The 61,474-nt window shown below is 48.1% G+C and overlaps 1 protein-coding gene and 1 long non-coding RNA gene across 6 annotated transcripts; both read right to left on the bottom strand.

The window, feature by feature from the left end:
- Window positions 1-5,948: 5,948 nt before the first annotated feature.
- Window positions 5,949-28,402, bottom strand: CHFR (checkpoint with forkhead and ring finger domains). Of its 4 annotated transcripts, none has more exons than XM_033836649.2 (17): window positions 28,297-28,402; window positions 27,997-28,140; window positions 24,506-24,605; window positions 22,082-22,191; window positions 21,139-21,198; window positions 20,794-21,012; window positions 20,241-20,408; window positions 17,724-17,877; window positions 16,532-16,849; window positions 13,893-14,035; window positions 12,731-12,847; window positions 12,099-12,182; window positions 11,585-11,655; window positions 10,556-10,643; window positions 8,721-8,828; window positions 8,197-8,269; window positions 5,949-7,042 (listed from the first exon to the last, which is right to left on the bottom strand). In XM_033836649.2, exons 2-17 carry the CDS (start codon window positions 28,127-28,129, stop codon window positions 7,000-7,002), a joined length of 1,989 nt encoding a protein of 662 aa, XP_033692540.1. In that variant the 5' UTR covers window positions 28,130-28,140; window positions 28,297-28,402; the 3' UTR covers window positions 5,949-6,999. The 4 variants fall into 4 exon arrangements, with proteins under 4 accessions (XP_033692540.1, XP_033692541.1, XP_073646972.1 ...); XM_033836650.2 differs by having other exon boundaries at window positions 8,217-8,269; XM_073790871.1 differs by having other exon boundaries at window positions 28,316-28,333.
- Window positions 28,403-44,959: 16,557 nt separating this feature from the next.
- Window positions 44,960-55,255, bottom strand: LOC117307593 (uncharacterized). 2 transcript variants are annotated; one of them, XR_004521359.2, is made up of 3 exons: window positions 55,186-55,255; window positions 48,716-50,289; window positions 44,960-48,099 (listed from the first exon to the last, which is right to left on the bottom strand). It is a non-coding gene; the product is annotated as an uncharacterized lncRNA (long non-coding RNA). The 2 variants fall into 2 exon arrangements; XR_012325503.1 differs by lacking the exon at window positions 55,186-55,255 and adding an exon at window positions 51,552-54,357.
- Window positions 55,256-61,474: the final 6,219 nt, after the last annotated feature.

Raw genomic sequence — 61,474 nt, 5'->3', positions numbered from 1 at the left:
TGTTTTAAATTTTGGTTTCCACATGTTCACTGTCAGTATATGGAAATGTGATGGACTTCTGTGTGTTGATCTTGTATCCTGAGACCTTGCTGAACTCATTTATTAGTTCTAGGAGATTTTTGGTTGTAAATTCCTTGGAATTTTCTACATAGCTTATCATGTCATCTGCAAATGCAAATTTTAACTCAAAATGATCATGGACTTAAGTGTAAAAATGTGTGAAACTATAAAACTTTTACAGAAAAAAAATAGAAAATTTTCAGGACTGAGGGCTTGGTGAAGAGTTCTTACACATGACACCAAAAGCACAATCCACAAAAGAAAGAAATCAATAAATTGGCCTTAATCAAAGTTAAACATTTTCGTTTTGAGAAAGACTCTATTAAGAGGATGAAAAGACAAGCCACAGACTGCAAGAAGATATTTACAAACTACATGAAGGACTGGTACCTAAAATATTTTAAGAACTCTCAAAACATAAAATTAAAAAAAATGATTAGAATATAAGCAAATATATGAAGACATGTTTCACCAAAAAGGATATATGGATGGCAAATAAGCTTGCTTGTGAAAGATGTTCAACATCACTAGCCATTACAGAAATGCAAATTAAGATCACCTTGATATATTACTTCACACCTATCAGAGCAGCCAAAATAAAATAGCGGCAATACCAAATGCTGGCAATGATGTGGAGAAACTAGATCTCTTATCTATGTTGCTGATGGGAATGTACAGTGGTACAGCCACTCTGGAATAGAGCTTGGCAATTTCTCTAAAAATGAAACATATACTTAATTATATGACCCAGCAACTGCACTCTTGGGTATTTATCTCAGAGAAATGAAACTTATGTCCACACAAAAGCCTGTGTGGACATAAGTTTCCACTCATGAAGAAAGTAAGAAAAGGCGTCATGCAGGTAATTGTGGGACAGCAAGGAGAGCCACGGGTTTGGGTTTTTTTTTTTGTTTTTTTTTTTTTTTTTTGCGGTACGCGGGCCTCTCACTGTTGTGGCCTCTCCCCTTGCGGAGCACAGGCTCCGGACGCGCAGGCTCAGCCGCCATGGGTCACGGGCCCAGCCGCTCCGCGGCATGTGGGAAGAGCATGTGGGATCTTCCCAGACCGGGGCACGAACCCGTGTCCCCTGCATCGGCAGGCGGACTCTCAACTACTGTGCCACCAGGGAAGCCCTGTTTTTTAACTTTATTTTTTAAAAAAGTGAAGTGTAGTTAATTTGCGATGTTGTGTTAGTTTCTGGTGTACTGCAAAGTGATTCAGTTATATATATATATATATATATATATATATATACACTCTTTTTCAGATTCTTTTCCCTTATAGGTTATTACAAGATATTGAGTACAGTTCCCTGTGCTGTACAGTAGGTCCTTGTTGTTTACCTATTTTGTATATACTGGTGTGTATATGTTAATCCCAGACTTCAGTGTTTTCTTTGAGGAAGTCGTAGTTGAGCTGACTTTGCGTGACGAGGAGGCCGGCGCGTGCCGGAGCTTTACAAGGGAAGGAATCGCACGTCCAGAGCAGGAGGGGTCCGAGATGAGGCGGGGGGGCAGCAAGCCACACAGGGTCCATCAGAGTGGGGAAGCCACTGGCACCTTTCAAGCAGGGGTGACATCTGCCTGGTGTTTGAAGAGGTGGCTCAGGCAGTGTGGACGTGGGTTGCGGGCACCTTGAGACTGTGGCCCTGCTGGCCGGGGCAGAGGCTCAGCCCCGTCCTGCAACGGATCAACTAGCTGAGGTGTCGCTGGGGGCTCAGGTGAGAGAGAATTCTCCAGCCCCTCCTGCAAAGCCTCGGCAGACACTGGACCCTTCCTAAAGACTGAAAACCAAAGGAGAAGACGGTGAGGGTGTGTCTTAGCTTCCTGTGGCCACTATAACAAGCCACACCAAACAACACGGACTCACCCTCTCGCACTTCTGGAGGTCAGACGTCCAGAATCGTGGGGTTGCTCCTTCCCCACACTCTGGGAGGAGCTGTTTCCTTTGCCTCTTCCAGCTCCCACAGCCTATCTTGGCTTGCGGCTCTCCCTCTGCCTTCAAACGGTCACTCCAGCCTCTGGTTCTGTCACATCTCTTTTTGCCTGCCCTTCTTGCCTCCCTTGCAATTGCACTGAGGACCCACAGAACAATCCAGAGGTGTCTCACCTTAAGGTCCTTAATTTGCAAAGTCCCTTCTGCTAGATAAGGTAACACTCACAGGGGCCAGGGGTCAGGACACGGATGTCTTTGGAGACAGGGGCAGAGGGCATTATTCAGCCTGCCACGGGGTGTTAATAGTATATAGGGTGTGGGGTTTGCCTAAAGGAAACCCACCTGACTTTATAAAACCCTGTGGTGTTTGATGTTTGATGACAAAGTGTTATGGGCTGAACTGTGTCTGCCTCTGCCCCCCTAAATTCACATGTTGAAGCCCTAACCCTGAGGACCTCAGAATGTGACTGTGTGCGGAAATAGGGACTCTAAGTGGGTGACTGAGGTAAAATGAGGCCATATGCGTGGGCCCCAACCCAATGTGACTGGTGTCCTTATAAGAGGAGGAGATCAGGGCACACACACACAGGGACTACCACATGGGGACACGGGGAGAAGACAGCCGTCTGCACGCCCAGGAGAGAGGCCTCAGGGGGAACCAGCCCTGCAACACCTACCTCCAGAACTGCGAGACCAGAAGTGTCTTGTTTAGGCCTCCCCATCTGTGGTGCATGTTATGCAGGCCCCAGGGACCGGCACACAGAGCTGCTACTGAGAGCAGCGCCGCCCACAGCACCACGTACGGTTGGGTCAGCACTCAACATGGCTTCCCACACTCGTCCTGCCAGGCTGCTCCGTGTGGGTGGGGGAGAACCAGAGATGAGGATACAGGTCAGGATCACCATCTCCAGAAGGAAACACACAGAAAACAAAATGAGAGAACACACTAGGCTCAACAGAGAGGAGAAGAGCCTCAGGAGAGGGGTGCAAAGCAAGGTCTTTGTGAGCACCCGACTGCCAGCGGTCAGCAGACGCTTCAGCCAAGTTTACACCAGCGGAGCAGCCAGGAATTGTCCTGCTCTGAATTGTGAAGGGGAGATAAATAGTAAGGAAACGTTTCCTTTCCAATGGTCGGCACCAGGAAGAAAGCCAGACAGGCTGATGCTAGAATGGCTGGTTGGGAGGCCCCTCCAGGGAGCGGGTCTGGGCCAAGCCCTGAGTGGGGAGGAGACATCGCCAGGCAGCCCGGGCGAGGGCCCAGGTTTGGGTCTAGCTACGGAAGACCCTGGGGAGGTTTGCTGAGGGAGGGGAGGGGGCCACCCAGTGCTGGGCCTTTGTGGGCCGTGGTAGCACCATTCATTCCTATGTAACAAGCCAACCCAAACCGCAGTGGCTTCAAACAACTATTATTTCTCACGATTATACTGGTTGGGGGCAGTGGCATGCTGGTGTTTAACAACCTTCTCTCCAGAAAACAACAAAATGACCCTGATTTGCAGCAATTACCCATTTCCATGGTGTAAATACTCCTAGTGGGGCCAGTTTCAAGCTACCAACAGTGAGGTCCACAGACCGGATCAAAGGCAGCACCGCAGAGAACCTACAGGTACAGTCGTAGACGCCCTCGGGAGCAGAGGGAACAGCCAGATGCGCACGTTTATCAAGAAGGGCTGAGTCCTGAGTGCTTATTACCTTTGTTTAATCATAACTTGAGAATTCCAAGTTTATACAATTTTCTGAAGGGCTGTGTTTCAGTTACCAGTGGGAGTCATTCCTGAGATGGTGACAGTTGTCCCCTGGGAGCTGGCCACGAGGTCCTTCTGCAGGTCAGGACTTTCAGCTGGCAGATCCGCGGGGCTGGGCCTCCCTCCAGCTTCCCAGCTCCACTGGGACCCGGGGCAGAGGCTAAGAGTGGGAAGGAACGCGCACAGCTCATCTCTGCTGCATTTGCTTTGCCAGCATCCCGAGGAACAGGATGGAAAGGACATCCATTTGCAACAGAGAAATGAACCGGCACATGGCACGCCCAAGGGAGCGCTGGACGGCTCGACTGGGGGGTCCTCAACACCCCTCACGGTGTGTACTTCATGGCTTCCATCTCAGAGGGGCCGGGAAGGGGTGGGAATGAGGAGACAGAGCCACAGAGGCCGAATTGGGTGGCAGCCCTGTGTGCTGAGGGCCTCGGACTTGATTCTGCAGGGAGCTACGAATGCCACTGCAGGCCGGCACTTCCGGGGGAGTAACCGAGACCCAGCAGCACGGTTCCCGTCACCGTCAGGCCTGGGACGGGCTGAGCTCTAGCGGGCTGCCTGGCCCAGCAGTCAGTCTGCTTTTTCGCTGGTGACACTGGAGCCTGCCTTCCCCCAGCCCCACCTGCTTACGGGGTGCTGGCGGCTAGAAGGCGGTGAGAGGCTTGGGTCCCGCTGCTCATCAGCTTGGGGGTCAGGGACAGGCTTCTGTTCGAACTGGTGGGGAGGCCACCAGTTCACCTGTGTCAGCTTGGAGGAAGGCTGAGGTCTGGGAAGCGGCCACCACACACAGGAAGAGAAGGGTCTCGCATCCAGCCGCGCTGGAAGTCAGGCTCACTCTGGACTTTCAAACCCAATCCATCCCCCATTTTCTCTTCCTTCCTCCAGAGCACAGGTCAGCTGCTTGGTGCTGGGCTGCTGGTGCCCTCTGCAGCAGCAATCCTGATTCAGAACCTGAGCTTTCCTGGGCGTCTTCTCTGCTGGCTGCATGAAGACTGGTCTGGCTGCAGTGCCCCCACTGATAGAGGCCTGGCTCAGAATCCACTCTCTCTGTTTGGGCACTTCCCTGGGGCAAGATCCACCGATGTCATGCTGGGGCTCTCAGATCTGGGCCTGTGATTCCAATCCTGTTAGCTATGAGGTATTTAAGATGACCTGCTGGGTCCTTGGTCACACCAGGAGCGCTGACAGAGGCTGGCCCGAAGAGGACTCCAGGTGGTTGCCTGGGAGCTTGAACCCACAGGCCAGGAAGGGCAAGTGTGCAGCCCCTGGAGGATGCCCAGCAGATGGGAAGCGCAGGCAGGGCCAGCCCGTCTGACGGGGGCACCAGGAGCCCAAGAGGGACACGGGTCTGGGGATGGGCTGAGCAAGGCTGTACGAGGACGCGGGCTGGGCCCAAGGAGCCGGCCACAAGCACACGGGAGTCATCGGGCACGAGCTGAGCCACCAGGACACGAGCACACAGCAGGCTCCAACCCACTGTGGGCTGGATGCGGCAGGGGGCGGGGGTGTGTGTGTCACGGAACAGGAAGTAGAGAAAAGCCGCAGAAACACCGCACGGTGCGCCCTGTAAAACAGCTTGTCAGCAAGCCTGGAGAACCACCACCCCGGCCCGGGCTCCTGCCTCAGGTCAGAGCTGACAAGCTCCGTTCTGACCCCGGTGTGCTTGTCAGAAGTGGGGAATCCAAGTTCCACTGCAGTCGGGCCGGCACCGGGGACCAGCAGTCTGACGTGGTGCATGCCCTGCCCTTCGCTGACGGATCCAGCGTAGCCCACGGAAGGCTGCGTGTTTAAGCCTTGGCCAGGAGCGCTGCTACATCTGCTACGGGGCCTGCGTCTCTGTTCTTAGTCTGAGGGAGGGGTCAGGGTCAGAAGTGAAGGGGGTGATGAGTCAAGGTCCTAAGCGTGGAGGGCAGCTTCGTGCCCGCACGAGCCAGGCCGGGGCTTAGACACAAAGCCGTGCCTTCAACCTGGGACCAAGTCGGGGTTGGCGGATCCAAGGGAACCCGTGCCTTTTCCCAAATGCTCAGACCCGGGCCCTGACCCCAGGTCACACGCGCCCGCAGGGCCTGCGAGGCTAATCCAAGTAGAGCCCCCCGGGTGGGCTCTTTGTTAGTCAGCAGGTAACCAGTGACGCCTGCAGCCGGTCCCACCGTGACAGGAGGGAGCACATCACAACCAGCACACGAATGAACGTGCCGGGGAGAGAAACAGACACGGCTTGTTTATTAGAACGCAGGAAGGAGGCCTTCTTCCACGGAGCGCTGCTTCTCAGAGTCTGTATCAAGAGCAACACAAAGTTGAAAATCGTATTCCTGAGAAGAAGCAAAAAAGGTACAATTTTGCAAACAAACGTTAATGGGTGATTTCAACAACTGATAAAAAACTTTTTTTTTTTAAACAATAAAATTTCAAGTATTATTCCAGATGACACGGCAAACCCATAGCAGGCGGAAAGGGCAAGGACTTGTGGAAGCTCTCGGTGGGAAGAAGCTGCTACTGGCAGGCCGGGGCACCACCAGGGACGACCTGCACCCCAGGTCCCTGGGCCACCCCGGCCCCGGCCGCAGGGGAGGAGTGAAGAAGGCGGGACAGGTTGGCAGGGCTGCAGTTGTGTTGAGGAGCCCGGCGTGGCAGTGACCCAATCATGCCCTTGGAGCTGGGGTCCCTGGACGTCTGATGATTTTTCTTTTATAAACAGAAACATATGCTTATTCTTTCAAATATCATACTATCTCCCATTTTAGTCAACTTGTAAATTATAAGTTATATCATTTGTGCTACAGTTTGCGATATTTAAGTCTTATTAGGAGATGAGCACCAAACCTATGAAAGTGCACAGGTCAGCCGCTGTGTGCGCCCCAGCTGGAAACTCTGTTCCCTTCCCTCAAACAGCACAGCATTTCTGACAAATTCCCCTTCTTCTCCCAGGGCACTTTTCTTGAAGAGAGACGTCTGCTTTGACCGTGGCTGTGCGAAAGGTACAGAGAGCAAACCTTGTGGTCGTCTTCAACAGGAGGGGACGGCTGACAGCTCCTGCTCTGGCCCAGGGCTCTGGGCGCCACTGGTAGGGGTTCTCGCCGAGAGGGTCTCACTCCACAAGAGAAAGGTCGCACCAGAGTGCCCGAAGCAGAGACCCCCGGCGTCCCCTGAGGGGCACTGTGAAATGCTCTTAAAGCGTCTGTATTCAGTATTTTCTGAGACACTGTCATTGACTGGCAATACTCCCAAGCCATTGTGCTGCCTCCCTGGATGTTTAGTTCTTGAACCTCGTCTGTTCACAGATGTGATTGAATTTCCTGCAGGGAGACAACGGTGAAATACACAAGAGGGCATCAGAGACACGTTCAACAAAGGAATTCTGAATTGCGCCTGGGGGAGCTACAGGAGAAGCAACCCTGTGCTTGGGGGTTTGCAAGGGCTTGTCTCTCATACCATCAAAGAAACTAGCCCCAAACGCAGCCTCTTTTCTCCTTTTTTAAATTTTAAAATGTAAGTGGAACATTTAGGTAATTCCCAGAGACTCAAAGCATCCCCAAGGCACTGCGGGTGACCTGGCGGGGCTGACGCCACCTCCTCTCCAAGAAGACGACTGTATCTTTGCTGCCCTGACCCAAGTGTTTACTGAGAACCGTTAGCCTGTTACTGCTGAAATCTCTTTTCTTAGAATAAAATGGTCTCTTCCACACAGTTAATGCTCGCATACAAAGCAAGCCTTTTATTCCGCCAAATCGCTCCCTCAGAGGCAGCCGCCTTTCCGGAGCCCTCATGATGACTCCTAAGCCAGGGGCGCTCTCTCAAGTACTTCCACTTGAGCCTCAAGTGGCTGTCTGGGGTTACAGTTGCCCCACACAGCATCCATCCTCAGGACTCATTTATGTGATTGCTTCCCTTACGGTTTGAAAGCGTAGGCGAGCCTGCTCCCATGGGCCACCGCGTGTGGCAGCGTGCATGTCAACGTGAAAGCCTCCAAAGACCCCATGGGACACTCCCAGCAAGAGCCTACGAGCCATCACGGCACCGAAGGTAGACCCAGGTGCACGGCGGCGTGGCTCGGGATGGGAGTTCTCAGGGACCTCGGCCATGGATTCGGAGAGTGCTAAACCTTGAACGTGTGGGCTGGGGATGGCCGCCTGTGCGCTGGGCACATAGAGGTGGAGCGGGAGGTGAACGTTTGTATGCCAACGTTTCATGAAATGAGATAACAGAAAAGCAGAGTGTCTAAGTGATGGTTTTTTATTGATATATACTATGTGATTTTATAAAAGCATGACAACTAAATTAGTTTATAAGTAGAGAGCTGACTAGTTCACGCACATCCCTAAAAGCTGCGATATCAACTTGGCCAAAACGCTTAAAGAAGAGCACCTTCCTGTAGGGAAAGCGTGGGTTTGCCTCTCTGCAGGGGACTCCTTCAGCCCCGGCCCGGCCCCCGCCCCCGTGCCGCACTCACATTGCGTGGTGGGCCTTCACCTGAGTGCGGCAGTTGCGGCCCCAGTAGCAATCAGGACGGGACGTTACGGCCACTAGGGAGAGAAAAAAGTGAACACGTGTGACACACATACCACACTCACAGACTCAGCCTAGTGAATTTAAGCCAAGGCCAAAGATACACTGCAGCTCAAACGCACAGCGCTTCGTCACACTTCACAGCTCGTTTCCTTGCACTGTTCTCCAGGAATGGAAAAAAAGGTTCAACTGAAAACCCAGGTTAGAAATGAGATGACTCCGGTTGCCCATAGGACGTTTTTTGGGCATCTTGTTTTAGCAACCTGCTTCAGAGACCCAGAGCCTGAGCAGGCACCAGGCAGGGACGGCCCTGAGACCCGCCCGTGTCCCTGGCCGACGCAGACGTCCGCTAAGAACACAGAGCAAAGGCCCACACAGGCTATCTAGCTATTGCAAAGGAGAGTAGGAGCCAATGCAAAGAGAACTGAGCTGTGGGCCAGGTGGGGGTAGGGGCGGGGGTCTCCTTACCCGGCAGCTCAGAAGCAGGGATGTTCTGCCGATACTGGTAGGTCAGCTCGCGGAAGCTCCGCAGGCCACAGCAGTAGCACAGCACGGTGTTCCCGGTGATTCTGTAATCTAGAAGGAACACAGCCTCTTACAAGCACGGCGGCAAAATAGACGCGGCCTTGCAAACTGCTGGGGGACCAGTGCATGATCCACAGACTGGCCGGAGACAAAGGGCTGGACGTTTGGAACACGAGAACAAAACCAACCTAGATACCAACTTACTTCCTTATGGCAAAATAATTCCACCTGGATTAAAAAGTCAAATATTCAAAAAAATCTAGAAAAGTACTAAGAGGAATGAATGTTCTTCTCTTGAGCTATTTCCAACTACAACATGAAAACCGAACGGCACAGAGGAAAGGATTTGTAAATGTGACTGCCTACAGTTTAAACATCACAATGGAAACACGTACAACAAAAACGAAATACTAATGAAATAGCAGAGAACGTATTTTCAGCACAAATGACAATGTGTTGTACCCTTAATTAACAAAGATATCACACAAATCCATCCTCCCAGGTTCAAATAGCCTAACATAAACATGGACCAAGGACACAGACAAGCAAATGGCCCGTAAAACAAAAAGATCTTCAATTTCATTAATAATCAAATATGGCAGATAAAACAATGATACCTCACCATTTGCCTCTTTCATATTTACAAGGCCTCGAAGGCAAACACGCAGCTGATGGGCTCAGGGGATGCTGGCCCTCAGGCCCCAGGCACACCTCAACCGTGCCTCCAGCAGCCCTGTTTATTATCCTAAGGGTACAACTGTTAAACCTACAGGACTGCATGCTTGGCAGCTTCAGTGTTGTTTCACACAGTGAAAAGCTGGAAACAACTGAAATATCCTTTGCTAACGAACTGGCTACATGAACGACGGTATCAGGATGCTAACTAACAATCACGGTATAGATCTTTAGTGACATAGGAAGGATCCAAGATATACTGGTGAGTGAATAGCTTATTAAAAGCATATCCGATAGGATTTCATTCATACAAATTATACACACACATGGGTACATGTACTTGGAAGGGTGATCGTGAAAGTATTATCACTGGGTATATTTTTAGGCGATGGGATTTCTAACGATTTTCACTTTATCCTTCAGACTTCCTTGCACCACTTACATTTTCTTTGTGAACCACGTCATTCTTATAAAAATAGCCATTAAAAAGCACAAGGACTTAAGACCCAACCACACAGAGCCGTCGCAGCAGAGAAAACCCAAGACATTCACTAGAATGTGTCCAAAAACAGCTTAGAAGGGTTCCCAGCAAACCTCTCAAGTCTTTCATAATAATTCATGTCTTAGGAAAAAAAAAAATCACTTGCTGATTTTTCTGCACCCTCCCTTAGTGACAAAAATTCACATTTCACAATACACTGGGTGTCCCTGGGAGAGGGGGCGAGCCTTCACTGAGTCACCCACGCACTGAGGGACAGGCACCAAGGACCGCGAGGGTTTGGGAACAACAAGCCCCAGGATGTCAACGCTGACAAGCGGTAGGGCCAACACCTCTCCAGCTGTGCCCCTTCCCTCCCCTGTGCGAGGAAAGATTCCAGAATATGTCATGTCGACTCAAACCCAACATAAAGAAAGAAACCCAAGAGTAGTAGGACGTTTGTGTGTGTCTGCCAGGGTGGGCGGAGGTCTCAGGTGTGAGCGTGGGAAGCCGACAAGCAGTACTGCCGGCGTGCGGCCTGGCGGGTGTGGCTGGTTCACCAGAGGCAGAGCTGCCCTGGGAAGCACCGCTGTCGGTGCGGGAGAGCAGGCACAACGCGGCTTACCAGACAGCAGGAACGCTCCCCTCTGCAGAGCCCCGAGGCTCTCAGTCAACATGTTTTTCCACGTCAAACCCCTGGTGGCCAGATAATTCTGTAACAGGGAAACGGGCAAGAGAAGAAACACAAGCTTGGAGAAAGAAACACTAAAATGGCAAAAAGGATTGACATTTCATAAAAGGCCCTGGAAGGTGGGTAAAGCCAAGCACCTAAACGTGGTGGGCACTTGCAGAGGGCGAGCACTGCGTGCAGTTAGGGGGCCTGCTTCCAGGACCACAGCCTGGACGGCCCAGGTAGCCTCGAGGACCAGGAGGCCTGGGACAGACGTGGTATCACATCCACACACTACTGCACAAGATTTTTGTCCAAGGTGCTTCTTCTGAGTCTCAAAAGGCAGGCTAGCTTCACAACCTCGAGCGTAAGAGGTAACACACTCTCTCTGAAATTCTGCAAAGACATTCCTACCACAGGAGCAGCGAGACACCTAACCTTGGCCGGAGTGGCCACAGTGCAGAACAGGCCCATGACCACGTGACAAGGAAGCCAGGGTCTGGATCTGTGCTCTGCCCTCAAGACACGTGGAGCTGCTTGGCTCCTTCTGTGCAAACCTACAAGAAAGGCCCTGTGGACATCTAGCCTGAGTACCGCCGTGCTGAGGTGCCCGCCATTCACCCTGCGGCCGAGGCCGCACATGATCCAGGTGAAGGCAAGGCTCCTGGCAAGGGACTGATGTGCACGTTAAGCACTGAAGTTCTAAAAGCCGGCTGCCCCCTGCAACGCGGGAAGAGAGCGAGGGGCAGTCCTGGTTCCACCCGAGGGCCGGCCGCGCCCTGCCCCACTCCGCGCAGGCCGAGCAGGAGCTGGAACTGTGGGACACAATTCCTGTGGCTTCCTGTGTGGCGGGTGTGAAGGAATACCTATTTGGGGGGAGTATAGGGATAAGCAGATACAGTGGCGGCACTAGTCAGAAGTGCAGGGTCATGAGGTCACTGGCGGGCCCTGGAAGGCCTCCCGCTGGCCTCGCCGCGCCTGTACCTTCAGGACATCCGACTCGTAGTTGTTGTTGCTCAGCACCCCGTCCAGACACCGGTCGCCCAGGTTGAGTTCTGTCAGGACGGAGGGAAGCAGTGTTATCCGTTTCATACACACTTTACAAAAGCACCGTTCACCCAACAGTTAAGATAACCAAATTTCCTTCATTACGGAGTCTACAAAGAATAAAAAGTTCCATGACAAAATACAACTTCAAACAGAGAAAAAGTAAAAGGACTTCCATTCCACTCCCCCCAGAAACAGCCAGTCTGTGCAGCCCCTGGTCTGGGGTCGTGAAGTCCGGACACGATTTTTTAGTGGGGGTGGTCCTTGTGCATGACTCAGCGTCCCCCTCACTGACGCTCGCAAACCTACGCAGACCACCAGGGAAAGGGGCCAACTCATGGTGACCAACGTGGCCTCTCCCTCCTCGGGCACACGGCTAGCCCAGCACTGGCCTCAAGTGCACGAGAGAACAGGGGAAGGTGGCGGCGATCGACGGCAGGGCCAGCATTACCGCAGAACGGGGCCAGGCAGCCGAGGCAGCCGGTCCGGGCGCAGCCCCAGTACAGGTGGCAGAAGGGCTGCAGGCAGATGGCACCTGCGGACACAGAGCACAAGCACCGGTCACGCCATCCAGCGAGGAGAAGGCTCAAGGGACTGGTAAATAAATGACAAGCTCGATTTTCATAGTGATCCAAAGACTGTAAATTAAAGCACCATGTAGTTAATCCGTTAGACTTTAAAGTGACACCTTGGACCCGGGTTCAATCCCTAGTCAGGGATCTGCGGTCCAGAAAGCCACACAGTGAACAGAATAGAATGGAATAGAATAGAATAAAATGACACATTGGAGAACTACTGTGGGGACACACGTCAGATACAAGATCCAGAAAGAGAGCCCCCCGTGTGTGTAAACTTAGTGTATGACGGGGGCGGGGTTATCAACCGGTGGGAAAAGATAGATTATTCAACGTGGTCCCGCAGAGACACCTGACGACGCAGGTGGAAACAGAGCTGCGCCCTTACTTCACACCACACAGAGAAGTCCACGACACTCTTGAAACCTGAGCTGGAAGGACACACAGGAGCGGCTCCGAGGTGGGGAGGGGCGCCAGGGAGACGGCGCACACCCACACCCTCACTCACACTGCTGGGGGGCGATGCGGGGGTCCCGCTCGCGCTCCGCCCTCCGGTCGGGCATGGGCTGGAAGCAGCAGGTGCATATGGCGTGGCTTCCTTGCAGGGCACACACGTAGTCCTGGGCTGTGGAACAGATAGGACGCTCAGGCTGGTGCCGCCAGCACACGGGCAGCAAGAGCGGCTCAGACCACACCTAGAGGGGCAGCTGTAAGGTATGCATGAGGACACAGACCTACAAGAAAATGCGGACAGAACTCAGGCCTATTTTCCTACAGCCAAGTGACGGTCTACCACTCAAACTAAGAAGTTTAAATAGATTGAAAAATGACCGAAGTTATCTCCTGGTTCAGTAGTTGTAGCAAGATTTCAAAGATCACATGAAGGTTTTTTACCATTTCCCATAAAGGAAGGACAGCCCAGAGAACAGTAAAGCGATTTCTCTAGTCCCTGCTGGCTGACCCTGGACCAGGAGCTGTGTCCACGTGGCCCGGCCCCCCGTCACTCACGCACCGCACGAGGCTCTGCCTGTGCACACTGCATTACGGTCCCAGTGGGGCCTTCCACACGCTGCCCCAGCCATCCCTACCTGAGGGGCCCACAAGGAAGCCCCCAAGAGCCATGGCACAGCATCGTGGAAGATGGTTAAGAACGCGGCTCTGGGTCGCAATCCTTAGGTCAGTGGCCTCTTGACAGGCTCAGGCTGACGGTGGCAGAGAGGCCAGGCCCTACAACGCAGGACCACAAACAACAGTCCACGTGTCCACCTTCCCTTTCTCGAGGGCACCTGGGGACCTGCCCACTGAAACGGGCATCGAACAGATAGCTCAGGGCGGCTCTGGTAACATCATGTCCTGTTGCTGGAAAGAGGCCAGTCCCTCACTGGAGGGGCCTGTGTGTGATGGTCCTTTTGGCTTTGGTGTGAGCACCACGGGGGATGCCGACTGCCCTGAGGTAGTGGGCTGGGCTGGGCGGGGAGTAAGTGTTAGAATCAGGACTGAATCCTTGGGTGTGTCCAAGAGCCGAGGCCCACAAATGAAGTTAATTATTTGGTTTCTTAGCTCCAAACAGGTTATGAGAAGCAACGAGCCATTCGAGCAGAGAGGAGCCCGCAGAAGTGCCACCCGCTTCCCGAATGGTCGGGACAGCATGGAAGGTGTGGCTGTCTCACCTGTCGTGATGCTGGCGGACGTCGATGGTGCATCCCCAGGGGCCTGAGGTGCCCCTGGCTCACTGCCGGGCCCTGGGCAGGGAAGGGGCCGCCCCGCCTGCCTGCGGTACTCGGGGCACTGTCTGCACACGATGTACGGCTGACTGCAAGGGAAGAAAACCCGGAGCTTGGAGGAAAGAGGAGACACCTGCTCTGGCCGTGTGTAAGGGTGGTGGCAACGACGGCCCAGCCCTGGTGACGGGACAAGACCCAGATACTCGCTCACCGGCCTTGTCCTTCCTGCATGCCTCAGCTCTGCACCAGGTGCTGCACCCAGTGTGTGCAGAAGGGAAGGATGGCTCGGCGCACATCCTGCACAGCAGCAGTCGGCAGGCTCTCCTCCCCGCCACCTCCCAGCCCCCCTTTCCCGCACGTTCCCAGAGCCCTCGGCCACTCCTGGGGTACTGAGATGTCTTCTCCCTGCCCCTCGCCCCACTGAGCCATCCCTGGGGGCAAAGCCACCCTGTCTCCACACTGGGCAGGACGCGCTCTCACAGGTTTGATGCCCGCCCAGTGCACACCCTTCCTTTTGTTAAAATCTGAGCAGAACACGCCAGGGCTGGATGCCGCTGTCAGCAGGGGCTTTCACCCAGCTGTACGCACTTCAGCTGAGCTTTCAAATCTGCAGATGGTAAAACAGAATCTGCAGGAAAGGGACGCACGGACTCTCCCCTCATCTCAGTCAGAGGACGCCTGCCCAAGCCTGCCACCAATGGGAAGGACAGGCGAGACCTGACTAGAAAATGCAGAAACACTGAAGACATTCAGCCTCATATGTAAGAAAAACATATAAATGGGAATAAGATACCTGTTTGTCCCATTACTCTGAGTGTCGCAGGCATCATTGCTGTCCCTCTGCATACCCTGTGGGGCACCAACACCAGGACTCTCTGACAGGCATTTCATGACAGATGCCAGATCCAGCAAGGCGTCCCCTCAGTGAGACTACTGACCTGAGCATCCTACTTCCATGTACTTATCTCCAAGAAATGACTGGACATGTGCACTGAACTGTAAATGCACGCCATGCACTGCAGCTTTGTTCGGAATTCAAAATATTACAAAGAAATGTTTTAAACGGTAAAAATATAAGTATGTATGACTACACGTGTGTATGGCCAGATAAATACGTAATAAAATGTTCACACAAACCAAAAGTGATTTTTGGTTTTCTTTTTGTTTGACCATTATGTGCTAAATTTGGGGGAAAGAAACAAAGATAATAAACTGAGGAGCGGGGTAGCTGTTTTGTCTTTTTAAATTTTATGGCCTCAACACAAAAATTCATACCCTGGACTTCCAAGTCTGGAAACATCAACATTCTACAGCAGAGGGCTTCCCTGGTGGTGCAGTGGTTAAGAATCCGCCTGCCAATGCAGGGGACATGGGTTCGAGCCCTGGTCCGGGAAGATCCCACGTGCCGTGAAGCAACTAAGCCCGTGCGCCACAACTACTGAGCGTGCGCTCTAGAGCCCGCAAGCCACAAATACTGAGACTGCGTGCCACAGCTACTGAAGCCTGCGCTCTAGAGCCCGCGAGCCACAACTACTGAGGCCATGCGCCACAACTACTGAGCCTGCGCTCTACAGCCCTCAAGCCACAACTACTGAGCCCGTGCGCCACAACTACTGAGCCTGTGCTCTAGAGCCTGTGAGCCACAACTACTGAACCCGTGGGCCTAGAGCCTGTGCTCCGCAACAAGAGAAGCCACCTCAATGAGATGCCCGCACACTGCAATGAAGAGTAGCCCCAGCTCGCCACAACTAGAGAATGCCTGTGTGCAGCAACGAAGACCCAACGCAGCCAAAAAATAAATAAAATAAATAAATTTATGAAAAAAAACCCAACATTCTACAGCAGATAAAATAAGGTCTCCTAGGGCTTCCCTGGTGGTGCAGTGGTTGAGAGTCCGCCTGCCGACGCAGGGGACACGGGTTCGTGCCCCGGTCCGGGAAGATCCCACATGCCACGGGGCGGCTGGGCCCGTGAGCCATGGCCGCTGAGCCTGTGCGTCCGGAGCCTGTGCTCCGCAAGGGGAGAGGCCACAACAGTGAGAGGCCTGCATACCGAAAAAAAAAAAAAAAATTGTCTCCTAGGATTGCACCCTCTGCCAGGTGACTGTGGCTTTTCTACAATAACCTCCTAACAGATGATAAATACTGCAACTTACGGTGCAGGACATATGATCACTAGACAAGCTACAGAGAGTGAGTGTGCTTCTGCAGAGTCTGTCTCAGCCTGTGAATCAAGGCACTTGATGATGACTCAGCAAACAAAAGGGTGTCACTTACTGTGGTGATCCTCTCACAGTAATTAAGCCAAAGCACTATGCTGTCCACCCTGAACTTACATAGTGCGGTATGTTAGTTATATCGTAATAAACTAGAAAAAATATACAGATAAGCAACAAAATAATAGAATAAATATTCCACATATACCAAAAAAAAGGGGCTGTCGCAGGAGGCAGGGCCGTGAGCAAGCCTCACCACAGTCACCTGGGCCACAGCGTCGCACCTCAGCAGCGGCCCAGACCAGCAGGTCCTGGGGAGTGGTCAGACCCGCCCCGCCCGCCCCGCCCGCCCCGCCCCCACGAGGCTCACCTGACATCCGAGGACTCGCTGTCCACGTCCGACAGCTCCAGCAGGTCCTCGGAGCTCCCCTCCTCGTCGGAGAAGGCCCTCCTGACCTTGGGCTGCAGCATGTCCTGCGTGATCCTGTTCCTGGCGGCCATGCTGCGCACGTCCTCCTCACTGCGCCTCTTGTCCGGGTGCTGCAGCAGATATGCCTCCACCAGGTTGTTGAGGATGTGGTTTTTACAGATCCGCTCCACTGGACAGCGGCAGGTGGGGCACAGGGCAGAGCGCTCCATCCAGCCCGAGTAGCAGGCAGCGCAGAAGGTGTGCATACAGGGCTGCAGGCTGAGGGCACAGGACGGGCACTGGGTGTGAGAAGCAGGGACCCAGAGTCATGCTGCCTCTTTCCCTGAAGGAGGACGTGGCCCTGCTCAGACTGAGGTTCGGGTAAAAACAGAAGAATGGGCCAACTGCCCCCCGCCTCCCGCCCCCCGATCTTTCGGCTCCGCAGGGCCTCAGGCCTGTGCTCTGGGGCGCCCCACCCACGCCGTGGTGGGGCCTGTGGCTGGCGGGGCTGCACCTCGGCTCACGCAGGGGCACGCTGCCTGCCTTCCACGACCCTCCTGAGAAGCAGTCCCTGCGCAAAAACACGGCGTTCGGCTACAACTGCTTCATCTGTGCGCTTGCCAGCTACAAGAGACTGGGGCCACGTGGCAATCTGTGCTCCAGGAGGGCCAGGGACCACTGGGGGCCAGGGCCACCAGGAACGGGAAGAGCGGAGACACTGGGTGTGGGTGGCAAAGACCCGCGTTTATGCCGAACTGTGGACAAATTCTTAAGTTCCCACAGAGAAGCAAAGAGAGATCTTTGTTCTGGCACCTTCGCTCCACCTTAACTACCGTGTTTCCTTAACCACGAGATGCTGGCCACTCGGTACAGCTCCCCTGCTCTAGCTGAGGTGGACCTGGCGTCACTGAGGTCAGAGCCACTGCACGCGTCTCGCGGGCTCCTGTGCAGCGTCAGTCACCGGGCCCGGCTTTCAGCTCGTCAGCCGCACAAGGAGAACGGCTACGGTAACCTCGGCGGGCCTGACGCAGAGGCCAGCCCCGTCTGCGGCCCCGCGGGCCCTGTGGGCGCACCTCACACAGTCGTGCAGCAGGTCCTGGGCCTGACGCAGAGGCCAGCCCCGTCTGCGGCCCCGCGGGCCCTGCGCGCGCACCTCACACAGTCGTGCAGCAGGTCCTGGCAGATGATGCACGTGAGAGTCTCCTCCATCTTGTCTGGCTTCACGGTCGCAGCTCTGACGTCGAGGGTACTGTGGGGGTCTCTGCCCGGGTCCGTGACCAGGGGCAGGTTCAGGGCGGGCTCCCCGTCTGCAAGGGAAAGGGACACGTTCTCAACATCATGACCATGGAGGAAGTGCACTCCATCTCTTGGTTTTACAGATGTCTTAACCTGTGGACAGGAGACCCAGTCCTCCCTGTATTTTTTTTTTAATCTTTAAATTTTACTTATTTATTTACTAGCCACGCTGCGGGGCATGTGAGATCTTAGTTCCCCGACCAGGGATCGAACCCACGCCCCCTGCAATGGAAGCTCGGAGTTGTAACCACTGGACCACCAGGGAAGTCCCCTCACTGTATTTGTTTTTTTAACATCTTTATTGGAGTATAATTGCTTTACAACGGTGTGTTAGTTTCTGCTTTATAACAAAGTGAATCAGCTACATGTATACATATAACCCCGTATCTCCTCCCTCCTGCTTCTCCCTCCAACCCTCCCTATTCCATCCCTCTAGGTGGTCACAAAGCACTGAGCTGATCTCCCTGTGCTATGTGGCTGCTTCCCACTAGCTATTTTACATTTGGTAGTGTATATACGTCCATGCCACTCTCTCACTTCGTTCCAGCGTACCCTTCCCCCTCCCCGTGTCCTCAAGTCCATTCTCTAAGTCTGCATCTTTATTCCTGTCCTGCCCCTAGGTTCTTCAGAAATTTTTTTTTTTTAAGATTCCATATATATGTGTTAGCATATGGTATTCATTTTTCCCTTTCTGACTTACTTCACTCTGTATGACAGACTCTAGGTCCATCCACCTCACTACAAATAACTCAATTTCGTTTCTTTTTATGGCTGAGAAATATTCCATTGTATATATGTGCCACATCTTCTTTATTCATCTGTCGATGGACACTTAGGATGCTCCCATGTCCTGGCTATTGTAAACAGAGCTGCAATGAACATTTTGGTACATGACCCTTTTTGAATTACGGTTTTCTCAGGGTATATGCCCAGTAGAGGGATTGCTAGGTCGTATGGTAGTTCTATTTGTAGTTTTTTAAGGAACCTCCATACTGTTCTCCATAGTGTCTGTATCAATTCACATTCCCACCAGCAGTGTAGGAGGGCTCCTTTTCTCCACACCCTCTCCAGCATTTATTGTTTGTACATTTTTTGATGATGGCCATTCCCTCACTGTATTTTAAAGGGCATTTTTACAAAGGTTCAAAGTAAGTCTCATAATCCAGTATGTTTAAGTTTTGCTTTATAATAGTTAACAGCATAAAAAAGACACTCAGGATACACGGGTGAGAGATAAAGGCCAGGTGTCAAATAGCATTTGTGTGTAAAGTCATTTTTGTTTAAACAAACAAAAAATGTGACCCATATGCACACAGGAAAGTGCTGGAAAATACAGACCCTCAAATGTTACCAGGAGCTTAAATTTTTTTTTTTCTGCCAGTGTGTTTTACTTTTTTTATAATCAGAGATTAAATTTATTTTTAATTAAAAAAATACTTACAATTTAAAAAGTCAAATATTTAAAAGAAAACCAAAGCAGCAGCCCTCTGCTCCAGCCTGTCCTCAGCTTCACCCTCCCTCCTTTGGGGAAACAACTTTCATGTCTTCTGCTTCTTCTGGTCTGGACCTCTGTGTTTCTGAATTGTCATGCTACGTTTAGGCTGATGGATTTTAGACATCATCTCCTGACATCCATTAAAGCAGAGAAGGACTCTGCCCCTCTGGGTCTCCTTCCCAATATTATTCTAACACAATTATTTGTTCAGTATATTGTATTTATATTATTATGTTTAAATATTCACTGCTCACACAGTATAGTTTTCTTCCTTATACAATTTTTCATTTCTCATAGAGTTAAAAGTGGCTCCATTTTCATACTTATGTTTTTGTACCTGTTGCTGACTCATCCCACACCTCCCCAGGCCAATCAACTCAATTTTCCACTCAATACATCAGATAATGCAGTTTCTTTCCGAGGGCCTCCCTCCTGTCACACTGCCCCAATCCAGGGGAAGCTCTCAGGCCTGCCTCACAGCTACTGTCCTCCCAACAACATTCCCAAAAGTTTTTACAATCTTTTTAACTTTGACTTTTAAAGTATAGATTTTTCTCAAAATCACCTTTAACGTGAAGGTTCAAACTATCACTTAAAGATAATATACTCTTAAAAACTGGCTGCTGTATCAGAACAGAGCTGCAACCCCAGACTGTGGTCTCCAGACCAAGAGCATATCCTGACAGTAAACACAGTTCAATCCCGACGGTGCAGACAGGAAAGAAAAGGCCCAGATTGCCATCTGGAAGATGCTGAGGTACCACAGGTGTCAGCTGAAGACAGGGTCCTCCGACTTCTGCAGATGGTGGGGCCCCAACAAGCTCAGATGGGACGGTGCTGCCGGGGCGCCAAGGCTACACGCAACCACTGGACTCTGACCTGCTTTTACTCTCTTCTTAACGGGCTCCAAGTCCTCCTGGTCCTTGGGTTCCGACAGAGAAAAGGACGCCCCCTCTCTTGCTGGGAGAGCCAAAGGGAAGATGACGACTTCATCACTTGCCACAGATGGACCACACCCTTTTGGGGAGACGTCTGCACCTCTCGAGCCTGTGAGAGGGACAAACAAGAGACATCCTGATTCACCTGCCTCAGAAGAAGAGACAGCAGTTCAAAGCATCACTGATTCAAACCAGGCGCAGGTAATCCAAGATGTCGTTAAAAAACAAACAAACGGAAGGGTTCACTTTGTGTGATTTTTACAGTATATGAATTATAACCTGTGAAGAATACGACAGTATTGTAGTCCCTGGCCTTCAGCCTGTCTCTTGGGGATGGAACAAGACATTTACTCCTACAGAAATCTTACTACTGACAGCCTGATGCCTGACACCACCTCTGAACTCCTCCGTGGCTTGTCTGTCTCCATAACAATGCAAGGCAGGATTAGCGAACAAAGGGCAACGCAGCTATCACCCTGAGATCCCCATCTCACCGGAGCTGGAGGGAGGCCCTCGCCCTGCAGAGGTGGGCTCCATGGAAGAGGTAGAGGCCGTGGGGAAGAGGTCCGATGTGGACGTTGATGGCTGTGGTTCCTCAAAGCACACCTGAGTGGCGGGTGGCGATGGCAGGACCTGGGGATCCTGGGGGTCGTCGCCTCGCCCTGCACCTGAGGTATCTTTGGTCACGTGGAACACGTTTTCTTTATTAGCTTCTGTAAGCACAAAGAAGCAGGAGCATAACACAGTCGGGGCGCAGGGGGAGCCGCTGCGTCAGGAATACATTCCAGCGGATGAAGAGTCAACGCATGCACCCGCTCCTTTGCGAAAATCTCACTTACCGAAGGAGTCTTGCGTTACGCCTTGCTTTTCATGGAAGGATTCGTAGAGGTATGCCACATCTGAAGGAAATTAACCGAACCGGAGTGGCGTTTGCCACACGTCAAGAGAGCCCATCTTTCTCTTCTGCTCCCTCCCATCACCTCACGGTCACTTTGCCCTTGTTGACTAGTTCGACTTCTCAGCTAGTAACCACATCCCCCGGTTTAAGGGATTTTTAAAGCAAGTGATCCAAAACATCTGAACCAAACTTAAATAAGCCTCAGAAAACCATCCGGCGTCAGGAGGCAGACTAAGGCAAGCAAAGCGATGAGGAGGAGTGAGCCTGTATCTTGTCATTTCAAACCACCAGGACCGGACACAAGATCCTTCCCTGTGGCCGGGGGCTGGCTTTGACTGCTGAGGACAGTCTAGGGGATACCCGCCCTCTTCTTCCTATTTCCGGGGTAACCTTCGAAGGACTCCCCTAACTCTCCCTGTCCTGCATCATTCTTCTCCCGCCAACACAGGCGCAGATGCTCAGAGCTGGAAAAGCCCTCACGGAATATCCCATCTATCCTTTGCTGTTTCCCGTAAAGCCTCCCAAAGCAGAGCTGTCCGTGGCCTCCAGCCCCCATTCTAGGCCTTATTCTCCTCACTCAGGTGCCCTCCTCACCGCCCCCCCGCACCCCGTCTCCCTGGCTACCATATCGAGACTGTGGCTCATGGCCACAGTGGCATTTCTTAAGAATGGCTGGGGCTCAGTCCACGAGGTCAACACTCCCATTCTTCAACAGACGCTACCCACACCAAGAATGTACATGAACGAAAAAGGGGACGCAGCTAGCACTAACATTCCTTCAGGAAATGCCTGCTTCAATAGCCTCTTCCCACAATGCTTCCCCGCTGTGGCAGGTCCCTGCTGCACCACCCGTGAGTCCAGCCCAGGAACCGCCCCTCCCTTACTGTGTTCTGGCTCATTCTTCCTGTACACCAAGTAGATGACGTCCCCAGTCTGTAAAGGGCAAGTCTGCTTCTTAACAACCTTCAGCTTGTTAATTACTGTTCCGTTGGTGCTGTAGGGACAACAAAAATCCAATTTATCCTACTTAAAACAACTCGGAGTTAAAATTTTCCTTTTCTACAGCCAGTAGGAAAGCAGTTCAATACTACCACTTTGCAAATGACAGAACACTCATAGGAATGATGTAAATACTCGTGCCACCTTATAATTCTCTTGAGAAGAACCTTGCCTGTTGCCCCCTCACTCACAGCCCAATGGTGTGTCAAGTGTTTTAACGCCTCCGCTGTGCCAGCCCCACGTTCTCCTCCTGGTGGAGCCCTGGACGCCCACCAGCAGCACGTGCTCTGATTCCCAGCTTCTCTCTTGCTTCTGCACCACGCTCTGTCGACAGGCCTAACCCTGCTCCGGCAGCCGCGGCCCAGCTCAGTTCACTCCTCACATGAGCACTGACCCTCCTACGACATGGGCTCTGGGCAAAAGCAAATCGACGCAGGGCTACCGAGCAGAAGATAGCGCGGTCCCTGCTGCTGGGAAGTCACTCCAGTTAATCAGGGACCACAGTGCCTGATGGGAAGGCACGGCCAGGAGACACCGGGACCTCGGTCAGGCGGGACAGGAGGCACCTCCCTGAGGAGCAGCTCCCGCAGGCAAGGGGAAGAGCGCACCGGACAAAAGCCAAACTCGGCAACTGAGCAAGCCCTCCCCGCCCCTTTCCAATTTCAGGCACTCAGTCCACATGGGCCCCAACTCCACGGCCCCACTCCTAAGGCCCCCAGTGCTGAAGACGCGTCGTCACCTTTCCCTCTGAGCAGACTGCCACTACTTTAGACTTCTGTAAAGGGCCAGGCAGGAAATAGTTCAGGCTGCGCGGTCAGGCTGTCTCCGTCCCAACTCCTGCAACCAACAGGTGGCAGGTCCCTGGAGGGCTGGGCTGCCTTCCCAGTAAAGCCCCACTTACAGAGACCAGCAGAGCTGCTGCAGCACTGCCGCGGCCTCTGCTGCCAGGCTCTCCCCACGACCTATCCTCAAGCTCTTTCTAACCCAGAAGTCTGATTTCACTTTTCCGTTTAAACCCCTCAGTGTCTCTTCACTGCTCTCAGGCTAACGTCCAGTCTCTCCAGCGTGGACGTCGGGGTCTTCCTGATTGCACCTCGGGGCCTCTGCACCTGCGGCTCCTCCCACCTGGAACACCCCTGCCCCTCCAGCCACCTCGGCCAAGGAAGGCAGCAGCCTCTAGAAGCTGGAAAGGACAGAGGATGGCTTCTCCCCTAGAGCCCCCATAAGGAGCTGACGCCAATGAGACCTGAGATGGACTTTGACCACCCAGGCCTGTAAGATCACAGATTTGTGCTGTTTTAGCCACTGAGCCTGTGGTAATCGTTACAGCAGCCTTGGGAAGCACATACTATCCTGTGGCCAGGGTGGGAGAGCCAGGGCCTGAGGCAGAAAGAAGACTCTGGAACCAGCACTGTTACTGTACATTGTGCTGAGAAATACAGGACTTGACCTGCTACCTATCAGAGGAGGAAAAGCAGCATCCGTTCTTCCTAATAAAACCAAATTCCTGGTCTTCTATCCCTCAAACTGCTACTTACCAAAGAATCTCATAGCACTTGACCTTCACAACAATAAAAAAAATCACCTTGTGGGAAAGGCGTGTTCTCAACACACTGCTGGATGGCCGTCCGCCACTCACACCTTCCACCCAGCATTCCTTCCCATAAACTTACCCCAGGAAAATCATCAGACATGAATGGAAAGAGTTTTGGAGGAGAGTCACTGCAGGGTCATTTATAATAAGAAAAAGTCAAAATAATAACTTTCCATCAGTAAGGGAGCTGACAAGTTATTATATAATAATGAAAAAGACGAGATGGACCTAGACATACGGACGTGATGAGCACTCTGCAAACATTCCAAGTAAAATAGATACACAGTATAACAGTATAATCTCATTAATACAAAATAAATATGTATGTATTGTGTGGGTGAGTGGAATTTTGGAAAGCTTTTCACTTTCATGTACTACTTATGTGGTATAATAATAATAAAAAAAAAGAAAGACCTCTTGATTTGGGGAAGTCTAACTTGAATAGGTTTGCAAGAACCCAAAATGTATCACTGCCTTTTAAGTCTTATTTCTGAGCTATTTTTGCTTTAACCTGAATACATTTAAGAACGGTCACAGACACCAAAGTGTCACTAAGTAGCCCATCCTGGAAACCAGAAAATACATCTTCCAATACCCGGAGACCCTATCGGACTACTGAGCTATAGAAAGCAGGCCCTTGTCTCTTCTCTGCACTCACTGGCTTCAAGTCGGCTTCCTGAAGCTACAAGAGGAAAGAAGTTCAGAAAGAGCTTACCTGGTATCTTCCAGCGACACCTGACCAGATTTTTCATCCACTATAATTTTACAGTGATCTCCAGAGACCAGTTTATTGCCGGGGAATGAAAGGTCACAACCTAAAACAGTGAGGGGGGCGTGCTGGATACGACCGTGGGTACCGGGCATAATACCGCCCTTTGCTTAAACAAAGCATGCGGCTGGAAGTCAAGACCCATGTTGTACCCACTTACGGAGACAGCACTTAATCAAGTACAAAGAAACTTTTAAAAAAGCATTTAAGTGTTAATCCAAAGTAAGGGACAGGGACTATGTCTTGAACCTTTCTGACTCCTCCTTACCTAGAGGATATGCGCCATCAACACCTCCAGCTACACATCAGCTGCTTCTTGGTGACATTTTTACAATATGCACGCATATGCAGATAGCCTGATAAGTATTACAGAACTTTAAAAAAACTATGGGGCTTATTAAATATCTTCAGTATCTTAGTCCTTAATTTCTTCTGTGTAACCTAAGCTTTCATAAATCATCACAAAATTAAAGCAATGACAGAGTCACAGAAAATATGAATGAGTAAATTATCATAGGCACATGTAAGCATTTAAGAAAATTTAAAACAGAAGGGGGATGCATCTATAGCTCAATACAATTGTTATACCCTCATCAAATCCAAGAGGAAAACCCTCAAATGCTTTGTTCTCTCCTTAAATCAAAAGAATAAAAGCGGGCTTCCCTGGTGGCGCAGCGGTTGAGAGTCCGCCTGCCGTTGCAGGAGACATGGGTTCATGCCCTGGTCCGGGAAGGTCCCACATGCCGCGGAGCGGCTGGGCCTGTGAGCCATGGCTGCTGAGCCTGCGCATCCGGAGCCTGTGCTCCGCAACGGGAGAGGCCATAACAGTGAGAGGCCCGCGTACGGCAAAAAAAAAAAAAAAAAGAATAAAAGCTTTCAGGAGTGTTTTAATACTGAGTCACTAATCTCCTTATAACAGGTTTGCACCATAGCTACTAAGGTTTATAGTACCTTTATTTTATTTTGGGCCGCGCCCCGCAGCTTGCAGGATCTTAGTTACCTGACCAGGGATTGAACCCATGCCCTCGGCAGTGAAAGTGCAAAGTCCTAACCACTGGACCGCCAGGTAATTCCCTACAGTATCTTTATTTTTTAATAACCAAACGTGGGAAGCAGTACTGGTACCCGTCAACTGGTGGTGAATTAATAAACACACTGCAGAACATCATCCAGCAACAAAAAGGAACAAACTACTGATATATGTAACTGCCAAGGATGAACCTCAAAAGCACCAACCAAGGGAAGGCAGCCAGACCCAAAGACTGTGCTGCAATACAGTGTGATTCCCCTTAGACGGCATTCTTAGATGGTCTCCTTGCAGCCCCAGACCCAGGCTGGTCACCAGGCTTTGTCACCGGAGTGGGGTTTTACTAGGCTTCTCCACACCTGAACATCTGCATTCCAACTGAGAACTGAAATACCTTTGCTAAAGTTCTACTGTTGGTATTTGCCCTGCTTGTCGTTCAGTTGGTTACTCTCTCCATGGTTGGTACACATCTCTGCCACTCCCCGAGAATGGGAAGCTCTTTGGGAAGGCGAGAACCCCTGCATCCTTCCACACACGTCAACTCAGCTCTCCCTTTTCCTCAAAATAAGGCCTTGTATATAGCAGGCGTGCAATAGTTTTAAAATAAATCTAGTTCTACAACCTGAGACCCTATCCCCCAAAGTGACTGTATTTAGAAAGAAGGCCTGTAAATGATAAAAGTTAAATGACATCATTAGGGTGGGGCCTTCATCTGATAGGGCTGAGGCATTTATAAGAGGGAGACGCCAAAGATCTCTTGGTCCAGCAGGCCAGGACACAGCGAGAAGGCAGCTGCCTGCAATCCAGGAAGAGGGTTCTCACCAGGAAACAAACTGACTGTCACCGTGATCTTGGACTTCCTAGACTCCAGAACTGTGAGAAATATACTTCTGCTGTTTAAGCTTCGTGATCTGTGGTATTTTGTTATGGCAGCCCAGGCGAACTACGTTTTGCTGGGAAGGTTAATATATTCAAGGAAAGGACTTCCATTAAGAGTCAACTCAACAACACATTTTTGCTCCTTGTATCAGCATGTCAAATGATACTACAGTGTTGTGTTATAACAACAATGGCTAACATTAAGTGCTAACTCTTAGGCAGGCTCCTTCTAAGCACTTCACTCACGATCTCCTTTAATCTTCACAGTGACCCCATGAAGTAGCTACAAAGGCACCAGAAGGTAAATTGGCCCAAAGCAGGTTATGCGGTGGTGGTGATGCTGGTGGCCTAGGGGGCATGAGGGTGGTGGTCTCCAGGCTTCTGCTCTTCACCAAACTTCCATTCACACCAAGTAAAGACAATACATCTTGAAAAGTTTCCAATGATATGTAAATATTTTTAAAGTTGTAAAAACAACAAAAAAAAATTAACTTGATATTGGGATTTAAGACTGCCTCCCCAAAAAACCCCAACCAAAAACAGGTACAGGTGCATGATGATGGGTAAAATGAAACCAAAGAACATTTGCTTTTAAACACTAATCTTTCTCATTATCTCTTGCTTAAAATATAAAGTCAATGTGACAACTTATTAATTTGCAGAAAAACGAAATATTTTGTTGGCCTGATCAGTGTACTTCACTCCCAGTAGGAAAGCTACAAGGGAGGTTAAATCACCAGATGGCCGCTAGGAGTTTAGAGGCAGCAAGCGTGGGGGGGTGGGGCTCTTCCTCTCACTAGTTACAGGACTTTCTTCAAGGCCGTAGCTTCCCACGTTCATTACATCAACAAATATTTGAGCAGCTCTATTCTAGGAGCTGGGACTTGAGATCTTTTTTTTTAAATGTAGCTGCCTACGGCTATAAATTTCCCTCTGAGCACTGCTTACCTGCATCCTCTAAGTTTTGGTACATTAAATTTTTATTTATCTCAAAGTATTTTCTAATTTCCCCTTTGATTTCCTCTTAGACCCACTGGTGGGTTAAGAGTGTTATTTAATTTCCACATATCTGTGGATTTTCCGGTGTTCCTTCTGCTAACTTATTTCTAATTTCACTTCATTAAGGTCAGAGAAGATGCTTTGGGTAGTAATACCCTTGAGAAAACCGCATTCCAGGAGATAAATCATTGCACCTACTTCATAACGTTGCAGTGAAAATTAAATAACCTGCATGAAACACGCAGAAGTAACTGGGCCGACCAATACGTGAATAAACGGCAGCTGTTACACGACGGCCCATTCCCCCGGAAAAACCGGGCAGCAGAACGCGCCGCGCCCAGGAGCCTCCCACAGCCCAGTGGGCCCGGTCTCGCCCAGCCCCCGCCCTCAGGTCCCGGCTCCAGTCCCCCAGCACTCGGACCCCGTCGCCCGCCCCCATCCCGGGTCCCCGGTCCCCACCCCCGTGCCCGGACCCGTCCCCGGCTCGCCCCCAGTCCGTCCCACGACCCCATGCCCGCTCCCCGCCCCGCACCTCTTCTCCGCCCGATGGTCCACTCCCGTTTCCTCAGGAGGACGTGCGGCTCGCCCTCCTCGGCGCCCAGGCGGAGAAGTCTCCCCCACGGCTGCTGCTGCGGCGGCTGCTCGCCTTCCCCCGGCCGCTCCATCGGCTTCACATCTGACGAGACCCGGAAACGTCGGGTGAGACCCGGCCCGCGAAGGCAGAGGCTGCGGCCCGCCGCTCCTCCTCGGCGCCCGCGCCACGCCGCCGCGGCCCGCGCCGCCAGCCCCCCACCCGGGTCCCGACGGCCGCCCGCGCCCGCCGCCCTCTTACCCCCCGCCCCGCGCCGAACCCGGAACCGGCCGCGCGGCCGCCGCCGCCGCTGTCAACGGACATCTCGGATCCCTCAGCTGATCCGTGAGGCGGGGCCAGCGGCGTCCGGGCCCTGTGATTGGCTGGTGGTGGCAACCACCGAGCGCGGTGGCTAGAGCGGAACCTGGCGGACTGCCTTCGACAGTGGACGCGTGGAGGCGAGCAGAGCGTGCGCAGACTGGAGGCTGCGGGCCTGGACGCCCTCTTTGATGCTGGCCGGGACGATTTGGTGTTCCAGGATCTCGGAAGTAGCTGCGGTCAGCCCCATGTTAAGTCGGGGCAAAAGGGACGGAGTGATTTGGGCGTTGGGCCCCGAAGCAAATTCCCAAAGCGGTGTTGGAAGTGCAGAGGGCGTTTAGATATGCAAAGGGACGACCCGCCTTACAGATGACGAGGTAAACGCAAGTCGAAACTTTCGGGTGCCAGTTTCCCCGCGATCGGAAAGTTGGTAGTGCCCTGGGAGAGCTCTGGAGAGCGCGAGCATCTCGGTTGCGGGTCTGCACCTCTTGGAGGGGGTGATGCTGTCTTTCGGTTTTAAACGCGCGTTTCGGTGGCTCAGCGATTCCGCTTCCTGGGGTCTAGAGGCGTTGCGGTGTGTGTGCCCGGGGAGGATGCCCTGGGGTCGTCCGTGCCGGGCGCGTGGGAGTGGAGGTGCGGGTCGGCCAGATACCGAGTCGCGGCGGGGCGCCGTGCGGCCCCGGGCTGCGCGGTTCAGAGCAACAAGGCCATGCCTGACCGACGGGGACCTCGAGATGGAAGTAGAAAGGATAGATGTGTTCGTGCGCTCATAAAAATAATGTGAAAGGACAGAAAATAGCAGTGGCTGCCTCGTGAGAGAGCAGAAGTCAAGGGAGTGAGGGAGACATCTTTCGCTCTGTACTCCTTTGTGTAACTTAAACGTCATTTGTAATTTTTACCTTTTTTTCTTCAGATAAAAAAATGTAACCATTCTTTCTCTGAGGCTGTTTTTCAGTATTGTTTCGTGGGGGACTGAGGTTATTGCACTTGCTCTCTGAACCAGGGCCTAGCCTGGCATCAGGAGTGTTTGGAGGGCCTGTGTTAGTCTACACAAGGCCGACCTGCTGCGGAACCAGGATGACATTGAGCCGAAGGAACAGCCCAGGCTTCTTGGGTGACAGGCTTCCAGACCTCGGGGACAGTGAGCTAACTCAGGCCAGAGGCCCATGTCAACTTAGTCTTAAAAAAGCGCATCTCTCCTGTCCGTCTCAGATTCAGGACACAGGAAAGGCCAGAATTTAAAATTCCTCTGAAGAAATTTGGTTTAGGGGGAAAAGAAGCGAATCACAGCACCCTAGCAGACTCTTTGGGTGTTGGGGGCAGTAGGTACCTGGCTAATCAGGCCTTTCTGTTCAAATGGAAGCCCTGTTCTTGGGATCACAGCTGGTGTAGCCCCAGCAGCAGCTCAGCTTTACAAGAACTGGCAGCTACTCTCTGGTTGAAACCTTATCCTCTCTGCCCCTCTCCGTCACCTCAGGCACATTCACTGGGTCAGTAGGGTCCTTGCTTCACAGATGTTCCCTTAAAGGCTGGGCTTAACTCACTAATGGTTTGGCTTCGGTGTCCAGCAGGCCACAGTGGCTCTCCAGGTATGTAGATACGAGAGCAGACGTAGTCTCCTCAGTGGACAGAACTGAGGCCGTTCTCATAGCTCTGGCCAACACTCACTTTGATCTTTTGGCCCTTGAATTGCCGCCAGTGGTCTAGCTGTCTGGTCTGTCACTTTGAAGAGTGCTGACTGACAGATTAAAGACGTTATTCTTTGGGGCTGCAGACTGTAAAAACAAATTGTGGCTGCCTATCAGACTGTCTAGGTCAGTTGCATAGACGCCCATCTTTGATGGAAACAAACAGAATTAAGCTATGAAGCCTGCCTCTCCCTGATCACTGACTACCACCTGCAGTAGTCATCACAATGGAAATTCCAGTGTATCCCCCATCATGGACTGGCAGAAGTGGAGGATTTTACGCTCCTGATGTAGAAGCCAGCAGGTAACTTGGAGGTGGCAAACCTTATGCCTAGTCCACTGAGGGAGCCTTGTACCTCCTGCCAAAAGTTGGCCCCTTGGTTTTGTGTTAAAAGAGGACACATTATTTGGGGCATTGATCTCCTTACTCCTGGAAAACTATATCTGTCCTTTGACCCCTTCTCAGGGCTACCAGTGATGTCTCACCACTGCTGACACGTTTTCAGAACGTGTTACCAGCTAATTCTGGACACATTGACTTGGCCCTTGAAATGAAACGAAACTAAGCTCTCATCATGTTTTTGATTGTCTGGCCCATTTGCCACCTAACAGTGGTCCAGCTTTTGTAACAAAGTCTATACAACAATGACTTACAGTCAAGGTAATCAAGGGACCTGCCAAACTCCATCATTTCCTGTTCTGCTCACCTGAGTTGGGTTGTTTGGTTACTGTATTAATTTCCCATTACTGCTGTAACTAATTACTGCAAATTAGTGGCTTAAAACAACACAAATTTAACAGTTCTGGAGGCTAGAAGTCCAAAATGAGTCTCATTGGGCTAAAATCAAGGTATTGGCAGAATGGATTCCTTCTGAAGGCTCTCGGGGAGAATCCGTTTCCTAGTCTTTTCCAGCATTCCTTGGCTTATGGCCTCTTCGTCCATCTTCAAAGCCAGCAGTGCCCCGCTGAGTCTTTCTTACCAGGCTGTATCTCTGTTACTGTCTAGTACCTCCATCTTTCGCTTATAAGGATCCTTGTGATTAAATTGTACCCACCTGGATAATCCAGAGTAATCTCCCTATTTAAAGGTTCATAATTTAGTCACGTATGAAGAGTCACTTTTGCCATGTACGTTCCAGAGAATAGGAAGTGGACATAGTTGGAGGCCACTATTCTGTCTACCCCAGTTACCGAACTCTGCTGTTTCTAAATAGGGATCATCTCCATTTGCCTGATTCCTGGATAATGTTCAAGAAAAAGTGGTAGGGAGATATGTGAGGTTATACAGACTATTTTAAAAATTTAGGTATCCACCTTGACCATTCCTGGGCATGGTGCTTCCTTGTTTCACCCTCGAGCAACAACGGGCAAGCCTGAGTGTTATCCCTTGCAGGTGGCTATCCAGAAGGAATCATAAGGGATGAAAATAAAATTTAATTCTGGTTCGTTCAGCTGAATTTTCTTGTTGCAGTGACACAGTCTTGAATCATGAGAATAATAATCACTTGGCTGGGTACACTGCTTTCTGATTTCCCTTTCACTGGCCCACATAGGGCAAAGTGGGAGATACAGTGAGTCTCTGAAATTTTTGGAAAAATGCCTTTGTCCCAATCCACACCTTCATGTGAAAAGTCTGGGCATGAATTTGGGTTAATTGTTGAAAAGATAAAGTTGTAACTTCTGAATACACTGATTGTGTAGCAGTGAGAGAGAGCAACAACATTGGTGATTTGGAGCAGGGTGACCCTTAGACCCTGGGAGGTACAGGGAGTTCATGGGGCAGCCAGTGCTCTTTTTGCCCCCTCATCCAGCACTGATTCAACAGCTGTAGCTGGCAATCTGACCTGCAGGCAAACTTGTCATGCCCACCCATATACTATCAAAACAAAAAACTGACTCCCAGATTCCAGTCCAAGGTGTAAGGAGCTTCAAGTTATCTCTCCCAGCCTCACAACAAGAAAAAAGCTGAAGAAGCTGGAAATCAACAGCTCTTCTCAGATCTAACAGATAATTGACCCCAAAATTGTAGAGACAGAAAAATACAGGGAATCAAAACTTACCGGAGCAGAAGCCACTACTGGAGCCAGTACCAGGATATTAAAACTTACACGTTAATTGGAAAATGGCCAGAGGCTCAGTGTGGACAAGCTTGAAAGTTAAAAACTCCAGGGGTGCCAGTCTTAGAGGGGTCCTCACACTTTTGTTAATTTTACTCCCAGCAACCAAACACCCCCTTGTGCTCCTGGTAGGGGCAGGAGAAAAGTAAAAATTTTGAATATACCCAGAGTATTCTGTTCTCCTTCACAAAAGTCTGCCCTCAAGGGAAACTATTCCACCAGAACCTAACCTACTGGGGTTTTATTGGAGCCTACTTGACAGAGGGGAAGGAGAGAACCCAACTCAGCCTCCTCCAGCCTGCCTGCCACACATGGGAAGGGCAATACCCAACTCCAGTCTTCTCTAGCCTTCCTGTCTCACCTGAGGTGGGGGAGCTTGGAATAGAACAATCTGAGAAGCACTGTAAAGGTCACAGCCCAGGAGTACAGATTAAATAAATACTGAGACCTAATCATAAGCGGATAGACTGCTTCCCCGGCCCCACACATTAACAATACACCAATAGCGACGTTGTATAATAAGAGGGGGTACAGCTGCAAGAACTGCAGAGCTCAGACCTTACTTAAGAAGTAGTCTCTTGGGCTTCCCTGATGGTGCAGTGGTTGAGAGTCCGCCTGCCAATGCAGGGGATGCAGGTTTGTGCCCCGGTCTGGGAAGATCCCACATGCCATGGAGCAGCTGGGCCCGTGAGCCGTGGCCGCCGGGCCTGCGCGTCTGGAGCCTGTGCTCCGCAACGGGAGAGGCCACAACAGTGAGAGGCCCGCGTACCGCAAAAAAAAAAAGAAAAAAAGAAAAAAAAGAAGTAGTCTCTAGGGAAACCCAAGGACAAAAGGGGAGACAAAAACAAATACACCAAAGAGGAAATTTTAGCCTCTATCATCACCTACACCTATAGGAAACAATAAGCAACCTGCCTCCTAGCCAGATAAACATGAAACCTCACACTAAAAGCCTATTTACCTCAATTCCTTTTACCCAATGCATCATGTTCCACTTTCAACCAGAAGTCTACAAGGAAGACTAAAAGACAAAAACACAGATTGAAGAGAGTAAGTGTCAGAATCGGACTCAGACACGGCAGAAATTTTGGAATTATAAGGGGCCTCATGGAAAAAGTGGACAACATGCAATAACAAATGGGTAATATAAACAGAGAAATGGAAATTCTAAGGAAGAATCAAAATGAAGTGCTGGAGATAAACATTAACAGAAATCAAGAATGCCTTTGATGGGCTCATCAACAGACTGTACACATCCAAGGAGAGAATCAGTGAGCCTGAAAAAATATGCCAACAGAAACTTCCAATGCAGAAATGCAAAGAGAAAAAAAGTTTTAAATGAAAGAGAATATCAAAGAACTTTGATGGACTAACATGTAAAGGGAATATCAACAGGAGGAAAAAGAAAAAAAAACAGAAAAAAATATTTGAAATAATAATGGCCGAGAATTTTCCAAAATAATGACACCAAACCACAGGAATCTCAAAGAACACCAAGCAGGATAAGTACCAAAAAAATTACAACTAGACATGTCATATATGCAGAAAACAGAACAATAAAAGAAAATCCTGAGGTGAGTAAGAGGAAAAGAAACAAAAGCCAAAAACACCTCACCTATTGAGAATCAGCATAAGAATTACATCAGGTTTCTCTTCAAAAACCACACAAGGAAGAAGAGAGTGGAGTGAAATATTGAAAGTATTGAAAGAAAAAAAAAAAAACCAAACACTGAACTAGAATTCCATACCCTGCAAGGTTATTCTTCAAAAGTGAAGGAGAAATAAAGACTTTTTCAGACAAACAAAAATTGAGAGAATTTGTTGCCAGTCATCCTGCCTTGCAAGAAATGTTAAAACAAGTTCTTTAGAGAGAAAGGAAAGGGTAAAGGTTAGAAACTCTGATCTACATGAAGAGTTAGAGAAGGAATAAGTGAAGGTAAAACAAAAACCTTTATTTTTCTATTCTTCAAAGAGGTAACAGTTCAAAGTAAGAGCAACAATGTAGTCAGTAATTATAGCTGTAATAAGAGCTAGGAAGAAGGAATTGGGAATATTCTGTTATAAGAGTCTTGTGTTACCATGAAGCAGTACAGTGTTATTTGAAAATGAACTTGGATTAGTTGTAAATGTTCGTTGCAAACTCTAGGGCAACCATTACAAAAAAAATTTTTTTAAGTATAATTGATATGCTAAGAGAGGAGAAAAATGGAATCTTATAAAATGCTCTATTAAAATAAAAAAGGCAGAAAAGAATATGATAAGTAAGGAAAAAATAAGGGCGATGCATAGAAAACAGTAACAAATATGTAACAGTAACAGTAACAAACATTCTACAAATATGGTAGATATTTACCTAACTATATCAATAATCACTTTGTTAATGGTCTAACTACATCAATTAAAAGACAGAGACTGTCCTTGTGAATTAAAAACAAAACAAAACAAACAAAAAACCATGAAGCAGTACAGAAAACCAGAAAAACCCAAGACCTAACTCTGTGTCAACTACAAGAAACCTTTCAATATAAAGACACAGATATATTAATGGTAAATGAATGGAGAAAGTTATACTATGCTAACACTAATCAGAAGGAAGTGAGAGTAGTTACATAAATTTCAGACAAAGCAGACTTCAGAGCAAGGCAAATTATCAGAGATAACGAGAGGCATTACATGGTGCTAAAGGATTCAAACCTCCAAGAAGATATAGCAATCCTTAACGTATATACACTAACAACACAGCATCAACATCTGTGAGGGAAAAACTGATAGAACTGCAAGGACAAATAGATTAATCCAGTATTATATTTGGAGATTTCAACACTGCATATCAGTAATGGGCAGATCCAGGAAGGGCATAGTTGAACTGAACAGCACCATCAATCAACTGGACTTAATAGACATTTACAGACTACATCATCCAATCAGGGCAGAAATCACATTCTTCTCAAGTTTATCTGGAACATTCACCAAGATATGCCACATTCTGGGCAATAAAACAGTCGAACAGATTTAAAAGAAAGTAAATCATACAAAATACGTTCTCAGACCACAATGGAATTAAACTAGAAATTTTCCAACAGATAGTTGGAAAATCTCCAAACACTTGGAGATTAAACAACACAATTCTAAATAACAAGCAAAACAATTTCTAAATAACAAATGGGTCAAAGAAGAACTCTCTCAAGAGAAATTTTTAAATATTTCAAACTAAATGAAAGTGAAAGTACAACTTAAAAGAGGAGATATATATATATATATATATATATATATAGCTGATTCGCTTTGCTGTACAGCAGAAACTAACACAACATTGTAAAGCAACTATACCCCAATTAAATATATATATTTTATATATATATATAAAAGTATGCTATTTCTCAGCTGCTGAACCTGACATAAAAATTAACAACAACAACAAATTTATGAGATGCAGTGAAAGCAGTGCTTAGAAGGAAATTTATAGTATTGAATGAATATATTAGAAAAGAAAAAAGATCCAAAATCATTAAGATACCACCTTAGGCAACTAGAAAATGAAGAGCAAACAATAAATGCTGGAGAGGGTGTGGAGAAAAGGGAACCCTCTTGCACTGTTGGTGGGAATGTAAATTGATACAGCCACTATGGAGAACAGTATGGAGGTTCCTTAAAAAACTAAAAATAGAATTACCATATGACCCAGCAATCCCACTACTGGGCATATACCCAGAGAAAACCATAATTCAAAAAGGGTCATGTACCACAATGTTCACTGCAGCTCTATTTACAATAGCCAGGACATGGAAGAAACCTAAGTGTCCATCGACAGATGAATGGATAAAGAAGATGTGGTACATATATACAATGGAGTATTACTCAGCCATGAAAAGGAACAAAATTGGGTCATTTGTAGAGACCCAATGGTGGATGGACCTAGAGTCTGTCATACAGAGTGAAGTAAGTCAGAAAGAGAAAAACAAATATCGTATATTAACACATATATGTAGAATCTAGAAAAATGATACAGATTAACTTATTTCCAGGGAAGAAATAGGGACGTAGACATAGACAATGGACGTGTGGACACGGGGGAAGGGGAGGGTTGGACAAATTGGGAGATGAGGAATGACATATATACACTACCATGTGTAAATAGATAGCTAGCGGGAACCTGCTGTATAGCACAGGGAGCTCAGTTGGTGACCTAGCTGGGTGGCGTGGGGGGGTGGGAGGCAGGCCCAAGAGGGAGGGGATATATGTGTAAATATAGTTGATTCACTTCGTTGTACAGCAGAAGCTAACACAACATTGTAAAGCAACTATACCCCAATAAAATTTTTTGTTTAATATTTTCATGGGTATATACATATGTAAAATTCAACAAATTGTAGGTTTAACCTAAGTTCAGTATCTGTGTATCACTTAAAGGTCAACACAGCAGTAGAAAAAAAACCTGACTCAAACTGTAAGAGCTTTTAACTTTCTTGACAAAAAAATAATAGCTTTCTAAAACAGAATTAAGCTTATGAATTTATAAGCCAACTTACAATTGGGCGTAAAAATGAACCCATAATTTACATACTAATGAATCTGGTGTTTCATTGGTAAATTCGCAGACTGCTTGGCTTAAGGCCATTGGAAAATATCTAAATGCATTCAGCATGGATGGGAAACGCACACTGTCTGAAAGGAAGCAGTGGCTCTTGCAGATGTGGGCCAAACACACACAAAGGCAGAGCCATCCTGTCACTAACTGGTCATTTCTACATCGGGCAACTGGATGCCGATACCTAGATTAGATTAGACTGGGCCGAGGAAACCATGCCTCAGGTGATTAATATCTGACAGTCTAAGAAATTAAAAAAAAAACTGCAGAATGAAAACTAAGAGTTATTTTGAAGGCTATACAGGGTGAAATTAAAATTCACTCATGTATAAGACTTACAAAGTGAGAGGCTTGACTGAGAAAAAATACTTCTCCTTCTGAGGAAAAGTTTAATGAGAGAGAATCTGGAAGACGGAAAGAAATCAGAGACACCTCGAGGAAGGAGACATTTATCTTTGTCTACTCTTTGTCACTGAGACCAGGGTTCATAGCCAACTCCATGTTTACCCATAGGGTGGTTTCAGCCTGGCTATAATCTCACAAAGAATCATAGGCCATCAACACCAGATGTTGTATGTAGGTCCCACCACCTGGTAAAATCAATGGGCGAGTTTACCTCTGTGCATCCTCCCCACCAAGGAATTATTCATTTGAGAAAACAAGCCAAATACTCTGCTTTTACAGAAGACACTCTGCATGAGTGGTCGTCAGGAAGCTGTGCTACCAGGAAGGCAGGACAGTGGACAAGATGCTGTTGTTCCCCACAGAGCCTGTGACTTTACGGGAGAGGCCAAGCCATGTGCACACAGCAACCGCAACTCAGGCAGTGGGAACAGAGGCCTCGGGGGCACCCAAGACAGCAGAGACTCCTGGATGGTCCTGAGGCTGTGTGACCCCAGAGTGGGGAGGGTAAGAGTTGGCCTCAAGAATGGTCAACTGCACTTGAGGTCAGACATGGCCGTAAGCAAGGTAGGAAATGCCAGACAGGTAGGAAATACCTACTCTAGTGCTCAGAGCTGAGGCAGGAGAGCTCCCACTCTATGAGTAATGCACCCTCGCTCCAAGGAAGAGTTCCAGTTTTAAAGATTATCTAAAAATCGCCTCCTTATTCTGCAGAGATGCTTATTGTATTAGTGCAGTCGTCTGCTCTAGAAGGCCACTCCCATCATAATTAGTGAACACAATATGTTATCTCTGATCAGTTCAATGAAAACACATTTTTCAGAAGCCAATTTCCCAAATACACCAAGCTTCAACATTCACCAACACCACTGACTTACCAAAATCTTACTATTAATAATACATACAGGACTTCCCTGGTGGCGCAGTGGGTGAGAGTCCGCCTGCCGATGCAGGGGACACGGGTTCGTGCCCCGGTCTGGGAAGATCCCACATGCCGTGGAGCGGCTGGGCCCGTGAGCTATGGCCGCTGAGCCTGCGCATCCGGAGCCTGTGATCCACAACGGGAGAGGCCACAACAGTGAGAGGCCCGTGTACCGCAAATAAAATAAAATAAAATAGTAATGCATACATACATTTTGGGACTTCCCTGGTGGTCCAGTGGTTAAGATTACACGCTTCCCAATGCAGGGGGCCTGGGTTGGATCCCTGGTCAGGGAACTAGATCCTGCGTGCCGCAACTAAAGATCCCACATGCCGCAACAAAGATCTCACATGCCACAACGAAGACTCAGTGCAGCCAAGTAAATAAATATTATTTTTAAAAAAGCATACATTTTAAGGTAATTCATATTTGGATGGGATGGTTTTTAACATTATTTGAGGATAGCTAGGAAGTTTTAGTTGAAGAGATTCTGTTTAATTTTAATGGAACCATTAAAAAGATTGTTACCTGTTTACTGTCAGTGTGGTTTAGTATTCTAATGAATATAATATTTACTTACAAGTGTATACTTTGTCATTTGTATCCCAAATCTAATTATAAATTGAGGTGGAAAATGAGATAAAATCACAAAAGTAACCCAAATCAGGAAAAGATTGACCTACCTGTGAAAATAGAATCAGGAAACTCCTGGGAAAATACTGCTGTAACAGAGAGGAAAGTGTCCCCATTCCAGAGAAATTCCTGTGAATGTCCAAGAGTTAAGGAAAACAAGAAACTCTGAGTGACCAGAGACACTGAGGGAGAATCCAGAGACTACAAAATCAGGCAACACAGGATTCAGATAAATTCCAGATACCATGGCAACACAGACTCCTTAATCTTAAAGGGAAGCCACAGGTAAATGGTATTTCACTGAGTTCAATAATTACTGATGTATATTCCACTTCTACTAGTGATTCTTAACTATTCTTTTTATAAAAGCCGTTTTGGGAATGTACACATGCCACTTCCCACCTCGAACCTCCTCTACCCCAGCCCTACCCAGTCTCTGAGAAAAGCCCAGCCATCCTACAAGAAGCACAAAAGCTTTTCTTTAAGTGACAATAGGTGATGAAATATAGGTGAGAAAAATTTAGAAGTAAGTAAATCAATTCCTGTAGGAAAAAATGTACAAATTGTGTCAAATGCCCTCTAGAAATGAAAATCTGCCAATTTGCTATACCATGAATTGAGAGACAATATATTAAAAAAATTTGTAGGTGAGAATAATAATAAATAAAATTTCAATATACATCAGTGAAAATTTTTAATTTGGTGGCGTATGTTCCTACATGTCAATTGCAAGCTGAGGAAGAAAATGGGGCAAAAATCACAAAATAACAGGGAAAACAAAGCCAAGAAGACAAATGACCCATCTGTTAGATCAGGCAGAGGAAGGAAGCTACCCGGGAACGGACTTGGCCTGACACAGGAATTTCCATCATAGGTGGCTAGAAGCACAAAAGACCCTGGAAACTCCCGAGGGGCCAGGGAAGTGGCGGAAGGATTCCTATCTTTAAGAAAGTGGGCAACAGATCCTGCTGGGGCCGGGGGGAGGGGCCATGCAGGCCGACACCCGCCCCAGCCCGAGCCCTGCTGCACAGACCCTCGCGGTGCGGCGTCAGCGCTGGGAAGGGCTGCCGCCCCGAGCCCGGGACAACGGCGGACCCCCGCTGCGGGGCACAGGTGCCAGCCCGAAGCCGCCCCCGGGGCGCCCACACGGCGGACCCTGCAGATCCTCCGCCCTCCGCGCCGCCAGCTCTCCACCCCTTGGGACCCGGGACGGGGACTGAGGCAAAGCGCGGCAGGGGAGCCGCCTCCGCAGCGGGAACCGCCCCAGCCAACCTCAGCACCTAGGCCAACGGCAATTGTCCGCCTCCCGTTGCTGGGCAGGATGCTGTCTCCCGGCAACACAGAGGCGCGGAATTGGCCAACAGACGGACAAGGATTTTAGCCAATGGCGTCTTGCGCCAGTGGGGCGTGGGCGCCCTGGCCAATGGAAAACGTGAGCGGTCAGTTACTAAGCTGAAACCGGTGTCTACGTAGCACGCCTGCGGAGGATGGAACCCAGAAGGCACTAGCTGAGCGTTGATAAAGGGAAAGAAAATATTCTCTGTGAGCCAGATTTAAAAGTTTTGCTTGCCTTCCTAAACCCACTAGGCTTTCAGTGTTGTTCAGCCTCGCTCATGTACTGCTGTCGATCTGGCAGCCGCTCTGCCCCAGGCCACCCCCATCCAGACCCGGGTTTATCCCCGAAAAGCCCCGAGGACCGGGATGCCAAGGGATCACTGCACAGAGAAGGCAGGAGCAGCGACCTCCCAGGAACACTGAAATCAGTGCTTTTATTTATTTCTGCTTTAATTTTACTTTTAATTATGTTCTTGGGAAAGAAGTGCTGCATTCCCACGGGCTGGAATTTAAGTGGGTGGTCGGTAAGCTCAGTGACAGAAACCTGGCTGGCTGTGATGAGATTCCTTGGGCTCACAAGATGGGGACAGGGGTGTCAGAGAGGTGAGCTCTATCAGCCAGTGATGGGTCTGGTTTGAAATAGTGGAAAGATAAAAGGAAGAGTAACTCATCTGAGTATACATTTTGGACAGCTGTGATTTGGGAACTTTTTATATATTCAATAATAAAACAAAATAAACAAGGTTGGGCTTAAAACATTTAAAATTGAATACAAAGATAAGGGCATGGACTTCACTGTGTTTCAAATGAACACTACAGTCACACAGGAGAAATAAAAAGAACCAGGCCAAGTAGATTGAAATATCAATACGATACTTTTGTTATATGTGCTTAGGCCAAAGACAGAAATAACTGCAAAGAATTCTGAAAGCTACTAGTAGGTTGTTTTTTGCAGTAGTATGGTGTAGAATTCTAGAATTATTTTTGTATTATGTAACTGAATACATGATTAAATAACTGAGCAGTGATTAGTATTATTGGGACCCACAGTTTTCCCCACTGGAGAAAGGAGATACAGACACTGAGGAGGGAAGGGGAGAGCAGTTGCAAGAGGTTAGATTAGAATTAGTTATAGCAGGGATTTATAATGGTCACATATACGAGGTTATGTGTGTCTGTTTCCTAGCTCTGTCCATTAAGACAGCCTAGCTCTAATGATACCTCAGTAGCAACGAGCACACCAGCCTCCATATTGAGACTGATGAATCCCATTCGCCCCTGATAGGAACCAGCCTCCCTTGGAGAGGGGTTGGCTGAAGCAGGGAACACACAAGACTGACGTGAGGGCAGGGTCAGCGCGGCACAGCTGCCCGACACGGTGGCCACACCCCTCAGAGATGTTTTTCTGTGGTCTTTGCTCTGCGGTCCTCAACCAGTCACTCCCTCTCCGGGCCCTACTTCCTCCCTAAGAGAACAAAGGATTGTATCCTGGCAGCCTGGGGTCTCTTTTGCCCCCTTTGCTCCCATACCTACCTGTGACCCTGTGGTCTTTCTCCAGCACCAGTCTGAACAGTGGAAGTGGGGTGTAAACAAGCTGTGAAGCCACAAAGCTGAGTCCCCACCCTCGCTCTGAGACGTCTAAATGGCCCTTCTGCTCTCGTTTCACGGGAGCTGCAGCCTGAGGGTCTCAGCACTGCGCTGGGGCTGGGCAAGAAGGGGAAGCTTCTCCAGACTCGGCGCCCGGCTCGCAGACCGGCCGGGTGGGAGAGCTGGCACGGGGTGGGGTCCGCAGCCTCTCACTGCTCCAGTGGGGCCCGCAAGACGTTGCACGCGGGCCCCCGGCGTGTGTGCTAGAGGGACTGGCGGTGGCAGCTTCGTGGGCTAGTGCTGGCCTCCAGTTCTTCACGTGTGGCGACCACAGCCTGCAGGTCTCACTGTGAGGGCTCGTCTGCCGACTTCTAACCCACTGCAGGTTGGGGGCCACGCCCACCCTGAGCCCGAGCTGAGTCGCTGTGAACGCCCAGACCACGCACTGGAGGCCCTGCTCCGCGACAGCAGAGGCAAAGGGACCGGAGACCCTTGCCTCCCAGCCCCCCAAGCCTGTGCGAGCAGACTGCAGGGACTCCACTCCCTTCCTCATTCCGCGGAGTGCAGCTGGGGCTGGTGGCGGGCGCCAGCAGGGGCAGCCATCTCGTGACCCCTGTGCTGAGCTGCTTCCCCGAGGGAGAAGCAGGGCGGGCAGTGCCACAGTCACTGCCTCCTATGGCTTGCCCGTGGCCTTCAGCCTCTGCCTCAGCACAGCTGGAGGCTGAGTGGCAAGCCCGAGAGCATCCTTGGCAGGAGGACACTTGCCCCGGGGGGCCAAGGAGGCCTCAGCAGCAGGGCCCCCTGCCCAGCCAGAGGTCCCCTGATAGCCCACCGCAGTCCCGTGGATGAGGAGGCGGTTCTGACCCTCTCAAGGGACCAGCAGCCACCCCGACCCCCGCCCTGGTGCTGGCTGTCGTGTAGCCCTACAGCCTCGGGCTTGGGTAGCTGTCGGCCCTGCAGCCGGGGTTCCTCCTGCCCGTTCAGTGTCAGCCCTCACTGGGGCTTCAACACAGACTCGTTTCTTAAGAACGTTTAAAACGTGAGCACACAGAGCAAGGTTTGGACGGTAAACTGTTGTGGATATGATTAGATGCATATAGACGTACTGTTTTACGTAGACATGCTAGAGGCCCCCAGGAAAGTCAGGCTCAGGGTACCAGCTCCTGCATTTCAGTGGCAGCTTTTCTCCTTCTCCCACGCTTCAATGAAAAGTAGGGGCAGGAAGTGAGGTGGGGACCTGCAGCCCATCCGCTGCCATTGTCGTGCTGTCCGCTCTTAAATCTGGTACTGGGGAGAAGCAGGAGGGGAGGAAACACCTGTCAGAAAATCCTGGAGGGACTTCCCTGGTGGCACAGTGGTTAAGAATCCGCCTGCCAATGTGGGGGACACGGGTTCAAGCCCTGGTCCAGGAGGATCCCACATGCCACGGAGCAACTAAGCCCGTGAGCCACAACTACTGAGCCTGCAAGCCACAACTGCTGAGTCCGTGTGCCACAACTACTGAAGCCTGCGCGCCCTAGAACCCGTGCTCCACAACAAGAGAAGCCACCACAATGAGAAGCCCGTGCACCACAACGAAGAGTAGCCCCCGCTCCCCGCAACTAGAGAAAGTCCGCGTGCAGCAACAAAGGCCCAATGCAGCCAAAAAGAAATAAATTTAAAAAAAAAAAAAAGAAAGAAAGAAAATCCTGGAGCCACAGGGAGCTCGACTGGGGGATGAGGAGACCCTGGGTTGGTGGTATGTGGGATCTTCAGCTGAGGTAGGGTCAGTGTCCAGGCAGCCAGGGAGCCCTGGCTTCAGGCCCCTCCCCGTTGTCTCCTGCTTTCTGACCCTGACCCTCCCCTCCATAGGAACAGATGTCACTGCTTAAATGTCAGTCCCACGGGGCTCGGGGCTGGGAAGTGCCGAGCCTCCCTCATGGCCAGATGCCAACTTGGAGAGGCCTAGGGCAGGAAAGACTGGCGTCGGCGCCCGAGAGCTTGCTCACGTCACATTGGAGAACATCCAGGAGGATGGGAGACGGATACAAAATGGAAATTTCAAACATGAAAAGCGTTTTATACGAAATGTTCACAGCACAGAAAAAGCAGTTTAACTCAGAACAAATTGACTTTGGCTCTGACTCTGACAGTGAGTGAGCAAAGCACGTGTGACACCTCGCCCACCTGTGCCCACCTGCGCCCCAGGTTCTCACCTGAGCGCCCTGGGCTTGCGCTCTGGGGAAAAAATTCCCTCTGGGTTTACACTTCATCTTCAGAAAGCCACCTCTCATCTTCCGGAACTTTTTTGGAACTGAGGGTTTTTCTCACCCTCCCGAGGTCCCACATTCTTTGTTTCCCAGAATTTCTTCTCTATCTCTTTGATGTTACTTAACAAGAAGGATAACGTGAAAGAGGGATTAGTGATCACTAAACCCTGGGGATGATCCCTCTAGCAGTAAACTGGTACATGGTTCTAACCGGTTCTATTATTAGTGCTGTTAACTATGAATTACTAAAATTTAAAACAATATTATATCAAAAGCTGATCTTAGAATAATTCTATTACAGCTCAAACTGTAGAGAACCAGGCAAATGGAACAAAAGTATAAATGTATTTCTTGCTTTCTGTTGACTTACATGGCCGTTTCAAGGGAAAATGGGTGTATTCACATGCCTTGCCATATAGAGGAAGAAAACATATTTTAAATTCTAATTCAGAGGCTGTTGTCCTGCAGCTCTTCACATACTATAGAACAATATCTCCTCTTTGGCAAGTAAGGTAAAGAGGCTAATTTGTGACTGGATATTTGTGGCCAAGAAAGTCAGGTGGTACATCACTGCACAGGGGTGGGAGATGGGGGTGGGAGGTGGGCATCTGCTGTTGCCCCGAAGAGACCGAACCCAACCAAGAGCGAGGTCAAATCAATGACCTTGACACACCTGCACAGTCGTACTGCTCCTGACCAATTCATCATCCAACTTTATAAAACTGTTATACGATCACCAGCTTATCAACTGCATAGCAGAATTTCTTTGTCCAATTTTTGTGATAAGAATTAAGGGAACGGTCATAAAGGGTCTAACTGGATAAGCACATGTGCAGAGACATTTTTCCAAAATAATTAACACTGCACAGTTCTGTGAAAGGAAAAGTGTACACTGAAATGTAACACACCATTTAAAACTTGAAAATCAATAGTATTAACACTTGTCAACATTTTCTAAGATGCAAGCCACGTTTTAGATTTAAAACGTTTGGTAGATACTAACCAAACTTTAGTATTTAGTAGCTAAAATAATCAAGTATTTTTTAACCAGGGACAAATATAGTTTTGGTATGCAATTAATTATGTGAATTACTTGAAATTTGAAAATGAGGACTTAAATATTGAAAAATTCTTCATAAATATAGGGTACATAAAATGTATTTTTATTTTGTGGAAATGAAAGGATATTAAAACATACCTTGAATGCATCCAACCTTTTTCAAATGTTCACTCATTTACTTCATCAGAAAAAATTGAATATTGTAGACTAATATGGCCTAACATAGCATAAAATTGTCTGTGATTTCTAGATGTGCCCACTGTGTCCAGCAGAGCAAACCCAGGCAGAACGGCTGATTTCAGAAGGCTGTGAATGTCTTGATGCCCCATTTTTGTTCTAAATTCTCTATACTTACATGCAATTTGAGTGTGTCATTTTTTATATATAAATTTTTACTTTAGCTGCTAATATCAACTATTCACATGCAGTCTAGTGCATATAAAATATAATGACCAAGGGACTTCCCTGGTGGTGCAGTGGTTAAGAATCTGCCCGCCAATGCAGGGGACATGGGTTCGAGCCCTGGGCCGGGAAGGTCCCATATGCCGTGGAACAACTAAGCCAACGTGCCACAACTACTGAGCCTGCGCTCTAGAGCCCGTGAGCCACAACTACTGAGCCCACGTGCCACAACTACTGAAGCCCGTGCTCCTAGAGCCTGTGCTTCACAACAAGAGAAGCCACTGCAATGAGAAGCCCGCGCACTGCAACAAACAGCAGCCCTTGCTCACCACAACTAGAGAAAGCCCATGCGCAGCAATGAAGACCCAACGCAGCCAAAAATAAAATAAATATATCAATTTAAAAATGTATATAATGACCAAACAAAATGTTGTGAAATTCAGTGAATAGCTCTGAAATATTTTCATGCACTTAATTATAAACATGATAACTACCTGTGGGTTATTAAAAGATGCCTTCCTAGTCTCTCTTCCCAAAGGACACAGATTAAAACAATTACCAAAAACTGGTGAATGATTTTACTCTCTAGAAATCTGTAAATGTGAGACTCTTTCCATTCTTATTGTGAGGACTGATTTTTAAAGCTATCTTACTGATGGCTTTCAGGAGTCTAGTGCTACATTATGATTTCTAACAAATGCAGAAGTATCATATGACAAACAACTTTGAACGTTCCTACTGTATACATGAAAATACTAATGTGGCTGTGAATTACAATGAAACAATCTATGAATCATTTTTTTATAATTTGGGCATCCAACAGAATGTAAAAAATTTATTATTCCCATATAATTTTAATTATGAGTAATATTCATGATGAAATATTTTAATTCTTTAAGTGTAATAGTACACTATTGATCTTTATTTTATTTCTGTATAACATATATAATTTGTTTATTTATATATGTGTACGTATATATCTTAAAGAACATAACGTATATGTATATATATCAGACACAAACACGCTGAGTGAAATATTTAGGTGAATTATGTTTTTTTGTTTGTTTTTTGGCCACACTACATGGCTTGTGGGATCCTAGTTCCCTGACCAGGGGTCAAACCTGGGCCCTGGCAGTGAAAGTGTGGAGTCCTAACCACTGGACCACCAGGGAATTCCCTAGATGAATTAAAACAAGGAAAACTGTGAAACAAAAAATAGCTCTCAAAATAGAATCAAATCTTTAGCCATCACCCACATTTTATACTAACATTTTAACTGAAGAATTTCTCATGTGTTTTTACGATATTTAATTAAGCTTATTTCTATCCAGGCAACGTAATTGTAAACCTTCTTCAGAAGAGCAATCTCTCAAATTAACATCGTACATTGCACTGACACTAGAATACAACTTGTAGGTCATGGCATGACAGGAAAGGTTTTTTTGGAAAACAAAGATTAAAGCTAGTGTATTTTCCAAGTAGTCATAAAGCTATAAGCCATATTTATCAGTTCATTTTGTCCCATGTATTAATTTCTGTTGATCTGGATGAAGTCATCAGGTTTTCCACTAGAGTTTTGTCATCAGGTTTTCCATTAGAGTTTTGTCATTAAAGCAGTTTATTTGAACTGCTACCTAGTTCAGTGGTATTATCTAGAGGCTATCAGAAACTTATATTTGTTTAAAAAAAATCTGTTTTATGAGTCTTCTTGAAGATCTTCATTTTGTAAAAGCATCAGTGTAAAATAATGATTGTCTTTAAAGGACAAAACTTAAAATAGCATGGTTAAAGATTGGAGTACAATGCAATTGGCAAGAAACTTGGATATTTCTGTGACATATAACATTGTAGGATAATAACTAGACTTATGACTGATAACATTATATCAGGGCATATCAGATGTTAGGAATTCCATATAAAATTTGGGATATCTATATTAATGGCATTTATCCATATACTGTAACCTAAGGTTCATCTCCAGTCTCTTGACAATGCTTCTCAAGTATTTTAACATAACAAATAAATTTAATGAGTTTAGCATTTCTCTCTGAGATGTTTCAGGGTTCCTTCAAAGCATCCCAGAGTCAGTTGGAGGCTAAAAGTTAAGATTTTGATATTTGGGAAATTTGTTAAAAATATCAAAAAGGTTTTAAAACACAACAGGATCATAGGTCTCTATGAAACAATACTTATTCGTTTAACCAAAATCACAAAAAGATTTAAAAAACAAATACAGGTCACTTAAGGGGACAGAAACTCACACAATCTGTTATCAAAAAGGAGCACTCTAAGAAACTTCGTTCAAATTCCAGTCTTGTACAACAACAAAATCCATTTACTTAACTTCATTCTAAATTTAATTAATCCTGATCATGCATAAAACCTTTTTTTTCCCCCTTCAGGGTTCCTTTCCACAATCTTTCATCACTTTCTGTTTCCATATTAGTTCATCCCTTATTTTCCCATCCAAAACCAACCAGCTCTAAGACATACTTCCTTTTTTTCCCCCAATAAAGTGTAATTCCATTCCTCATACCTTCTTTACTGAAAACATGCATTCTACTTTCCTACTGTATACTAAAATGCTTCCTACTGAAGAGGGATGTAGAGGGGTTTAGGGTCCCTCCTCTTGCTGGCTGTCATGTCAGGTCTCTGTCCACTTGTCCTGGGGGGTTGATCCAAAGGTCCCATGTAGAATGAAGTCATTTCTTGAGTGTTGGTGAGCTGATATCCTTGGCTGAGGACCATCTGAAATGTCATTGCCTGAAGGCAAGAGGAGGGAAATTTAGTTAGGAAGTTTAGTAGGCAAGGCCAGAACAGGAGCAAAAGGAAGATGGAAGCATGGGGCCCCAGAAAAGGAAGGAGCCAGGACAGCCAAGACCATGTTTTTTTCGTTTGTTTGTTTTGGTTTTTTTTTAGTGAAACTCTTGGGAGGCTCTATCCTTGAGGCTGGTTTTGTGATAGGAACAAGAATTGGTAAACAGCCTCGGGGATCTGGACAGAAGGGCACTTGTGTACAACATAGTCTAAGTTGGCTGAGGTTAAAGCCTATCCCCAAGGTGTTGTCAGACAGGCGGATCCACTTCCCCCAACAGATTTGTCAAGGCATAGCCAACAGTAACTGGAATATGTAGAACTGGTTGCCACAAGGAAGTGCTATGCCTGCTTGAGAACCCCCTGGTAGGGGTTTGTATCAGTGAACTCGGGACTGGCAGGAACTGAGAAGCAAGGCAAAAGTTAAAAATGACAATTTGGGGTCTATTCTTGAGGAAGACAGAGAAGTCAAATTACAAATATGAGAAGTCCTATTGTCAGGCAGCAGCCCAGTACTGGAGCCCAGCTATGTTGTGTTAAGAGGGTTTTAAGAGGAGCTACTTACCTGTTTGTTTTTTAAAGAGGAGCCTCACGTTCTCTAGGGCCTTACAAGTGTAGTTGTCTGGAGGATCCTTGGAGGGCTTCTCCTCAGCAGTTGCAACCCGTGGCTTGACCCTGTGTGATGGATCCAGCTAGCAATGCCAGGTACCTTGATAGGGGTTTTTTGGTCTCCGGGCAGTTTGTCTTCCAGTGTCCTGGTTTCCCGCAGCGATGCCAGTTGCCGGGGGAGTTGGGGTGGTGGTGAGGGGGAAGCCTCCTGGGGGCAACCAGGAGTTGGCTGCTGGACCTGTAATGCTGCCACTAGTTGGGCCTGCCTCTTAGCCTTGCGTTTTTCTTTCTCTTTTCCCTCTCCTCCTCTCTCTCCTGGTTGTAGAAGACAGAGGAGGCAGCCCTAAGGAGTTCTGAGACAGGAGTGCTAGGTCCTAGGGCCACCGTTTGTATTTTCCTCCTTATGTCTGGGGCAGCTTGAGTGTTGCAACGGTCATTTAAAACCAGTTTCCCTGCCTCTGAGTCTGGGTCTAAGTGTTTTATAAAGACTTCCCTCAGCCGCTCACAGAAGGCAGTGGGATTTTCCTGTCATCCTTGCCCATAATGAACAGGTTTTAGTTTACATTGTTTCTTTCCCTCAACCAGGCAGAAGAGGGAGTTGTCCCTGGCTGCCAGCCCTACTGAAGTATTATAGTCCCAATTGGGTTCCGTCTGGGGAACGGCCTGCCACAGTTCCCCTGGGAAATTGTTGGGGGTTTGTCACGTGGTAGCCGTCTCCCAGCTGAGCGGTGGCTTCGTATATGGTTGTTCTTTCTGACTGAGAGAGTGTCCGGGCAAGGATGATATAAACATCCCTCCAAGTTAACTCAAAGGTCATAGTTAGATGCCTAAACTTATCTAGATTTTTTTTCAGGGTCATCTGAAAACTTTCCTAGATCTTGTTTTATCTGACTGAGACCCTGCATAGAAACAGGAACTTTGATCCTTATGGGAAATTCGGAGGGCCCTATTACCTCCTGAAGTGGGCAACGTTTTGAGTTATGGGGCCCCGGGTAAGGCGCCAAAGCTTCGGCGCGGGGTCGGGGCGGGGGGGCGTCCAGCGTTGGGTACAGTGGGGAAGAGGCCGTTTGTGTAAGAGGCTCCTTCTTTTCCCCAGAAGAGGGCGCCAATGGACAAGGCTTATTGTCGGCTAAGGCTTCGTATCACCAGGAGAGGGGGAGGAGGTTTGGTAAGCAAATTAAGCATTGCCAAGTCAGCAGAGTCTACCCAGCAAGTCCTGTAAAGTTCGGGGTTTTCCCTCAAGGCAAAGACGACTTGGACATAAGGGATCTCGCTCCACTTTCGACAAAAAAGGTCACGCTGCAGAATGGTATTGGAGTTTAAACTCCCATATTCAGGCCAAATTTCTCCCCCTCCTAGCTTGTACTGTGGACATGCCATGTTGCAAAAGAAAATTAATTGCTTCTTCCCCAAGGTTTGGGGATCAAACTTAGCCCAATTCTTTAGGATACATCCTAAGGGTGAATCTTGAGGATGGATGGTCAGTTGCCCATCTGATGAGGCTGTTGAGAACTCAAGGGTCTCCAGTTTCTGGAGGGACCAGGCAGAGAGAAAAGAAAGTGTTTTAATTTTACCCACAGGTGTAAATTACCATACTGTAAACCATAAGTAGCTTGAGCAGAAGGGCTTCTCTATATCTTGGCAGCAATCTGAGTCACGGCACCAAAACGTTATAGGCAGAACAGCAATTCCTCAGGGCTTGTCCTCCCAAAGGAAAGCATTCAATCAAGAGGCATATAGAAGTTTTAAGCAGCAAGTGTTTTATTAAGCAAAGTGAAAGTACACTCCGGAGAGAGAGAAGGGGAGCAGACTGTCTGGAAACCAGAAGCAGCCTCTATTAGTTTTAATTACATATTTAAATTAGAATCCTCAGCTCTTAAAAACCTGAAATTCTAGTGAAAACTAAGAAATAAGCAATTATGAACCTTTACATTAGGATTCTGTAGATTGGTGAACATAAATGTCAGTGATAATTTCGAAAAACATTTGTTTTCTTATAGACAACATCTCAGTGCGGCACCAAACATATTCATTAATAGTCCTAAATACCTTTAGTTTCTCTGTTTAGTAACTGATGTCTTAGTATCTTATTTTTTGTGTGAATAACCTAGCTATTCCATAAACTTCCATCACTGAACTTTTTTTTTTTTAATTTATTTTTGGCTGTGTTGGGTCTTTGTTGCTGCACGCGGGCTTTCTCTAATTGCGGCGAGCGGGGGCTTCTCTTCGTTGCAGCGAGTGGGCTTCTCATTGTGGTGGCCTCTCTTTGTTGCAGAGCATGGGCTCTAGGAGCACGGGCTCAGTGTAAATGTTTTTTTCTTCAGCCCTTTAAATATATATTTTTATATATATATTTAAACTGGGGTAAATAGAGTGGACTTGTTTGGCTTTTAATGTTGAGGACCAGTAGGGATGCCTTTTGGCCCATTTAACCTTAGGTAGTGTAATATCAAAACATTGTTTTTTAATCACATAAATGTCTGTTTTATTTATCCCATTTTAAATAACCATCTAAAGATTTCTTTATTCATTTGAGAGAAGTCCTTTTTAAAATTTCTATCTTGCTGGAAAAAGTATCTAGACTTTTCTTACAGGGTTTTTTTCCTGGTAACATTAATTATTCTAATGTTTTTATTAGCATTTGTAAGACCCACTGAGGGGAAGCAAAGACCACAAATAAGGCTTCCCAAACCGGTTTTTCTTGGTTTTAAACTAAAGATGTTCTTTTTAAAAAAATTTAAAAAGTATATTTATTTATTATTTGTTTTCTTTATTTTGGCATGTGGGCTCACCTTGGGGAGTGGCTGTCGAGTCTGATGCTGCTAGACGGCAGGTGTTCTTCGCTTCCTTCCCGAGTGCCCTCAGGGCTCACTGCTCACCTTTGGAGGGCTGCAATTGCTATTGACTATGACATCATTTATTTACTGATATGGCAGGCAATATTTTATTTCTCAAGTAAAAATAATGTTAATGAAGTGGCTCATAGGAAAGGGAGTCTTGTAAGTTTGGTGGAGTGCTCTTCTCAGATCTTGGAGTCGGGTAAACTTTAAGCAATTGGAAAAAGCATTTTCCCTCAATATAAATGATGATATCAGTTTTAAAACCAGAACACTGGGCCTTGAACCAGTACTAAAATTGCTGAACCTTAGATTCACACAATAAACCAGGATTCCAAAAGGGGGTGGGAAGGGTCCCAGGTAGTAGGTACCTCCCCCTGGACTTTAGCAGAATCAAATACAAGTTGTCTCTGGAAGAAAATGTTCCCCAATTCATTCAGTCAGGAGTCCTCCAGCTTAAAATTAAACACATGTTATTGACAGTTCACAAACAAAGATCACCAAACCCACATGAAAACGAAGCCATTATGAGGGAAAAGATCACCCAAATGATAAGCAACAGATTTAGGCCCAAAATACACCAGATATTAGAATGATCAGATACAGACTATAAAAGGATTAGATGAAAGGTTTAAATAAATAAATTAGGGAATCACAAAAGTAAATAAGCAAAAAGAGACTATAAAAATGACCAGGCAGGGCTTCCCTGGTGGCGCAGTGGTTGAGAGCCTGCCTGCCGATGCAGGGGACACGGGATCGTGCCCCAGTCTGGGAAGATCCCACATGCCGCGGAGCGGCTGGGCCCGTGAGCCATGGCCGCTGAGCCTGCGCGTCCAGAGCCTGTGCTCCACAACAGGAGAGGCCACAGCAGTGAGAGGCCCGCGTACCGCAAAAAAACAAACAAACAAACAAACAAAAACAGACCCAAAGAATGTACAGAGAATGCAGCATAGAGGTTGGGAATATGAACTAGCAGATATTGGGCACAGAGACAAAATGAGACAGTGCAATATTCACCTCAAAAGGAATTCCCAAAGAAGAAACAGAAACTGGGAAAGAGGAAATATTCCAAGGTAAAACAACTGAGAAGTGATGAAAGACGTGAATTTCAGGAATCATAACATTTCAACAAAAGGATAAAGGCATGATATCCCACAGGAAGTTAAAGAGAAAGATATATTACCCATAAAGTAATGACAATTAAACCGACAGATTTCTTAACAGCAATATTAGAAGCCATAAGACGGTAAAACAGTTTCTTTAAAGCACTGAGAGAAAATGACTGTCAACCAAGAATTTTATACCTATCCAAAGAGTCATCTAAGATTGGAGACAGAATTAACACGTAGAAAGATACAAAAGGCCCTTGCTCCCATGAACCTGGACACTCATTATACTTTTCTATAGGGCCAGCGGAGACATATGGATACAAGGAAGTTTTGAGGAATTCAGTTTCAGAGAGTAGCAAGCTCTCTATAGGTTATCAGAGAACTGTGGCAGATTCTATACTTGGGGACAGGTGTCTGTTCTGGATATGGTCAGTCAGAGGAGAAGGTGCCATAAGCCAGAGGGACTTAACAAGAATGAGGAGAAATTAACCAAGTTTAGACATGGGTGAGGACTGATGGGAAAAGCTGGAATCTAGAAGAGTCCCTAACAGGAATAAATGGTTTACCCAACAGGTTTTCATGGCATTCTTCTGGAATTTTGCCAAGAAAGTGCAGCGGTAAAAGAGTGGTGTTTCAGGGGTCCCCAAGGCCACACGCACACTCGGTAATTCAGTAGGGGGACTCGCAAGACTTGGCACAGTTGTACTCATGGCTAAGATGGATTATAGCAACACAGCAGGGACACACAGCAGATCAGTGAGGAAAGAGAAAGAGGCAGGTGCTGGAGGAGCCTGTGTGCACGGTGCCTGTGCTCTCTCCCTCCTATGAGGGGCCACACAGAGTACACTCCACCCCAGCAAAGACAATGCAGCAACTTCTGTTTGATGTTTCTGCCCAGGAAAGACCAGTAGAGACTCAGCATGCAAGATGTGTCATGGAGGCTGGTCACACAGCAGCTTCCAAAAGGAAAGCAGGTGTCCACCATACACCATGCTGTTTATACAGTACAGGCAGACCTCGTTTTATTGTGCTTTGCTTTACAGCCCCTCACAGATACTGTGTTTTTCACAAATTGAAGCTTTGTGGCAACGCTGTATCGTGCAAGTCTACTGGTGCCATTTCTCCAACAGCATTTGCTCACATTGGGTCTGTGTCACATTTTGGTAATTCTCGCAATGTTTCAAACTTTTTCATTATTATTATATTTGTTATGGTGATCTTTGATCAGTGATCTTTGATGTGATTATTGCAAAAAATTACGATTTGCTGAAGGCTCAGATGATGGCTGGCATTTTTTGGCAATAAAGGATTTTTAAATTAAAGTATGTACATTGTTTTTTGAGACATAATGCCACTGCACACTTAATAGACTACAGTAGAGAGTAAGCATAACTTTCATACGCACTGAAAACCAAAAAATTCGTGTTTTGGTCTCGCTTCACTGCAATGCTTGCCTTAGTGAGGTGGTCTGGCACCTCGGAGAAGGCCTCTGTGGGCCCACTGGCACCCTTTTATCAGTCAGGGAGCCTGTCACGGCAGTGCAGCGAACTCTCCACAAGCTGACTTGCCAGAGGCCTGCCTTGCAAACACCCTTTCAAAGACAGCAGTCTCAGGCCTACTATGTTAACCTTTTTGTTTTTTTCAACAGGTGGAAAGAGAAAATTTGCACAGTCCTACATATTTTTGCAATGTTTGGATTCCAAGAGTCTTCCAGAGTTGAATACACAGGTGAACCAAAATTAACTGAAACTGCAGTCCAACTCCCTCTCAGTTCAAATACTGAAAAGATCAAAAGGCAGTGTAAGTGGAAGCAGCTACGGGTGGGCTAATCATAGGTGAACCTAAGCTAATTTAAATTGTGAACTCACTGTAATTCAGCTCAACTCTAGAAAAAACCTGAATGATAAACCTCCACTCTAATTTCTAAAGGAAAAAGTTTGTATGCTCTGGAAAATGAACAAAACAAAAAATGGCACATTAGGGGCTTCCCTGGTGGCACGGTGGTTAAGAATCCACCTGCCAATGCAGGGGACACGGGCTTGAGCCCTGGCCAGGGAAGATCCCACAAGCTGCGGAGCAACTAAGCCCCTGTGCCATAACCACTGAGCCCGTGCTCTAGAGCCCGTGAGCCACAACTCCTGAAGCCCGCGCGCCTAGAGCCCGTGCTCCGCAACAAGAGAAGCCACTGCAATCAGAAACCCGCACACTGCAAAGAAGAGTAGCCCCTGCTTGCCGCAACTAGAGAAAGTCCGCACACAGCAATGAAGACCCAAGGCAGCCAAAATTAATTAATTAATTAATTAATTTAAAAATGGCACATTAGTTTCCACTGTGCCATTTCAAAAAAAAAATTAGACTGTGGCTGCACAAGTAGATGATTGCAGAACCCTCTAAACTTACTAAAAAGTATTAAATTGTTCACTTTAAATGGGTGAATTGTATGAAACCACAATTGAGGAATAAATAAATAAGTTACTCACCTGGGCCTTGGTCATTTTTTGCTGCTCTTGGGAAACGGCCAGCAAATCTAGGCTCTGCCCTATCATGTGAATCTTCTGGACTCTGTCATAATGCTCAAGTTAGAGGGCTCTGGCCAGGACTCTTCACCAAGGATGAATCCCTGGTCCTGGGCGTCCTCCATCTCACATAAGCCGATTAGTTCATGGAAACTGGAATCTGTTGAATCAGTAGCAAATTAAATTCTCTTTAGTTGAGGCATACTCTTTGGCATCTAAATCTCCCTATCTTGCTGGAAACTGACCTTCATTTAAAGCCCAGACTGGGTTTTCTATAGACTCTAAACAGAGCTAACAAGGACTGGAGTATGCAGAGGGTACCCCACAGCATTAATAGCAGTGCCTTTTTTTTTTAAATTTTTGGCTGTGTTGGGTCTTCGTTGCTGAGAGCAGGCTTTCTCTAGTTGCGTCGAGCGGGGGCTACTCTTCGTTGTGGTGCGCGGGCTTCTCATTGCGGTGGCTTATCTTGTTGCAGAGCATGGGCTCTAGGCGCATCGGCTTCAGTAGTTGTGGCATGTGGGCTCAGTAGTTGTGGCGCACGGGCTTAGTTGCTCCACGGCCTGTGGGATCTTTCTGGACCAGGGCTCGAACCCGTGTCCCCTGCACTGGCAGGCGGATTCTTAACCACTGCACCACCAGGGAAGTCCCAGTAGCAGTGTTTAACCCAAAAGCTCTGCAAAAACTCCAAAAAGCCCTGTGAATTCCATGATCATCTGTGAGACTTAACAGGTCCTCTACAAATATCTCAAGACCCCTTGGTACAAAACATTTAATTAGGTGCTTGGGAGTGAATGTGTTTCAGGCAAAGAACATGAGATATGGAATAAAACAAATAAGGTTCCGTCTGAGCTTTGTCTCTTGCTGGCCATGTGACTTCAAGCAAGGCACTTCACTTCACTAAGCCTGGTGTGTTTTGTTTTGTTTTAAATGGTGATGGAAACACAGACCACGTGGGATGCTTACAAGAATTAAAGGTGATATGGACACGAAAGTGCCCACTAAGGACCCTTAAGATAAGAAGTGGAAAACAGAATGATTATGAGAAGGGTTTCTGGAGCTTGAATGTGTACGTCAGAATCTTGTCTTTGCCTTGGAGTCCCCATCAACTCTTCAGCTCGAAGGGGCCCACATTCCCTTCTTTCTGTGCTGGAGAGGATTCGGGCCCTCTGGCCTGGCCTGTCCTTACGTGGGAGCAAGAGAAGAAGCACGGTCCAAACACAGGACTGCACGTGGGTGGAGGGAGGGGTGAGCGCAAGTGTGCATGGTCTCTGAAAGGCTGCCTCTGAATTCCAGAACCCTTGTCTCACACAAGCTTCCACAGCACAGCACTCTGGAAGGTTGGAAGAATGTGATTTTCCTCACAAGGGTGCGTGGCCTGGAAAATTGGGCATTTTCCATCATTCTCTCTGAAAGTAAGTAAGTGAGGAAGAGAGACAAAGAATGTGTGTGTGTGTGTGTAACATATAGCAAATGGGAAAGGAGAACATCAATTTCACTTTTAAAGGCATGAATAAAAGAGGAAATTGAATCCAACAATTCATTAAGTGAATAATTTGCATCAGTTTCTCCTCAAAATACAACAGAGTTCATTTTAACCTCATAATGTTCTTGGGTGTTCTAAATTAGTTAATACGTGTAAAAAGCTTAGAACTGAGACTGGCACACAAACATTTTATAAATGCTAGTTAGTGCTCTTATTATTGCATAATACGATTATAGAGAAATCAGAAAATACATGTAAGCTAAATAAAGAAACAATTACCCATAATCCCGCTACTTCAAGGTAAGCAGTTTCTCAAAGGGTGGTAGAAACAAATACGTGATCTTATAGTCTTTCTAACTTTGTGAACTGGCTTTAATGCTATATAGTGAAAACATATTTTTATATACATATTTTTTTTCAGTCCAATAAATATACTCAGAGACTTGTTGTTTTGGCCTATCAGAGGCCACCCAATCCGTCTCAGTCACTAACCCCCAAATGATACCTAACCCCTCACCCTGAGCCCCTGCCATGCATTACCTCCCCAGGTCCCCCGGCCATCAGCTCCCAGAAGGTCTCCCTAAACATGAGCTGCCGAGGCCCTTCAATGATTCACGCCCACAGGCTCCCCCCACCCCTTTCTCTCCATAGTCCATTCACTAGCCCCCAGACCAACCAACACGTGATATCCAGGTGTCCCATGTCTCCAATCACTGATTCGAGGCCACCCAATCATTACCCTCAAAGACCCCTCGCTCAATCCCACACCCTGGGCAAACACTCGTAAGGCCCTCATCACTTACTCCACCAAGGCCGCCCCCAACCAGCCCTGCGACTCCCACTCAGACCCACGTGGCCCATCCCGGCCCTCCCACAGCCCTACCTCGTACACCAACAGCTCCCATCACCGACTCTCAAAATCATCCACCCCCACAGGCTTCTTCATGTTTTTGTAAAAATTATTTATTTATTTGTTTGTTATTAGTATTTTTTTAAATTTTATTTATTTATTTATTTTTGGCTGTGTTGGGTCTTCTTTTCTGTGCGAGGGCTTTCTCTAGTTGCGGCAAGCGGGGGCCACTCTTAATCGCAGTGCGCGGGCCTCTCATTATTGCGACCTCTCTTGTTGCGGAGCACAGGCTCCAGACGCGCAGGCTCAGTAGTTGTGGCTCACGGGCCCAGTTGCTCCACGGAATGTGGGAACCTCCCAGACCAGGGCTCGAACCCGTGTCCCCTGCACTAGCAAGCAGACCCTCAACCACTGCGCCACCTGGGAAGTCCTATTATTATTATTATTATTATTACTTGGCTGCTTCAGGTCTTAGTTGCAGCACGCGGGATCTTCTTTGAGGCACGCGGGATCTTTCATTGTGGCGCTCGGGCTTCTCTCCAGGTGTGGCGCGTGCCAGTTTTCTCTCTCTAGTTGTGGCGTGTGGGCTTAGTTGCCCCGCGGCATGTGGGATCTTAGTTCCTCGACCAGGGATAAGATAAGCTTCCTCCACGAGCCTATAATTTACACACACCGCACTCCCCGCCCCAGCACTGACCCCCATAGGGCCCCCAACCCACTCGTCCCTACGGCACAGTAATAAGCTACTGAGAAAAATTCTCCCCCCAACAATGAGATCCGGTCTCCCCATTCACAGAGCTCTCACAAACCCCAGCCATCCCCAAACCATACAGAACCCCAATCATTCACCCCACAAACATTAAAGGTCATGGTTCCTCCAAACGGCAAGTTCGTCGCCCTCTGCCGACCCCAGCAGGCACCCAGTTTCTGCTCTCCACACAGGCCGCCGTCACCGACCTCCAGAAGGCACCCCAGGTCCAGGTGCCGCATCACTGACGCCTTCGGACCGACTCAGGTAACCTTCAAGCACCAGTACTGCGCACCCCACATCATTTATCACTACAGCCGTCCAGTCACTGTCTGCGGACCCACGGATCCCCACACACCGGCCCTCGCACGTCCGCAATCACTTAAAACCCCTTCCCCACGCCAGCTCGTCCCAATCACCCACCCCCGCAGCCCCGGTACTCGCCTCCCCAAGCCCGCACGGCGCCCGACGCAGCTGTCACGCTCCAGGCCCGCGACCTGCGGGCCCGAATCACCCAGTCTCCGCAGTCCTCAGCCACTCACCCCAAGAACCCCCGGATCCGACCCTCACTGGCCGCCTCACTCGGCCGCACGGCTATGCTGCGGGCCCGCAGCGGGACCCCCGCAAACGCGGACGCCGCCCCCCACACCTGACCTCTCCCCCGGGGCGCGACGCTGACGCCGCAGGGCCGCGCAAGTGTCCGCTCAGAACTACATTTCCCATAGCGCTGCTCGCTCTAGAACTACATTTCACAGAGGGCTCCGCGGCGCATCTGGCCGGGAGCTCCCATTGCCTCCTCTGCGCGGGTGGGCGGGCTGCGATGATGGATGTCTGGACCTGGCGTCAGCCCGTCTGACCCCCCTGGCGTCAGACGCCGGGGGTCTTGAGATGGAGCTGACCTGAAGCACAGAGAGTGACGGTGGTGGGGGGAAACTAAGCGGAAACACCCTCCTGAGTGTATTGTTGCAAGAATTTTAGATCACATAGTGCAAAGTGGAGTATCCCACTACTTTAACAGGAAAACGTGGAAATAAATGAATTAGGCAGTAAAGACATTGGGAAGAAACAAAATAGACGTCTGGGAAGCAGAAGAAATAAATGTGTGAAAGAAAGATATTGCCTGCCATAACAGTAAACAAAGGATGTTGCTGCCATCAAGCCATCACATTGCAGCTGCCCCCATGGTGAGCCCTGAGGGAACTCAGGCTAGAAACAGGATGCCCCCCATCTAGCAGTCACCTGCTGCAGCCACCCCCCACCCCTGACAGTGCACCCTGAGGGGACTCAGGATGGGAAAACACAGGACACTGGCCCCAGAGAGCTGAGGTGCACATCAAAGGAATGACTTCAGTGACCTCAGACTCTTGCATCTTCCCATACATAGAAAAGCACTAAATCCCTTAACTTGAAGTATCTGGTTTTCTTTAATCAACAGTAATCTTTTGATGTTCCATCTACCTGGTCTTTGTTGCAAAAACTCCTATGTATCCTGGCGCCCCCCACCTCGCCTCTTCAGAGCAGTCTCTCACAGTTATCTGACATGCTGTGTCTTGGGCTTGAAGTCCTCAGAATGTCCACCAAATAAGACATAACTCTCAACTTTTAGGTTGTGCATTTTTTTCAGTCGACGATGCAGCACATAAATCAGTCCTTATGTATCACATAAATCTAGTTCTTTGAAAATTTAGCAGCAACATGGATGGACCTAGAGATTATCATTCTAAGTGAAGTAGTTAGACAGAGAAAGACAAACATCATATATCACTCATATGTGGAATCTAAAAAATGATACAAATAAACTTATTTACAAAACAGAAACAGACTCACAGACATAGAAAACAAACTTATGGTTACCAAAGAGGAAAGATGGGGGGGGGGATAAATTAGGAGTTGAAGGGCTTGTTAAAATTCCCCTGAGCCCACCCCCTGGAGAGTCTGAAATAGTGGGAAGCCTGAAATCTGCATTGTCAAAAGCACCCCACGGGCTTCCCTGGTGGCGCAGTGGTTGAGAGTCCGCCTGCCGATGCAGGGGACACGGGTTCGTGCCCCGGTCCGGGAAGATCCCACATGCCGCGGAGCGGCTGGGCCCGTGAGCCATGGCCGCTGAGCCTGTGCATCCGGAGCCTGTACTCCGCAACGGGAGAGGCCACAACAGTGAGAGGCCCGCGTACCGCAAAAAAAAAAAAATAATAACAAAAGAAAGAAAACATTGTTATCAGCTATTCATTAGCCCCAGTACATCAGTCCCACTCCCTTTAGCCATCCCTCCCAGCGCAAGGAGAGGCGGCTCTAATTCATCCTGCGTCTTTCTACTCAGAGCATCTATAGCTTTACTACACAGACTACATGTAGTGATGTTGTCTTAAACCATTTGGGCTGCTATGACAAAATGCCGTGGACTGGGTGGCTTGTAAACAACAGAAGTATATTCCTCACAGTTCTGGAGGTTGGGAAGTCCAAGATCAAGGCACAGCAGATTCAGTGTCTCCTTAGGGCCCCAGTGCTGGCTCACAGACGGCCATCTTTTCTCTGTGCCCTCACATGGCAGAAAGGGCAAGGGAGACCCCTGGGGCCTCTTTGTAAGGGCACCAATCGCATTCACGAGGGCTCCCCCTCATGACCTGATGGCCTTCCAAAGGCGCCCACCTCCAAACACCATCACACTGAGGAGTAGGTTTCAACTTATGAATTTCAAGGGGACACATCAGTCAGTCTACAGCAGATATTTTGTTTTATTTATTTTTTGTTTTATTTTTAATTCATATGAATGATAGGTAAGATGTAACACTGTTTTAATTCATTTTTTTTTAAACTCAACGTTAGGTTTTACCTATATGGATGAACATAGATACGGCTCATTCATTTAAACTATGGTATACTGTACAGTTTATGAATACACCATAATTTATGCTGATCGTTAGATATTTGGTGCTTTTTTTTGTTTTGAGTTTTGTTTGGTTTTACTATTCCTAGCCTACTCAGCCTAGAGACTTTATCCCTCACCAGGTGCACATCTGTAGTTCAACAACGTTCAATTTATTGACTCATTGCAATGAGGGAAGGTAAACGCCTGAGAAAGCGTATGGATCATCAGTCCAAAGGAAGAGATCAATAATGAAAGTATTTAGGTGAAAGGTAAATTTGGGTGAACTTTACATGAAGCAGTGTTTTG

This window comes from Tursiops truncatus, chromosome 13 (assembly GCF_011762595.2).
Source record: "Tursiops truncatus isolate mTurTru1 chromosome 13, mTurTru1.mat.Y, whole genome shotgun sequence".
NCBI classification, from domain to species: domain Eukaryota; kingdom Metazoa; phylum Chordata; class Mammalia; order Artiodactyla; family Delphinidae; genus Tursiops; species Tursiops truncatus.
Note: the sequence above shows the minus strand (reverse complement) of the source record. Positions and strands in the feature narration are given on the sequence as shown.

Coding starts and splice junctions, on each gene's coding strand:
- CHFR (XM_033836649.2), bottom strand. CDS start 28,129: ATGGAGCGGCCGGGGGAAGGCGAGCAGCCGCCGCAGCAGCAGCCGTGG. Junction 8,829..10,555: donor GGGAGCGTTCCTGCTGTCTG/GTAAGCCGCGTT, acceptor TGTTCCTTCTAG/ATTACAGAATCACCGGGAAC. Junction 8,270..8,720: donor CCCTGCTTCTGAGCTGCCGG/GTAAGGAGACCC, acceptor TTCTCTCCCTAG/TGGCCGTAACGTCCCGTCCT.